Genomic DNA, 70,949 nt, shown 5'->3' on the forward strand with positions numbered 1-70,949 from the left:
ACCCCCACCCTCTCTCGGCCAGCTAATCAACCCTTAGCTGTAGAGACACCCCCTCCCCCCGAGCGCGTACACCCACTCTCTCTCTCCCCCCCCTTCCGGGCGCGCGCGCGCGCGCATTAAAGATACCGAAGCGCGGCTCGCGGACAGAACGTAGCGGGAGTCAGGAGAGGCGGCAGGGAGAGAAAGAAGGCTCCGCGGCACGCGCACGCGCACTCCCTCCCTCCCTCTTTCTCTCTCTCTCACACACACACACACTCACTCACCCTCTACACCTACTTCACCTGGCGAGCGGGCGCATGCGCGCCCTCATTCTTCTCCGTTTATCGAGGCGCGCGAGCCTCGCGGGTGCGCGTCCTTCCCCCCCCTTCCTCCGATCTCGTTCCCCCCCTCCAGTCTCCCCCGCCCCCTCAGCCGAGCCAGGCTGCGCTGAGGCGACAGAGGCAGCCAGCCCGCCCGCCCGCCCGCCTGCCCACCAGACCAGCCCTGCCTTGCCCTACCCAGCCCAGCGGGGGTAGGTGGGTGCGGGGGTTACCCCTTGCCGTTGCCGCCGCGAGGCCTTGGGCCCTGGGCGCGGCCGACGTGGTAGCGGTGGGGGCTCCGACGACGCGGGAGTGGTGAGGCGGCGGCGGTTGGGGAGCTCGGCCCGGCGTTGGCATGAGGTAGCTGCGGCTCGGAAGCAGGAAAAAAGGTGAGGGGGGGGCGCACGGCAGATGATGGCGGGGGGCGGGCAGCCGCGGGGGCGGCATGATTTGGGTCTGTCAGAACTGAGGAGACGAGGAGGAGGAGGGAGCGCAGTGGCGGCGGCGGCTTGTATGAGGGACACACGGCGTGTGGGCGGGGGGAGCGGAGAGCTGACATCTTGGACGGAAGGGCTCTGCGGGGAGGGGGGCCTGGCTGTTTTTGAGCGGGGTGTGTTATTGTGTTCTAACCTGTGTTATCATCGCGAGTGAGCGACTGAGGATGAGCAGGGATTGGGGCGTGTTCGGTGTGTGGGGTGGGCGGGCCGGGATCTTTTTATGTTGTTTTTTTTTTTTGGCAGGGTGGGGGTTGGGCGGGAGGAGGAGGGGAGAAATCTGGTTACGTTGCTTGTGGTTATGAAGAGTTGTGGGGTATCTGGGAGCGGGCGGCAGAGGAGCTTGTGGGTAGAGGTAAAGCCTGGGCCTGGGGGTTTGCCCGGTTGTTGTGCGCATGGGAGAGAGCCATGGATCTTATTGCCGTGTTGTGACGGGTGGGAATTTGGGGGAGAGGAGCTGGGGTGGGGTGGGGGTCTGGTTATTTGTGCGTGGAAGTAACAGGTCATGGGGAAATCGTAGAAAAGTATAGGTTGGGGGATCAGGATTGGGTGTCTGTGTGGGTGTTTTATCAATAATAATAATAATAACAACAACAAATCTACAGTATGATAAGAATAGTAGGCGTTGAGGGGCAGTGGCTTGGACAGCAGGAGGCTGTTTGAGGGACGGGGTGGGCCAATGGGGGGTTGATTATTGTGGGGGGGTGTGGTAGACTAATATAGGAGCTACAGTGGGAGAGGCAGTAGATTGAGATGTAAGTGTGGGAAGTTTGGGCAAGGACTGGGTGTGTTGAGGGGCAGAAACTGGAGGATCAGGAGAGATGGGCTGTGAAGAGGATGAGGAAAAGGTTGAGGCCAGTATTGCAGTACATGGTGGAAGGGAGTAATCTTAATATAGGAAAGCGTAGGATATTAAACAGTAGTGTTGCTGTCTTAATCACCATTAATGTCATATTGTGCTGTGTTTATTGTCCATGCTATTTATTACAAAAATGAATTGTCTGATGGGTGTCAGGTTCATGGATATGTGTAAGGCAGTGTCTGCTGTGAAAAGAGACTGGGCTGTTAAGGATCTTTGTGTGTGTTTTTGTGCGGGGAGGTGAAAGTGACATTATGGGGTGAGAACTGGAGCAGAAGCAGGGGGAACAGAAGTTTATGGGCTACTAAGGGACATGTGGAAATGTATTGGGGAGAGGTTAAGGCAATAGGCAGCACTGGGTTTAATACTCCTACACACATATATAGTTACTGTGTAGAGTGGGAGAAGAACTGAAGGCAACTGAAAAAAGCTAGGGAGATATTTGGAAAAGGGAGAGGCGGGTGAGACAGCAAAAAGGAAGATGTGACAGATGAGGAAGACGGTGCTGAAGGGATGTCCTTTGTTGTCTTTGTTGGGGAGCAGCACTCTGCCTGGAAAAGGTAGGCTGAGGCACCTTTTGTTTGCTACCTTGGCCCTGGCATGTGCCAGAGTGTGCTGGTGAAGAAGGGTAAGGAAGATGTTGGTGGAAGGACCTTTCTGTTCTGCCCTCTCCCTTTATCCTCTTGCCTCCAGGGTGTCTGGTGCTTCTGTTCATCTCAGTTAACCGATCATCCTTCTTAGGAGTAGGATGAAGGAAAGAGATGAGGCTATGACAAGAATGGGAAACCCTAGGCCTTCTGCCTTCTGTTGCCTTCATTCCCTGCTGTGCCTCCTTCATTTCAATTGTTAGAGAAATCATATGAGAATAGGTTTTTGCTTCCAGCAATTTGCCTGGTACCTGTCTGTATTGTTAGGCTGTTAACATGCTGGAGAGGTGTCTGGAGCAAGACTATGACCACAAGTGTGATTTGTATGTTCCCTTTCATATTGTAGGGCTGAAAGAGAGTAGCTTTAGCATGTTCTCTCTCATATATATATATATATATATATATATATATATATATAAAAAATGCAGCATCAAATGAATATTAGAAGGGGGAAAGAATTCAGACTGAGATTTACTGTAATTGCAGAGCAAACCATAGCAATAAAAAACCTCCAGTGCTTCTGGGACTACATAATTTGTACTTGCTACTGTACATATGAGCCTATTATGTGTATGAGTGCTAGACTGGGTTTCTTTTATTTTTGTTTCAGATGGCGGATGTTGATGTTTGTGCTGGTGGGGATAGCACCAGAAGAAAAATGGATGCTCTAGCAGATAGTGCAGCTGAGATCGTTCCGTTGGAGCTCTATGATTCAGCTCGAGCAAAAATAGCTGCTAATCTACAATGGATCTGTGCTAAAGCCTATGGAATAGGTAAAAATCCCCATTGAGTGATTATTCTTTTATCTCTCCCCTTTTGCTTTCCTCCTGTCTTGCTCTCTCAGCTGTTAAATGGATTTGAAATGATCTGTGTTTTACATATCAATCATGTGCCAAACCGATTTGCCTGCTTGCCCTGTTCCCATGTTTTTAGATCCCAGGATATTAATAAGTGCTTGCTAGGAACCTTGTCAGTGTACATCCCTTTTCCTCATTGTGAATGGTTTGTAGAAGTGCATATAACTGTGTTTTTGTTTTTGTTTCATGAAATAGTGCTCTCTCACACAGAACCTAGACCTACAAAGGCTGAGCTCTTGAAGGCCCTTATTATTGTGTGATTCATTCTGGCAATCCTGTAGATCCTTGCTGCTACCTTTTTATGGAGCATAGCTGAATAGAGAATAAGAATCTTGTGGCTTCTGTATCATATTGTAGATATTTCACTCATCTATTTTTTAACCAAGGCTGCTGTATTCTAGAACATAGCAGTGAGGCAGCATTCATTTCTTTGCATAACATTGTGGGTAATGAATATAAATAGATGGGATAGAAAAAAATCTTGTTTGAAACTTTAGTTTTATTTCTACGGTCTTCTGAAGCACTATTGCCATCCAGTGTGTTGTATTAAAGTAGATTCTGCTTCGTCTACTTTGAGTTCTAGGTTTTTGTCATTTGTGCCAGGATTTTGGCTTCATATCGGTATTATACTTTTAACTGAAACAAAATGTAACATGTAGAAAATTAGATAGCCCTGTTAATCTGACTAATTTGCCAAACTCTAATATGCTTAATGGATTAACATTAGCTTGTGTTGTGTTAGTGCTAAGTAATACACTGTATTCCTGCAATCACATGGCTTTGGTTTGTTTTCAGCTTGTAGAATGGGGATGATTGTTCATGTGGCACAGCAAAATTAGGAGCTTTGAGCAAGTTTTTGGTTCACTTCTTCTGTTTATGAAAGTATACTATAATTTCAATAAGCAGCAAAGGCAAATAATATTCTATCATAACACAAACTGTAACTGCAGTTTAAAAATTATAACTGGACACTAAGGTAAATATCTACAATTTCATTTTTGTGGGTTTTTGAATTAGCTTATTTTGGTAAAAATAAGTGCAGCCACTAACTGGTCTACTTTGTGTAGAGCAAATTTGTTGCATGGCCTGTGTTTGTTTAAAACCTCCATGGGAACTAGGCTTGGGCAGTCATGTGTGATGGCAAGTTCTAGACATATCCATACTTGGCTTCAATATTAATGTCAGATTCCCTTAATTGATTTCCTCACCTTTAAAAAAGTATACTAATTCTGTAAACAAGTATAGAGATTAGGCTAATATTCCTGTGTTTTGCATATGAAACCAGCCATAAGCAGGTTAATATCTTTAAATTTCAGTGTTATCCTCTAATACAAATGAGAAGCCTTCCAGTCCTTCTAGTCTTTAAATGACTTGGATTGCTTCTCAGAATACCTGGTAGTAATAGAGTATTGCCTCAAAATGAGCATACCTGTCAAAAATGTCAATTGTATACAAGGAATATTCATCTGATTTCATATATCCTTACTTGTCAAAAATGTCAATTGTATTCAAGGCATATTCATCTAATTTCATATATGCTTCATCTCATCTAATTTATTTGTAAGGCATGGGTTCTGCTTATGCTGGAGAGCACAGTTGTTCTGTGTCGCAAAGGGCATTAGCACTTGGTGGGGGTGAAAGGAAGGAGATGGAAATATGTAAAACTTGACCAGTGCCTCATTCTGTACAAACTTCATTTGTATGCAGTGTCATCTTCAGGTGAGGCCTTACTTCAGTTTCCTTAAGTATTTGAAGCCAGTTTTATCATTTCCCTTGAAGCTGAACCTTCTCTTTGGTGGTGCCTTTTCTGTGGAGCACCTCAAGAGAGGCCTATTCTGCTGAAGCTTTTAGTATATCTGACAAAACGAAAACATTTCTGCTGTCTTTTGGGAGATAAAAGTGACCTGTGTCTTGATAATGGTGATGTTTCTATTTTAGTTGTTAAGTTTTAAGTTGTTTTAAGTTCTTTAAGGAGTTTTAAGTTGTTTTGATTGGTTCTCTCTTATTGCAGCTTAAACTGCTTTGCATTACTAATATTTAAATTTGTAAGGCATTTTAGAAGGAGCTTTTCACTGCAATAGGTAGTATATAAGAGCCCCCCCCCCCAAATCAGTAAAGTGGTACCTTGGTTTTCGAATGTAATCCGTTCCGGAAGACTGTTCGAGTTCTTAAACGTTCGAAAACGGAAAACTCAATAGCCAACAGCTAGGCCTCAGGATCTTGCACTCAGCAGAAGCCACGTGGCATGTTCAACTTCTGAGGCATGTTCGAAAACTGAAGCATTTACTAACCAAAATGTTCGTCAATGGAGAACCACTGGACTATATTGCACTCTTTGAAGGTACCTGAAACACTTTAGTTCTATATCTCAACTAAAATGTGAGGCTTAAGTTTAGTTTAGTTTAGGTTGATCCCTTCTAATAAATTATAGAATCACAGAATTGTAGAGTTGGAAGAGACCCCAAAGGTATCTAGTTCAACCCCTTACAATGCAGAAATCTCAACTAAGGCACCCATGATAGATGATCATCCAACCTCTGTTTAAAAACCTCCAAAGCAGGAGAGTTCACCACCTCCCAAGGGAATTTGTTTCACTGTCAAACAGCCCTTACAGTTAGAATGTTCTTCCTGTAACTTGTAACTTGAAGCCCTTGATTTGGGTCCTATCCTCTAGAGCAGAAGAATAATTATGAAATTAATTAGTTAATTAATTAGCTTAATAAGTTAACTGTTTATATTTGGACAAGTTTTCTGATGTACTTTATTGGGAGAAGAAAAATAATAATTTCCTTAATAATAATTTAAACAATTTATTTAACTAAAACAATAACATTATAGCATATGTATCCATGTTTGTTAACTGATATGGTTAAACAATTTTCCCAAATTTTTTTTTCAAAAAAAAAATATTTTAAGCACACATGAAAAACTGAAAACAAATCCTTATTTCCTGATGAATAGCCTTTGGACTATAATGTACAGTGGTACCTCAGGTTACATACACTTCAGGTTACATACCCTTCAGGTTAGAGACTCCACTAACCCAGAAATAGTACCTTGGGTTAATAATTTTGCTTCAGGATGAGAACAGAAATCGTGTTCCCGCAGCACAGCGGCAGCAGGAGGCCCCATTAGCTAAAGTGGTGCTTCAGGTTAAGAACAGTTTCAGGTTAAGAACGGACCTCCGGAACGAATTAAGTACTTAACCTGAGGTACCACTGCCACTTATAAAAAACTATCTTTAGAAATATTTTCCCTCCAAAAGCATTTTATTTTTAAAATCCAATTTATTTATTTTTTTAAAAATCCGTTTTTTAAAAAATAAACCATTGATTTTTATCCACCCTGAGTTTGCTCCATCTTGCATATCACAGCCCTTAGGATTTTTGAAGATGGCTATCATATCTCATCTCAGTCTCCTCTTCTCTTGGCTGAATATAGTGAACTCCCACAACCATTCCTCATAAGCCTTGGTTTCCAGACCTTTGATCTTCTTGGTTGGCCACCTCTGCACACAATTCAGCTTGTCAACATACTTCTTAAATTGTTGTGCCCAGAATTGGACACAGTACTCCACATGTGGTCTGACCAAGGCAGAATAGTGGTACTATTACTTCCCTTGATCTGGACTTCTGTTGATGTAGCCTAGAATAGCATTAATTTATTTTTGCTGCTGTATCACACTGTTGAACTATGTGATGAAGGCAGAAATGATGCTTGGCCTTTGGCTGCTTTTATGAGAACTACTTACTTGATCTGAATGACGTCATGCTGGCCAGTATTTTTTTTTAAATTATGATGCGCTTTCATGTTTAGGAATGTTATACTGTGCTTTCTAGCGCAGGAAATGTAGACATCCTGCAGAAGGAAAACAAAGCCGGGGAAAGGACAGAAAGTTGGAGAAACAAACCAGGGGATCACTGATGATCCCCTGAAATTGTTGTTGTTATTTATTAAATTTGTATACCATCCTATACTTACAGGTGTCAGGGCGGTTCACAGGATAAAATCATAATATAAAACCACAAAATACATAATCAAAATAAAAGCAAGAACAACTCAATAAACCTCCCCACCCCCCCCAATTGCAAAAGTGAACTATGCTGTAGTCTCTCTTGTGCAGATGCAGTGAGAACAATTTCACTTGGATATAGAGCTGGTGGATAAGGTACAAATTTTAAAATGGATAATAGAATGAGGCTAACACCACATGTTGCTGTGTACCCCTGTTGTGTATAACCTGAGGTTGCAAAAAATAATAAATTAAATCAAAATCTATGTTTATCCAACTTTAAGTACTTCATTTATTGCTCCTAACTGCTATGTTGCTTCCCCCTCTTTCTTACTACATTTTTGCTTAATATGGTACGGTTTTTTTAAAAGCCTCATGGCAAAACCCTAATAATTGTTACAATCTAAGTATCTTTTAGTGCAGTAAGTACAGGCAACTCCCCATTTATGTGGGGGTTATGTTCCAAGGCACCATGCATTTAAGTGAAATTATGTGTATTTGAAACACCCCACTCTACCACTGTCCTGTTCTGCCCCTTTTTGTGACTTTTTCACCTCAATTCCAGTTTTGGCGCAATGCACATGTTTATGGTCACACACATATCAGACATGCCTAAAACGGTTGCTGCCTATACTGTATCTCTTTGTGCCAACATGTTAATTCTCTAGATCAGCCTTTCTCAACCTTTGGTCCCCAGGTATTATTGAACTACAACTCCCATCATCCACTACCACTGGCCATGCTAGCTAGGAGTTGTAGTCTGACAACTTCTAGGGACCCAAGGGTGAGAAAGGCTGCTCTAGATGTTAATAGACTCCAGGTCCCACTAGCCACCGTCTGCATAGCTAGTGGTCAGGTATGATGTTATTTTTTTAGTCCCAACAGCTTCTAGATAGCCACACATTGGCTGCATCTTATTTCAGCTAGTGATATTTCTCACATGATATTTATCACAAGTATTTCTTTTTAAACAAGATATGCCTGTTTGCTTAGAGCCTCGTTGAGGAAATAGACTTAACTCACATATAAGTGTATAAGCTTGCAGTTTTTGGCTCCATTATCCTGGTTGGCTACTTCAGAAAATGAGAGTAGAAGTGTTTGTGGAAATCTGAGTTAGTGAAGCTTCAGGTTGGGACTTTATTTAAACCATATGTTCTGAGTCTCAGCTCCTTGGTTTTCACATGGTCTAGTTTAAAGTGTGCATGGGGTATAGGGGATGTTAGAGGAAGGGGTATCTATGGCGGAAGACATGTCATGTTCTTTCTGGGGTAGTTTGTTCATCTTGGTCCCCACCCTGTACTAAGCTCTCACTTGTGGCTCCTAGAAGCTGTCAGCATGTGACAGCAGACACACTCCAGGAATCACTTCAACTGGCTAGCTAAACCAGGTGAGAGTAGCCGATGAGTGAGTTAGGGACAGGTTCCAGTGGACTGAGCAGATGAGAGCAATAGTGGGTCCAATGGTTATCAAGGCTGTTTCTGCATGTGCTGTAGAGGGAAGTGAGGGGCAGATGGGGCTCTTCAACCTGGGAAGGTAGCCCATCTAGGAGAAGGAAAACTTGGATCCTAAACCTCTGCTGTATTGCAGGATATCTTCAAGAGAAGAAACAGTAAGAAGTAAAACCTACACATATCTGAAGTGCAGTCCCTAAGAAGGTTGGATGGCACCTTGAATGCCTCCTTCCAGCAATTCCTGAAGCTAGGCTGGTGCCAAACGTGGTGTTCTCTCTCTTTTTTTTTAACCACATCAGTGAGGCTGAGGGCTGGGCAGCCCAGGACTTCCATATACAATGCCCAGGTTTGTGCACCCTGGAGAGGTCACTTAGGTGCTGCTAACACAGAGGCTTGGGTGCACTCCATTGTTTCAACACAGATGAATGTGAACAACAAGAAGTTTAAAGTAAGAAGTAGATTTTAGGGTACACGGACTACAGTGCTTATTGGAAGCCTCTTCTAATCACAGTTGTACTCCTTGCAACACTTGTCTGCACAATCTATTGCTTTGGATTCTTGACAGGAGATGAGATTTTGTTTTATGAAAAGAATTGGAAATATAAAAAAGAGTTGCACCCAGTTGATAGCTGCTCTCTGTAGACTGCTTTTCTTCTACTTATTAATATATTATATCTAGGTTCTGACTTCATTGGGACTTTGACAACATAAAAAAGGCTAACAGTATATAGAAGGCTAGAAAAGGAGGCTTGCAGTATGTTGAATGCTGTCATATAAACAAAGATACAATAAATACCATATTTTTCGCTCTATAGGACGCACCGGACCATAGGACGCGCCTTGTTTTAGAGGGGGAGAACAAGAAAAATAAATTCTCCCGCTCTCTGCTCAGCGCCCCTTCAGCGAAGCGGCAGGAGAAACGGAGCCCCTTCCATTTCTCCTGGCGCTTTGCTGAAGGGGCGCTGCGCAAAGAGGGGGAGAATTTATTTTTCTTGTTCTCCCCCTGTAAAACAAGGTGTGTTCTGTGCGTTCTGTGCGTTCAACTGTGCTGCCCCCCGAGCTTGTGGGGCTGCTGGTGGGGGGAAGTGCTGCTTCCCACACCGCCAACCTCAAAGACCAGGTCGGGGAGCAGCGCAGAGGTGGTGCGCCGCCTTCCCGCTGCCCCCAGAGCTTGTGGGGCTGGCGGTGGGGGGAAGCGCTGCTTTCCCCCACTGCCAGCCTCAAAGATCCCTGAAGCCTTCAGAGCGCAGCGCGAGTTCCCGCTGTGCTCCACAGGCTTCGGGTTCCTTTTGCTGAAGCTGGGAGAGCAAGACTCCTGGTTTCAGCAAAAGGAACCTGAAGCCTCCGGAACGCAGCAGAAACTCATGGTGCGCTCCGAAGGTTTCAGGCGGCTATCCCTGAAGCCTGGAGAGCAAGAGAGGTTGGTATGCACCGACCCCTCTCGCTCTCCAGGCTTCAGCGAAAGCAACGCGAAGCCTCCGGAGCGCGGAGGGAGCACTCCCTCTGTGCTTTGGAGGCTTCACGTTGCTATCGCTGTAGCCAAGGAGCCTGCACTCGCTCCATAGGATGCACACACATTTCCTCTTCATTTTTGGAGGGGGGAAAGTGTGTCGTATAGAGCGAAAAATATGGTATATGTTTTGGTAGCACAGGAGGATTGTTTGTTTTTAGAAACTGTGATATGTAGGACTTTTGATCCTTATTTTATACCAGTTGGATTATCATTCTACTTATATTAAAAGGGGAAAGAGAATTTAATCCTGAATACAAATGGAGTTCCTTTATTGTCTTTCTAAATCAGGTAGATGCAGTTTGCTTTACTTGGTTCTGCTCAAACAATGAATTGGACCTGATAACACTTCACTCTTCAAATGTTTATTGGGCTTTTAACATTGTCGGTAGCAATAAAGAATTAGCATGAAGACAAAATGTGCTCTACAGATATCTGAAAACTAGAATATATACCGTATTTTTCGCCCCATAGGACGCACTTTTCCCCCTCCAAAAATGAAGGGGAAATGTGTGTGCGTCCTATGGGGCGAATGCAGGCTTTCGCTGAAGCCTGGAGAGCAAGAGGGGTCAGTGCGTATCGACCCCTCTCGCTCTCCAGGCTTTGCGCTGATCCCCGCAAGCCGTGGGAGCCCGCGTCGGGCTCCCACGGCTTGCGGAGAGTTGCCTGCATGCCAAAGGCTGGGCGCGCTGAGACTTTGCGTAGCTCTCCGCAAGGCGCGGGAGCCCGGTGCTGGGCTCCCGTGGCTTGCGGAGAGTTGCCTGTTCTGGGGGCTGGGGTCGGGGGAAGCTCGGGTTTCCCTCGCCCCAGCCCCACGTCTGGGGGGGGAAATAATTCCCCCCCTTTATTCCCCCCCCAAAAAAACTAGGTGCGCCTTATGTGACGGTGCGTCCTATTGGGTGAAAAATATGGTACTTCTTGGCTGAAAATAGATTGGTTTTAAAAGGCAATCTTGTGGCGGCTTCTACTGATAGCTGAGATTTGCCTAAGATTTGCCTAAGAGGTAAGATTGGAACTTGAGACTGGTAGCTTTCAGCTTATTATCCGAACCAATGTACAGTATTACATTATCTCCAATGTGCATGATATGAGGAACTACTAAGGAGCAAACATAGATATCAGTGCTCACCTGGAACATTGACTTTCTGTGTAATTGGGCAATTAGAATAAGATGCCATTATTTGGATGCAAAAAACTTGTTTGCACTTGCCCTTAGTCTTGTTTCTGGGAAAAACATTGTCATGCTGCTTGTTTCTAATTCAAGGGAACCAGCATTCGTAATTAGCCAGGAGCCAATCACATTTTGTGACTGGCAACCAGCCTTTTGTGAGGCAGTGGAGATGTCCAGGTGCCATTGTTTGGCGCCTAACAAGCTGGCTGACATGGCACCAAAAGACATGCCTCTTTCACTGCTGCCCTGTCCTGCGATTCACCTGGTTGGTGGGGTATTAGGGCACTAGAAGATGCATGCCTCTTGGTGCTGCCGTTCCAGCTCATTGGGCTTCAGTGGCTCCCCTTCCTTCAGAAGGCTGGCACTCTTCACAGCTCCCTTGCTGCTGAAACATTTGCAGTGCCAACAACTTCCTCTTCCTTTTTTTCTCATTCAGTGGAGGCCACCTGGGCCCAGTTTTGTTGGGGCCAAGGCAGTGACTCTCGAGCCCCAGAATTAGCGGGCTGCTCCTGGTGGCAGCGGAGAGCAGCAGCAAAGGTGACAGTGGAGGTGCCAGCAGCCATGGCAAGAGGCGCAGCCGATGGTGTGCAGGTGCCTGACCCTGCTGCTATAGATTGGGGTTGCTGCCTGGAGCCCCACCGACACTGCAAATGCGGAGCTGCTTGTTCTGCTGCTCCAACTTCCTAAACAGCTCCCACAGCTTCTGCAGTTCAGTGTAGGCCTGACTCCAAATAACCCTGTGACCCTCTCGTTGCATAAGGCAGCAGCAGGAGTGATACTGCTGTTGCCACCTTCTCCTTCTCCTATTCTCTCTCTGTCAGGTGAAGCTTCCACCCTCCCTCTTCTTCTTCCCCTTCTCCAATGCTGCCGGCCAGCTGTCTTCCAAGCTGGCCTAAGGAAGGTGAGCCACCTCTACATGGCTGTGTGGGGAAGGCTACTCTCACTGCCACCCCGCGGCTCCTGTCCCAGAGGCCGGGTCCAGTCAGCCAGCTGCCACAGTATTGGGGAAAGGGAAGAATGTTTTATTCTGATGCATCATTCAGTCATAATGTGATCAGCATTTTTGGACTTTGTTCTGTTATTTGAATGTAACATCAAGATACTCAGGTTGAGACACTCCTATTGATATGTGTTTCGTCTGCAGTCTTGTTTTGTATTTGTATTTTTACATGGGATGCTGCTCATAGTTTGAGAAGCAAAACTGTAATAATGGAAACTATTTTCAAGCTTAAAATAAAATCAAGTAACTTCCTGAGGCTCATTTCCTTTACTAATGTGGTAAAATGAGGTAGTACCCTGATCATGTGAATAATGCATAATATGGACAATATGGACTGGATAAATTAATCTGCTATATCAGGGCTTCATAAAGCTCAAGTGACTTTCTGTCCCACAGCTTAACTTTATATTTCCAGCCACTCACTGCCCCCCTCAAGCCCTGTGTAGAGTTGTGCTTCGTTCATTACCGCATGGCTTCTCTTCAATTTTGTGTGAAACCTAAACTAATCTATTAATACATTTGGATTGTTACATCTCTTGCATGGAGAACTATTTTTTTAAGATGCAATCCTAACTCCACTTATCTAGGAGAAAGCCCCGTTGAATTACTTCTGAGTAGATAAGGTTACAACTACACTGTTAGTGCTTATTTAAAACATTTATGTGCCATCATTCTACCTGATAGCAAGCATTCTAGGCAACTCAAAATGAAACATAGCATTATATTTTATCACAGTTTAAAACATACAATTACAACACAAAGCATTATTACTAATCAGACAATATTTTAAAATAATAGCTATTGAGCTGAGTGGTCAGGTAATACTAGGTAGTAGTGTAGGTTGCTGATTTTGCACAGACACAGGAAAACTTGTAATATTGATTAGGTACTTCCCATCTCTTTCAGGCTGCACACTATCATTTTATTTTTCTTGTTTATAAAACAACTGAATAGATTTGAAAACTTTACAAATCTTTGTTAATGCTGAAAACTACTTTTGAAATCTGTTGGTAGGAGTAACAAAAAATATGTAACTTGAAACAAAGTTTTAGTACCGTAACTAGAATTCCTAAAACTCAAAACTGCAACTTCCTTGGGATTTTGGAATAGTATGGATATTGTCTTGCATAGTTGTTGTAGTACTTTCATGAGAATTGGGTGAAACTAAGAAGCTAATAGTTATATGTACATAGCAGTTTCTGAAAACAAATGTAACTCACTCGTGCTTTTGCATTGTACTTATTCCTGGGAAGCTTATAGCAACTGAACACTAATAAAAATAATCTGAGAAGGATGAAAAAAATGTATAAAAGGTCCTCAAGCAGCAGCTTCCTATTCTTGAATGAGCCCTGCATTGGTAGACTTGGAGGTGGCGAGTCTCTCATAAAGAAATTTTGGTCAGAAATTTTCAGCAATACAGCTTGTGGATTATGCCAGCAGCATAAGAAGATCCTACTGGATCAGGCCAATAGCCCATTTAGTTCAGGATCCTTCTCTCACAGTGACTGAACAGATGCCTGAGGGAAACCAGCAAGCAGGATTTGAGCACAAGAACACTCTCCCCTCCTGTGGTTTCCATAACTGGTATCAATCATGTTAGATCTGACTCTGACATTTCAATCAGCAGTAGTCATTCCCTCCATGATTTTCAGAGTAAACCTCCATCTAGAAGCACTTGTAGTCTTTGCCTGCATTTTGGACTTTATGGAAGCATATAGTAATTATTTCCTGTTCCACTACAACTCTCTAGGGCATAATCTGTCTGTTTGGTAATGGTGTGTCATTTCCCTTCAGGGTAATGATAATATAAATTATGTCTGTATATGTAAAATATGGTATCCTGGGGAAAACCCTAGGATATTCAGCTGGGCTTGTGACCCTCAAGGGGTCATTGGGTGTGCATACATGTACCTTCAGAAGGTCATCAGTGCTGGGATTCTTGGAATGTCAATGGCTATTGAAAGACATGAAGCATGTTCTGGAATGTGTGCTCTGAAACTGCAAATAGTAGCTCTAGAAGAAGTAATAACAGAAAGCTGCTGAATTCTGATCAAAGCCCAGATCAGTCAGATAGGCTTTATCATTTTCTGGACTAGTGGAATGATAAACTACTTTATGCAGTAAAGTGCTGTGCTCATGGGTGAAAGCATAATTGGACTGGAGGTATCCTTGGCAAGAGAAAGATGAGCACTTCTCCTGAAATCTCTGCCTTGTTCTGAAGATTGAGCTTTTACAGCCTGATAATGTGGACAGGACACTTGGTAGTGGATTAGGCTTACCACATGTCATTTGGCTCTTTGTTTATCATGGTTTGTAAAAGCTAATTAAGAGGGATTGACTGGATGCTCATTGTGGGAGGGAGCAATGCCTACCATTTTGAAAGAGGTAGTGCTGTGCTCCCTCCTTAAGAGGCCTTACCTGGACCCTGAGGTGGGTTAAAAAAAAGATTAACAACTATTTTATTAGCTCATTTGACACACACTCCCTAGCCCTTAATCCTCCATAAAAGTTTTTGTCACTCTGTTCCAAAGAGAATCAAGCACAATAGCTGCACAAGCCTAGCCACACACCACGCAAGCAAGGTGCTAGTTTAAGGCTTGGCTCTTTTTGTCATACATAGATCTGCTGATTGATGAAGCAGAGCTCCTCCTCCTCTGCAAAAGAAAGGCCCCCAATAAGTTTCAGTCCTAGCCTAGGAAAGTGTAGGAACTTTGAAGCTGCATCGTCGTCATCAGAAAGATTGGTGGTCTCTGCTGGCAAAAGGAGTGGGGTGTGAAAAGCCACACACAGGCCCACTGGTGCCTTTGATTTGATCCAGGCCTCAGAGATGGGCAGTTTGGGCATCCTCTGCCTTAGTAAGTACAATCAGGTGTTGGCTGATGAGGAAGACAAGCCGCAAGCTAGCAATCTTCACCATCAAGTTAATTCTGAGTTTCCATTTGCTGCCACAAAACACAGGGTGCCCATCCACGTAAATGGGTCGCTGGTCTTCATTTGCCAGGAAAAAGTCACCATTGTTTTTCAGCTTGATGATGCCTTGCTTGTGGGATATTTTTGAGGCTGGCCCCTGCAGTGCTAGATCCACACCAATCTGATTGTCTTTGGTGGCTCTGCCAAGTGTGATCTTCCATGGCTCTGCCAAGTGTGATCCCCCAGGAGTGCCTAAGATAATGCACCACCCTTTCATGCAACACAGCCAATGTCTGGTTATCAAAATCAGGGGAAGTCATTTCTGTTATACTGTCCACAAGCACCTGCCACTTATGCAGCTCTTGCTCCAACTGCTGGAGTTCATGCTTGTGTATCCAGTCTGCCTTGGTCAGCTCATGCTCCAACACCTCATCTCAGATATCATTTAGTTTGCTGTCATCTATCATGTATTTGGCATCAGACAGTTGAGCTCCTGATCCCCTTTGGGCAGTGGCTGTAATGTTCCCAAGAGGTAGTACTGCTTCATTAGTTTCCAGTGTGTCGGTAGAATCTTGGCAGTGCAGGAGGGGTAGAAAACCTCTGGGTATCCATGGTGGGTTGGCTCCACTGCTTTGCTGAAGAGCAATTTACATTGCATAGAGACTGGCTTCTGGATGCAACTGCTGCATGGCCTGTCAAGACAGCTTTGAAATCACAGGGTTATAGAGCAGAGCATGCCACCTCTTCTGGATCTCCTGCAGATTAAAACAGCAGTTGAACCCCCAAGTGCAAAGAGGTCAAGTCATGGTCTAAAACACAATGCTGATCAACAGTGATCAGTGATCAGCTGATCAGTGGGTTTCCAGCGGCCCAAATCCTTGGTGACCTTCAAAGGCTGCTTGCACTTCTTCATCATCTGCTTGGTGATGCTGGGATTTGGAGCTGGGTTTGGAGTGACTTGTGCAGATTTGGACACCTTCTTGTCACTGGAAGAAGGCTCATTGGCAGAGTAGTGCCCTGGCTCCACCCCACTGGAGTTCTTGGCCTGGCTGGATGATTTGGCAAGACTGCTCTCTACAAGTTCATCATCAAACTTCATCATCATGGCACCCAACACCTGTGAGGAGCTCATTTTTTGCCCTTCCAGAGACTTGTCTTCAGAGTGACTCATTGTGCTTGACACCATCAGTCTGGAATCCAGCATGTCATTCCCAAGTGTTAGAGGAAAGACGTGCTGGATTCTCCTTTCTCTCTCTGACCTCCATCTTGGAGATGTGAACCTGAGGTGTTTTGAGAAGTACTGCCCAGTTGTGAATATCCCTTTTGAGGCACAAGGTAATTGAGATGGTAGTGGCTGGTTAATTGCAGATGTTCGTGGATGAAATAGATTATCTGAAACAATTTCAGTCTGGGCCTGGTTATGGCATCAACAAAGCCTTGGTTGCTGATTACCTTTACCAGCAGAGAGCAGGGGAGTGCTAGAATAAGAGCTGCAGTTAGTGCAGAACATGGCTACAAGGTTGCTGAGCTGTATAGCTAAGTGGAATCGTATAGCACCAATCCTTAGAATGCTGTGCTACTTGCTGTAACTGTTTCGTGTTGCTTTTACATGTTTTTTATGCATACTGCCTTGATATTTTGCAAGAGCGCAGTATATAAAACTATATATACTACTCCTGAGGCCTCAAATGGTCAGATTCTATTGTTCTGATCTAGTGAGGCAGAAATATATAACATAGTGATAGTCTAATAAACATGCAAAAAACGCAAATGGTGTGTTGCTCTTGGTGGCTTGAAGATTAGTGTATGATAGAAATAAAACATTTTGAAGACATTGTAAAGTGGTTGAGGTCTGCTAGTTCACATCAAGCCTTTACTTAGAAATAAGTTCTGCTGAGTTCAATGGAACCTGCTTCCAGATAAGTGTGTTTAGAGAGCTTCCTGGTGCGTATGTATTATTTGGATTGGTGTTCCTCATGCATGCAGGTTTCTTCTAACTTCCCCATCAAAATATGAGTACTGTACACACTCTCCCCACACCTCCATTAATCCGGATTTACCCTTTCCAGGGGAAATCCAGTAAGTGGAAAAACCCTTGCTGCCAATGTCCTGTTTGCAATGTCTCAGCAACTCAATTGCAAATTAAGCCCCTGTCTGGAAGCACTCTCTGTTACATCAAATTAAAAAGGTTGTGTGCATGTCAAAGCTATTGATAAACTACTGCAAACTTTCAGTGAGTATCTCTGGTGTCATTAGCAGTATGCTAATTTAAAAGATGTTAGTGTTTTAAATGTACATTTTAGATATCAAGTTATCATAGTGCAATAAAGTTTATTATTTGAATTTGTCAATCTGTAAAACATTTAAACTGTTAAAAAAAGAATAATATTGATATACTATTGGCTACGGTTTCAGGTTGGGTTGCTTTTACTCTTTCCTGATGAGGTGTTCTGTGGTTATGAGAGGTTCAAGATGACCAGAAATAATCTGATGTATGTTCTGCTAACCATTATAGATTATTATTTATATAGTGCTGGCTACACACATAGTGCTTTACAAAGAACAGTTGCAACAAGGCATTGCCTCAGTGGACTTACAATCTGAAATCGACACAGGGAAAGCAGAGGAAGGGGAGAAATGGAGGCAATAATATGTGATTACTTCAATTTCATGTACTTTTGCTTGGTTACAGAAAGAACTTCCTGGAAAAAGAAAAGAGTCTTGTGGAGGAAGTTAAAGGAAATGGGGGAGGTGGTCACATTGAGGTATTGGATGACTGAGGGTAGTAGAGCCAGTTCACCCAAGGTCACAGAAAGGGATGTGTTGGGAAAGAAATAATTTTTTTGCAGCTACTAAAGTAAGTTGCTCATCTATGTTCTCTAATATTCTTAAATGCCAGAAAGTAGTTTGCTTCTGACTGTGTGTGCGTGTGTTTTGCCTCTGTTCTCAATGAGCTTTTTGTATTGCTTATAATGAACCCCCTTGTTAGACCTCATTCTTCTTTTCTTTCAGATAACATCCCAGATGAACTGAAGGACCCATTTTATATAGATCAGTATGAGGAAGAACATATTAAACCACCTGTCATCAAGCTGTTGCTGTCCAGCGAGCTCTACTGCCGTGTCTGCAGCCTCATTCTGAAAGGGGATCAGGTGGCTGCTCTGCAGGGACACCAGTCGGTCATCCAGGCTCTGTCTCGGAAAGGGATTTACGTCATGGAGAGCGATGATACACCTGTGTCTGAATTGGATCTCAGCTGTGCGCCAATCAAAATGGTTAGCTTAAGAAAAGAAAGCTTAACTTTTCTTTGCCGTAGTACCCATTCTGTCCTTCAGAGTTTTTCACCTTAGCTTCCTCAATTGTAGCCTGTTTTAATTAGCCAACTTAAAAAAATAAATATCCCCTGCTTTCTTCAAATATATTTGAATGAAACATGTTCTTATTTGTTCCTTAGAGTCCTCACATGGCAATGATTGATGCCCTCATGATGGCCTACACTGTGGAAATGATCAGCATTGAGAAAGTGGTTGCAAGTGTCAAATGTTTTTCTACATTTAGTGCCTCAAAGGAATTGCCCTATGATCTGGAGGATGCAATGATATTCTGGATTAATAAGGTAAAAAACAATGGTGTAAAACAGCATCTTTAGATGTGAGTAGATTTGAACTCTATTGCATACATATCCTGTAGGGAAATGGTATTCAGTAGTCATTGCACTATTAATAAAAGTTATCCCCCCCCATCAAACAATGAGTAATCAGCATAAACATATTTTATATTAAAAGAGTCTAAATTAATAAAACAGTGCTTTTTCTTCATTTGACCATAATGACATAAGAGCAGCCCTACTGGATAAGACCAAAGGTATCCCTAGTTAGTCCAGTTTCCTGTTTCCCACAATGGCCAACCAGAGGTCTCCCAGAAACCTGCAAGGAGGGTACAAAGACAATAGTCTTCTCCCACTGTTGTTCCCTTACAACTGATTTACAGGATATCTTGGTGGTAGCACACAGCCACCATGACTAGTAGTCCATGATAGACAAATTCTTGAAGGAAAAGGCTTCTCTTGTTTGAAAGCTTTGTAAATTGGTGTTGGTCATCACATCACATCTTGTGGCAGAAAATTCAGCAGTTTAGATACGTACCAAGTGAAGTATTTCCCTCTGTTGTTCTTGACTTTCCCATGTTCTAGTATTATGAGAGATGGGGAAAGCACCTCTACCCACTCATATCCACTCAATCTTTATTGTTTAATATAGTGAAAAAGATCTGCTTGCTACCAAACATGATTTTGGGGGACTTTAATAAAATTATCCAATGTGGGAGGCTTTATTTATGAGGACTCCAATAAAAGTTACTCATTGTTCAGACACAGGTTAGCTCACACAGCTACTCTGCTTTATTGTGCCAACCCAGTGTGAAAATCCACTTCTCAAAATTAATTTTAAAACTGTTATTTTTGAAAATGATTATATATGAAACCAGAGATTGGCCTTAATTTTTAAAATAGGTTGGAAGTCATACATGTGAAGTAAATCAGTTGGGGTCTTTATTTAAGTCTAAACATAGCTTTTGTGTAGAGGACTTTTTTCACACTAAAGGTGCCTCACTTCAGCTGGATTGTGCCCATTTTGCACTGATAGTGTAGAAGTTAAGATGTGGAGGATGTGTGCATTGAGGTTGAAAACTTTAAAAGGATATTAACCTTACCTTCATGATAGCCAAGTACTACCTCCAGTGTCAGGCAGTAGGCTTCTGCATGCCAGTTGCTGGGAATTGCTGTTGTGCTCAGGTCCTTGCAGCTGCCAGTAGGCATCTCCTTGGCCCCTGTGAGAACAGAATGCTGGAATAGATGGACCTTTGATCTAAACTAGTGCAGGGTTCTTAAATTCTTAGACTGTTGGCTGTGAGTCATTTGCAGTGCCATGTCTTTGGAGAATAGTTGGTTGGGAGAGGGGAGAGTCTAGAAAAAAATAGGAAGACATTGAAAAATGAAACAAGCACAGTGTGGGAGAGAACTGACTGGACAAATCCCTGAAGCTGGAATTCCTGATACCTGCCTTAACTTGGGTGTCTGTAATATGTACTAGGAAGCAGAAATGTTTTCTACTGTTTGTTAGCACCTAGAGCCTTAAGATAATGCAAGGAAAAACTGAGTGCAGTACCATTTTGATCATCAGCATGTGAAATACTTTTATGGGTGGCCTCTGTTCCTCCTCTGGTTTGAGTTCAGAAGCATAGAAGACTGATAAGGCAAACGCAGTTGAACTGAAGCAGTACAAATATTTTTTGGGAAAGGTATGTAATTGTCATTACCTTTTCCCCTATTTTTAGGTGAACCTGAAAATGAGAGAGATAACAGAAAAAGAGGTCAAACTAAAACAGCATTTACTGGAAAGCCCAGGTCACCAAAAGGTAAAAGACACTTTAGATAAATCATGGATTTTAGTTTATTCACAAGTATATTACTTGGAAGTAGATTGTATTACTTTTCAGCTGCCAAGTAAGCCACTGTAGGATGGCTTACCAAGTAAGCGGTTGTAAGCTGTCTTGCACTTCATTTACATAGAATTCTGTACTGTGTGTAATGCTTCTGGTTTCCTTTCCCTGCATTCTTTGTGATAACTGCAGGTCAATGTGTGTATTGAGCTTCCAAATGCTTGTGCTTTTCCCATGTGTGCCCAGATGTTCCTTGATTTCAAAGTCAATGAGGAAGCCTGTGCATTTGGAGGCTGCTCTGGTATTTTGGATTAGAATAGTTGTCTGTACCCTGCATTTTACTCATCTCTTAAAATGTCAATGCTGTATTTTCATAATATTTATAATGTAACATATTACTTTCAGCATTTATTGTGAAGTTATTCAGGATCATATTTGCTGTACACATTGATTTGAAGAAATTCAGGAACCCTTTCAAGTACTAATAAAGCATGTGCTAAATAGTCAAAAGAATTATCAGTGTTACATGTGCAACTCTTCCCCTCTTTTCTCCCTTTAATTATTTCAATGCACTAAAAATTGTTAATAAATGCTACACTTTCATTACTGGGGAATGGAAGTTTTTCCTCAAATATAAGTAACTTCAAAGTTGGTCTGATTTGTTGTGAATGTTTTGGCCAAACTGCACTGAGCTAAGTAGCACTAAATACTGCTGTAATGATGTTAACTGGTGCGGAGCAAAAAACTCTTTCAGTATCCTTTATTGCAGAAGGAAGCATTTAAATAACTGCCTATGAAACTTCTTAATTTGATGCTAGCATTTCCTTCTGAGGATACTGTTGGCTCAAGTATTTGCCTACTACTATTTCAAGAACCTACCATGATATGAAAGTGTCTGTGGATTGGGTGCATTTAAGTATTGCTTATAACTTGCTCTGCTGATGTTCCTCTCCTGTTCCCACATTCCCTTCCCTGCTTCCTGAGCAGTCTCCTTCCAAATGGTATTGGAAATTAGTACCTGTAAGTGAATTAATTCTATGTGACAGTTGTCATCTGCAAAACCATGGCTTTTAGTAATTCTTTTATTGGTGTTCGCTTCCATTTAAAATGCTGCTTTCACAACTTACAATATACTCTCTGCTTAAGGATTTTTTTATATTTAAAAAATGTAGATTCCATTACATGAGCCAACATACTGTATGTACAGCATACTCATCACTATACAGCATTTAAGAATTTTGGGGATTCAAAATCTTAATTTGGAGAAGCAAGGAAATCATTCAAACATTAGGAACAATCTACTGATTGTGTGTTACTGTTCTCCTGTTCAGAAAACTCCTTTTATGCGGTGCTAAGGTGAAGCTGGTCAGTTTAAAGTAATTTGGTGCTTGTATGTCTTAGAAAACGGGTTGTAAGCAGTGCTTTTTTTCTAAAAAAAAATGTTTAGGAGTACTCTCATTTTCCTACTCATATTGAAATACTGCCCCTCAATGAGGCCAAACTTAGATTCACAAAATGTTTAGGGGTATGTGTACCCCTGCGTCCCCCCAGAAAAAAGCACTGGTTGTGAGGATTGACTTCCACATTTGAGCTTTAGGCAGGGTGCTGTTAAAATGTTTCCTATACAATGCAAATTTTATTTCTTGTGCTCATGCACATCATAGCCACTTGATTCCATTACTATTAATATTTTGTCTCAAAGGTATAGATGCTTAGTACTTTAACAAAACAAAACAAAATCTTCAGTATTTTCTGTTCTGCAGTCCTATGGATATGATGGATTCTTATTTTGGTTCTAGAGGCATGTAACTTGATTCATTTGTTGTTCTGATTATGTAATTAATCAGCTAAGGGAAGGCTCTGGATTTGTCCCTGCAGTTGGCTTTAAATGCTCAGGAGAGTCTGGTTGTGGGCAGTGTTGGTGATGGAATATTAAGCTATATCAAGTATTGCTTTGCCCTTTTTGACTGTGATCATTGAAATAGTAATTAGGGGGAAAAGCTGTTAAATGGGTCTTACATTCTGTAAATTCTTTTTGTGAACCACATTGAGGGATTTTTTGTTTTAAGCTATGTAATTTTTTCTGAAATAAATGAATAACTATTGCTGCAGTCCTGAAACCATATGGATATTATTGATTTTATGCTAACCAGTTCAAAGCTAGTAGCCAAATGCCCTTGATCGTATTCAAGTTGCACTGGCATGCTCTTGCGATACTAGCATAACATTCCTTGCTGTCATCATTGTGCCAGAGCTCCTGGTGCATGGATAGCAGATGCCATCCTAAGCATTTATTGGATACCGCAGAAAGTCTTTAAGTGAGAGAAAATGTCCCTAGCTTGTAATAGTTTCTAAAATTGTGTAGGATTTAGCTTCCAGAATGAAGGCAATGCTAGATATCGCTCAAAACCAAGGTTTTCAATTTAGTAACACTTAGTTTGCTTTGAAGTCATCCTTCTGGTATTGCTTAGGCAGTGGGGAGATGAAGGTGGGAAGTATGCTTTAAACTAACCAGATCACCTTACTATGTAAAGTAATCTGCTTGATTTGAATAATCATATTCACTACTTAATGGGTGTCAACTTGCTTGAATTTATTATATGATTCTGATTACCATCTTGTATCTTGCTATTTTTTGCGTAAGCCTGATCTGATGCATGCCCTATCGCACTGCATGCTGGAACCAGTGGAATATGCTCGTGTGGTACAGTATGATTCACATTGCATTACATATTTATGGAGAGCTTCAGGCTGGGGGAAAAGCAACTTGCATCTTGTATTTATAAATCTCTTTTAATTCAACACATCTTATATGGCCCTTGCTCATTTAGTATGATATACCTTTCTTTTGCATCTTTTTTGTATAATACTAATATTGATATTTGACAAAGCTTTGATTATCCTGCTGGGAAAACTTTAAATTAAACTGAACTGAATAATTCAAAACTAATTTTGTTGCATTGCTTTTTCCCTGTCTTTGGAACTTGTAACCAAGTAATACTTGTTTGCAGAAATAATTTCTCAGCCTATGCTTTCCTCAAATATATACACGTTTCATACATAGATACGGCCTTAAGTAGCTAGCTAGCAATATTGTGTATTGTGTAATATAGTTTACATAAAAATAATGAAATATTTTTACTATACTGTAGTGGTATAGAACTGAAAGGTATTTAGTCAAATACTATTTATTGTGTGATTTATTAGCTTAATACAGTCTCCATGCAATCTATTGGATATTAGGATTATAGCACAATAAGTGAAAATGCTTTCTGTTAGACTGGTAACAACTTCAGTTGGATCTGTTTTATGCTATATTATGCAGTAGCCTTAGGCTTTAGTTAATATATTTAAATCCCTGCTACTGAAGTGGGAACTTACTGAGGTGCTGCTTTGCTTATTAAACTTGCAAGTAATTTTACTCACTAGCAGAGTACTCTTGATACACTGTCAAAGACTATTGTGTGCTAAAGCAATTATTGATTTGGAGCACAGAAGAACCAAAGAACAGATGATATCTGTTTATGCCAACAACTCATTACATAAAATTAGTGCATGCCGGTAGTGGAATGGAGTCTGACAAGAAGAGCCTTGTAATACAAGTACCAATTGTTTTTCAGGTTGCCTGTTGGATTTATTTGTAATTCAGTTTACAAAACTTTGGGTCTACCAGACTTAATCTTTGCTTCACTGTTTCTCTAGGATTGGTGGGTTGGTATCACTATTTCAAATTAGGTACAGTTTAACCAACTAAAAATGCCTCAAGGAATTGAGTTTGTAGTTTGTAGACTATTTATTATGGTCAGCCGACCAGTGCAATAGAATATCAGATCACAAGATCAGTGATGAATTATGAGAAGTATCAAGCTGAGAAATGGCAATCGTAACATCACTGCTTCATACTGTAATTATGACAAGACAAGTAGCTTTGCTACAGTGACAAATTCTGCCTTCCTCTATTAGGTACGTTATCGCCGAGATCACCTTTCAAATAGGCAGTTACCATTTTTTCCATTGCTTGAAGATTTGATGAAGGACTGCAGTGATGGGGCTGCTTTATTGGCTGTGATACATTATTATTGTCCTGAACATATGAAGCTAGATGGTACGTGGATAAGAAATTCTAAGTGACCTAGTTTTAAATAATGTCTGAGTAGAATGTTACGGATTTACCAAAATAGCTTTATACAAATCTAATTGCGGTATTCATTATAATCTAATTTAAATGATCCAATAACTTTTAGTCCTACTGTTTGCAGTGGGAGCACATTTTGAAAAATATATCTGAAACTAACTAGACAAAAATCCTTCACTTTGGTTGGCTCAAACCCCTGATCAACTGTCCTTTTTGCTTATTATGTGTATCTATGATGGCATGTAAACAAGGATGGCAATGCTGCTGCTGCTTCTCAAACAAGGTTGTTGCTTCCAAGTTACCACCTTTGGGGAGTTGTGATGTGTATTCTAGGCTTGTTCTCCATGCAATACTGATCTATATCAACCCAAGAGATTGATGCAAAGGGATTAGAGAAGTGGCATTCATTAGGAAGAGTCCAGGTTGAATATGTATAATGTATGGTGTATCACATTTCTGACATCTAAGTATGGGCACGTTGTATCCAGAAACTACCACCCTTATACATGTTCTAACTTATCACTTTCCCCTCTCTCATGCCCATGATACTCATTTTATCTTTCCTGGCTGAGAATATCTCCATACTGATACAAACTGGTCTCAGTATCCCTAGTGCAGCCTTTGCTAACCCAGTGTCCTCCATGCTGGCTAGGGCTTATGGAAGTTTTAGTACAGAACATCTGCAGGGCACCAGGTTGGCAAAGGCTGCCCCTAGTGTGCTGTTGGGACTTGGAGCTGCACAGTTCCTGTGCTGTCTTTGAATACCACTCCTGTAGTTTGACATAGGCTGAAGCAAAGCACTGTTGGGAAAGGTGTTGACTGTTTTTTCCTACATGATAACTGCATGAGCTGAGGGTTAATCCATTGGGCTTCCTTGTGACACTGATCCTTGATGCTTTTATCATTGGTTAGAGATCTGCCTAAAAGAGGTAACATCGATTGCTGACAGTATCTATAACATCCAGCTGCTTCGGGAATTCTCAAATGAATATCTTAGCAAATGTTTTTACCTCACACTGGAGGACATGCTGTATGCACCTTTGGTCCTAAAGGTAAGGCATGGAGGGATTCACCCAAATTTTAAAAGACATGTAGATAGTTTATTAATGTTAAAATCCTTTTTCTAGCCCAACATGATGGTCTTCATTGCTGAATTATTCTGGTGGTTTGAGAATGTTAAGCCAGACTTCGTGCAGCCCAGGGACCTCCAAGAAGTAAAAGATGGTGAGATATTTTGAACTTCTGTAGCAATAATAATAATAATAACAACAACAATAACAACAACAACAATAACAACAACATTTTATTTGTATCCTGCCCTCCCCGGCCAAAGCTGGGCTCAGAGCAGCTAACAACAGGTAAAAATAGCACAGCGTACATAAAATCGCACAATTAATCAAAATACATTCTAGAATCAATTCAGAATCAAATTAATAGCAACCATCGGGTTAGAGTTCTATGAAGATTACAGAAGGCAATTTCACTGATGTGGCTAGAACGTTTTATATCAAAGCACTTTTTTGTTAGCCTGTGTGGCATTCCTTTGCGTCTCCAGGGTTGATTATCAGAAGCTTAGGTCTTCCAGTGGGTGCACAGAGAGTTGCTAGATGAGTGTATTTTTTATTCCTCCAGACTAGAGCTTAGTTCTTTTTTAAAGTGTAGGCAAAATACGAGCTTACCCTACCTAGTATGCAGTGAGTCCAGCTTGTTAAGTGTTCCCCCACCCCTACACTTGGTCCAGTACTTGGTGGCAGTGGGTGTCTGGAAACTCTTGGCACTTGGTTAAAATATATTGAGGTCTGATGCAGGAAATCAAAGTGGCATTGTCCTGCCCATAAATTAACATGGGGCACCATTCATTAAGAGACAGCCCTGTGCAGGTCCTGCGAAAATGGATGAAAATTGCACAAGAACGTTTTATTTTGTTATGACTGGCATTGTGCTCCATGGGCTGGATGTATGTCACTTTCTGCACTCCTTAATCGTTCTATTCTGTAGTCTTCAATAGCCCCCAAAATTGGCTCCTTATCCTTGTCTCATGGAAGCACTCTATTTTTATGGTCCTTTCCCATCCTTCATTTGTTATACCCATTGCTCATCTCCTATCCTTTTGCAATCACTGGCTGCCTCCACTTCTGGACTGCCACTATGCTTTGGGAATGTTAAAACAGTTCATTTTATGTTAAAAAGTTTCAGAATCATTATTAATATGCATTCTGCCAATTTGCTGTTCAAAACATATCTGATTACTGTGAATTTTATATATTCTTATCTGAGTTTATTGGATTATGATACTGATGATTTGCAATGGCAAGAAATTTCATAAAATCTTACTTTGAGAGTGCCTCTTAGGGCTCTTGATTGGTGGTAGCTCATTTTTAAGGCAACACTAACACTGTAAATGAATGTGCAGCAAAAACAATGTTGCAGCAGAAGAGTAGCCGCCTGCCTGTTCCTATTTCCAACGCAACGAAACGCAGTTTCATGGTGAATCCAGCTGCTTCCAGTTCACCTGATGTACAACTCCCAGTTCAGCTCCCTTTGGAGTCTTGCAACAGGTATTCCCTGCATCCTGAAGAATTTGAGTATCTGTAAGTCTGTCTTTCTATCTTTACATTCAGTCTTGCTTTCCTTACCAGTTTGGGAGCTACAGCCTATTACTAGTGTTACCCTTAATTGTGTCCAGCAGACTAATTCCCTCCTTCTTCCAACAATTCATATTAGGCAGTTGTGTGGACTTTGCTCCACAGGTTATATTATTTGGTTTGGGCGAGGTACACAGGCTTACTGAAGGATCCTTATATCTTGGAAATGAAAACATACTATGAGGCCTCCGTTGTCTTTCAGTTTGGTCTGTAGACTTTTGGGATACTGAAGGCAGCAACATTTTCTTTGTTCTGCATTAGGTCCCTCCCACTTGCATGAATAAACTTGGTGAGAAAGTGCTTGAAAGCCACTGATACACGATACATTGCTTGTGATGGAAAATGTAACTCAGTTCTGGTTGGATGGCCGAATCTTGATTGTGCTGCTTATAAACCCAAGTCTCTTCTGTGGCTGAGAGTCTCCTGGCTCTTTTAGTCCCCTGCTGTGAGAAGCTATGGTGGTCAGAGTCAATCTCTTTCCCTCTCCTGTGCATTGGTGCTTCAGCCCCCTTCTCTCCTTCCCCTCCAAAGCTCTGTATAAGATTAAAGAGGGGCAACTGTTGCAGCCTCCCAGTGCAGCATCTTTAATATGGTTCTTAAGAGCATGCGTGTCTGAAGAAGCAACTCTAGTTGAGTTTTAGGCAGAGTCTTAAGAGATACACATTTGGTAAAAATAATAATAAAGGAATGTATTCAAGAGCAAGAAATGTAAGAAATAAGGAAGTACAATTCTCAGTCTGTTCAGGCACTGGTTGTGGTGGGAACCTTTTGCAAAAGTCTGTAAGCTAATCGCACACCCAGTATGAAAAAGATACCATTTTCTGCGACTGAGTCTGTTCTGTCATTTATAGGCTTCTTTCTAGCTTTCATGGGGTCCTTTTAACCATCCATGTAAACGGAAAGCTTCTTAATGTAAATTTCAAATGTTTCCTACATTAACTATTAGTTATTCAGTAACACATTATGTACAGTAAGACAGCTTTAAAGTTTCAATAACTTGAATCTTCCTAGTCGGGATGTAATTAAGTTCTGTAAAGGGCTCTTGAGACTTAAGTCTCATTATTCACCCTTCTCTTTACTCCTTCCTTCCTTCTTTTCCTTCTGTTTTTTTCCCCTTTTAAATATAGTTTCCTTTTAAGAATGTAGTTCATTGGCTTAAGCATAGCCTCTTAATTTCAGATAGCTGGTACAATTTTGTGTTGTGAGTCACTCTTGTTGACTGGCTTAATTTTTTTACTTTGTTTTGGCATTTGTGGGCGGGGGGGATGATGGGTGTTGTGTAGTAATGTGTGTTTTTCCTATTGTTTTGTTTTTTCTCTTGCAAAAAAACCTCTCATTAATTGTGTGTGTGTGTGTGTGTGTGTATGTGTTTTAACAATAGCGGAAAAGGAAACCCTGCCTTCAGCCCATCCCATCCATTGCTGCCTTTGAGACAAAAACAACAGAAGTCCCTGCAGGGGGAGGACAGTTCAGGTAGGCACCTATTTCTCTTGTGAACATAGGAGCCAACTCCTAGGGGCTGAGGGGGCTTTGGCCCCCCCCATAGTTGATGGGCATTTCTATTCAAATGGTGTACTTGCACCACATCATGTGATCAGTTATACAAGGTGGGGCTTACCTGGAACCCCCAATAATTTATTCAAGTTGGCACCCCTGCTTGTGAACAACTTGATGCAAAAGTAATAGCCACAGCACAGAACACAGTTTTGGCTATTTGGTCCCTCTGAAGTTGACAATAGAAAGCTCCTATTACTGAAAGATCAGGGTTAGGATTAAGAACACACTGCAACTGAGTTTGCCCCACCAGGTCTCTGAGTCTCTGGAACTGCAGCTGGGTCAGGCAATAGTGTGGCTAGTTTAATCTTACTTGTGAGAAAGGAAAGAGGTGGGGATAGTAGTGAGCCCTGACTTACGTTTCCTTTCCTTCCTCTCCCACCCGTGTGATTCAATCATTGAGAACTCTATTCCTTCTCCCAAGCCAGACAGGGTACCTTGTGGTTACAACAAACTTTTGAAGCTGTTGCTCTAGATTGTTGGATGTTGCTGTGAGTATTTTGGTAGGGGAAGGATGAGCAGTTTTGGTTAATCTGAGCACCATTTGCAGAGAAAATAACTTTGATAGTGAATGCCTTTTGTGGTGTTGCTTGGGCTGATGTGGAACAATCTTCTGACCTTCACAGTTCTACTCATACTATGCATATGTATAAGGTAGAGAAACTCTGGCTGCAGCTGTACTTGGCCATTTTATATCAAGAATTCCCCCTACCAACTACTACTGAGGCTTCAGTCCTAAGCATGGTTATTTGGAATTGAGTTCCACTTAGATTAATGAGTTTTCAATGCCAATCAGCAACTCACGATATCTAGGCTTAAAAACGTGTGTACTTGTCATAATAGTGCAACAATTTTGAGCTATGCTATATATGACAGCAGTTTTATACTGCCCTCTAATGGTGAAATCTTGTTAAGAGGACATTCTGTAATAATAATGTAAAAGCGTAAAATAATTAAAATCAAGAGTGTTTGAAAAGTTGTCCAACATCCTTTATATATATCTATATATATATATTTGTAGATCAACGGCATCGTTCTAATTCATTGACAAAAGTAGATGGGCAGCCACGGGAGTCAATCCTTGCATGGCCAGAGAAGAAGCAAAGGTAATATATACTGGATGATATTGTATGGGAAAGGCACCTTAATATCTTTGCATGCTGTTGACATGTGGTATGATTTTATTGGTAAAAATGTTGATAATAGTGTTCATGCAGATAGCGTAGTATTATGGCCTGATAAAAATGCAGCAATCTACTGTTGATCCAGTGGTTAGGTGTTGAACCTGGTCATGAAAGAGTTTTGTGCCTTGGTTTCTGTGATGGGGAAGTGCATAGCATCTTCTTTCCAGTCTGCCTGCCTCAAATAATGGTTGGATTCTATCTATTTGAATACCAATGTGTAAAGAAGTTCTTTGGCTATTAGCATATTATGATAATGAATGTCTTTAGAATTAGTCAGCTCTGATTCTTTTCCTTGAATTTCTGCTTCCTATGAAGGCCAAAATTCAATGAATTACACAAATTCATGTGAATTCCATAGCTAGATGGGCAATTTCTGCTAAAGCATCCTTATCAGTTCTAATGGACATTTTGTTACTTCTAGACCTGTTTCTCAGCCAACACCATTCGCACTTCATTATGCTGCAAGCAGTGATGCAGACCCCAGTTCTGGTGATAGCATTAGCTTGGCTCGGTCAATCAGCAAGGACAGCTTAGCATCAAACATTGTCAACATCACTCCAAAACAGCAGCCTCAGTCTGCACCAGTGAAAAGCGATGGGAAAAGTTTGCTGAACAATGTAGAAATAGAGGATGAGGATGAGGATGAAGAATTGATCGCAGTAATCTGCCCAGATGCTACACTGAACCATGGCAACCTGGAACTTCAGAGTGTGCCAGCTAGATCACCTAGTCAAGTTGCAACCGCATGGGCTCAGAAATCACAAAGTGAAGCCTCCAAAAGCAAGACAGATAGCTTTTTCCTTGAGCCTTTAATGCCTGCTATTCTGCGACCAGCAAAGGAAAAACAATCAATCAATAAGGAGGATGAATGTGGGGAAGGAAAGAAGAGAGGCTTTGTATCAAAGAGAGTGAGTGAGGGGCCCATGGCTTTAGTCCGTAAGAAAGCCAATAATAATCATGCAGATCACATCCCCAGCAGAACTTTTGTTGCAACTTCTGGTTCTGAATTATCAGCAGTTGCTGGTTCCAGCATGGCAGATTCGTCAGTGCACTCAGAAGTCAGAGGAGAGCCCTTCCATCCCCAGGCAATTAGTAGCTTAGATACTTTATCTCTAGAACAGTCCTCCACCAAAGCACATGAGGATTTGGCTTGCAGTACAAATGTTGGCTACATGAAAAGTCCAAATTCTCGCATTGCAGACACCTCATGGACAATGATCAGGCAAGATTCTGATTCAGACATTCTGGATATGGAGGAAGTCGAACAAGATTTAGTGTCTGACGATCATCCAATAATTGCCAAGTATATAGGAGAAGAGGAATCAGCAAAGCTGCAAGAAGACATGAAGGTTAAGGAACATGAAGATAAAGATGATGCCAGTGGACGTTCAAGTCCATGCCTAAGTACTGTTTCTCAGATAAGCAGCTCATCCGTGACCAGTGGGAGTGCCAGAATGACTAACTTTGCTGAACGGAAGTTTCAGAGATTGAACAACTATGAAACAAAATCCAGCACCAGCAGCTCACAGAAGACCACACCAGATGGATCAGAGTGTTGTCCAGCCCTGTTAACCACATGGAAGCAGAAGAGGGAGCAAAGCCCCAACAGGCAGAACAAAGATAATGTTAACCTGCTGGCTTCTGAACTGGTGCAGCTTCATATGCAGCTGGAGGAGAAGCGGAGAGTGATAGAGGCTCAGAAGAAGAAGAAGGAGGTGTTGTCGGCCAGGCAGCGGTTAAAACTGGGCAAGGCAGCATTTTTGGGTGTGGTGAAGAAAGGGAAAGGGGCTGAAGTCTCTCAGCCACTTAAGCCAGAGCACTTCACGAAGGAGTATTCAAGACACAATGGGGAAGGCGTGGATGCTACATTGAGCTCTGAATCTGAGTCCATCTTCATGAAAGAGGAAGGGGATGAAGAGACTCTTGATGCTCTTGAAGTGCCCAAAGTAAAGGCCCAAGAAACTGTTGCTTTTGTTGAGGAAAACAATCCAAAAGAACCCACTATACATGAAATAGAGAAAAGCAAAATGATTTCTGCTGCACTTCTAGAAGAGAACATCGAATCTGCTGAATGTGATCTCCCCATTGAGAAACTAAATGAAATGATCAGTGCCCTCCGGCAAGATATCCTGAAGATTTCTCGGCAACAAGAGCTTCTCATGAAACAGCCAACAGTATCGTCACTGAGAGGCGTCTCTCAGGACCAAAAGATAAAAGCACCAGTTCATTTTGTTGAACCTCTGTCTCCCACTGACATGAGTAGTCTCCCTAAGCCACCATGTCTCAGTCAAGGTCGGAGTCCTCACTCGGTGAGACCATCTGAACTGAAAGAGGGTAAGGAGCGTCAGCAAGCCATGATGCGCATCAAAACCCTGACTCCTAGCACTGACACCTCACCACACTTAAGGCAGTTTTCATCAAACAATTCATCCAAGACCCCGACTGAAGCTACTGTCGAAAATAATTTTGACCTGGACAGCACTAGAGAGAAACAGCGAGCAGGATTTACCCTGTCCACTTCCAAAGACACAAATATCCTCTCTGAGGCTCTCAAAGATGTGAATAGTAACATAGAAGACATTAGCTGTGCTTCTTGTGATAGCTCAGGGAAAGAGAACATCCCAACAGAGGAGTCGACGAGAAGCAAAGGTAGCCTTATTGAAGTAGACCTGTCTGATTTAAAAGCCCCAGATGAAGGAGGAGAAGCTGAAAGCCAAGATGACTCCACATACCTGACTGGTGAAATTGATCAGAAGTCAGGAGTTAGTTTTTTCTTTAAGGTAAGAACAAGATAGTGTTGTTGAATCCTTGATTATTTGGTACAGCAGTAATCTCTCCTTAACACTTGCTTTTAACTGGGGTGGGCTGAATAGTTCATTTTGTACACCCCTATATTACATGTGCTGGGTTTGGTGATGTGGGTGGGTGGGAGCATCGTGCATAGTTAGATTTATTATTATTTTTTTTAAAAAATAGCATAATAATTTAATGCTTAGTGTGTTGGCATCCTTTAATATCTCTCTCTCCGTGTGTGTAGATATTCTGGCAAATGTGACTGAAGCAAAGGTGCAACAGTCAATTTGGCAGCTCAGAAATAAGTTGCTACAAGGGTGGTCAGCTGTACCCTGTGTTGTCAATGGGATAATTATGTGCATGAGAGGAAAGACCATTATATATTGCTTTTTGCTAACAGGCACTACCTGACGACATGTATTATTATCATTATTGTCATTTATATACCATTCTTTATCTGAAGATCTCAGGGTGGTTTATAGTGACAGGTATTGCTGGACAATCCTACATGGGGTCAGAGGGGAATGCAGCATTGGATTCATCACCCACCCCAAGTCCTGCTGAGCTGTGCCAGCCATGGCATTAGGCAGTTGCGTATTTTTTCCTTTTCACTGTACCAGCTTCAACTGACTGGCAACAGTTTTGCAACCTCATTCTCCCCGTGGTGGCATTTTCTGCATGCTTGTGGAGTCTGTATGCTACATGCTGCCTTATGATGGTTTGTAATTCCCTTAGTGTTCTTTCATTACATATGTTTGATAATGAAAAGGTCACTCAGTGCAGTATATGCAAACACGTGTCTCATTTAGGATTACATAAAACTTCTATTACAGGGTGAGCTTCCATTGTTCAGTCCCAGCTCCTGCCAACCTAGCAGTTCAAAAGCAGGTCAAAGTGCAAGTAGATAAATAGGTACCGTTTAGGCGGGAAGGTAAACGGCGTTTCCATGCGCTTCTCTGGTTCGCCAGAAGCAGCTTAGTCATGCTGGCCACATGACCCGGAAAAACTGCGGACAAACATTGGCTCCCTCAGCCAATAAAGCGAGATGAACGCTGCAACCCCAGAGTCATTTGCGACTGGACTTAACTGTCAGGGGTCCTTTTTTTTAGAAGTTCTCAATAATGATAGAACTCACAGGTGGAGAATACTTTTATTTTTATATATCTTTGTGTGAGTTAATACTTAATACTTTATTATCCCTTTGGCACTGCATCTTTGTACTTTTTTGTGTCCTTCCAATCTGTGACTCTTTATAGTTTACGTTTTTTATTCTTTGTTTTCTTGCTTTTTGTTGGCACTTTTCTTATTTTTGTAAGAAATCAATCAAAAGCATTTAACAAAAGTGCAATGCAGTGAAAAGACAATAGAGAGTACCTGGATGCTTGCTTCACAGTGTCAATGATAATCAGTGGGATTATTTTATTTTCTGTGTTTTCAGGGCCCATCTATTCCTGTGATTGTAATCTGTTTTAGATGTTTTAAATTATCAGTTGTTATAACCTGCTCAGGAACTTGCTGTTGAAGGGCAGATAATAACTTCGATGATGATGATAATATGTGTATGTTTATATGTATCTTGTTCCTTAATGGGACTCCAAATGGAGGGGTTCCAAGCTGCTTTCTTACCCAAGCACTGACCAGATTCCAGACCGGCTTAGCTTTGGAGATGTTGCTGAAATCACTACCTTCAATTAACTGTCCTGGGGTCATACACTGCAGAGTTTGTGAGCTTAGCAAGAGGGCTGATATTTGTTGCAAATATGGAAAATGGCAGCTCCATCGTTAAAGCAGCCCCCAAAAATATGTTTCTGTGCTCAGATGGAAGTCATGAGATTTTCTTCATAGCCTTATACAGTGTTTGCTATTTCTACACCCCACACTGCAAAAGCACAACTTCTCACTTGAATTTTAATTTGACAGGATGGGCAGAAAGCAGAAGATGAGCTTGCAAAGAAACGTGCCGCTTTCCTCTTAAAGCAGCAGCGCAAAGCTGAAGAGACACGCCTTAGAAAACTGCAGTTCGAGGCAGAGGCTGAACAAAAGAGAGATGAAGCCCGGTAAATTCAATGTCTTGCCACACAGTATATAGATGAGTACTTCATGCTTTTATGTTCTCACTTGAGAAATTGGTAATGATGGGGTTTGAAGGCTGCCCTTTGCCTTTTTAGTCGTAAAGCTGAAGAGGATCGCATACGGAAGGAAGAAGAGAAAGCCCGGAGAGAGCTCATCAAACAAGAACACCTGAGAAGAAAGCACCAGCAAAACTTGGAAGAACAAGGCCGTGGGAAGCCCAAACCCAAGCCCAAGCAGCCTAGGCCAATATCTGTTCATCAGGAAGAATCCTATAGCAACTTGGAAAGAAAGTGTTCTTCTATCCGTAAGCAGCAGCACTCATTTTGGTTCCTATAACAGTATAATAAAGTAACTTTTTTCATTGTGTAACACCCTTTTTCTTTTGCCAGCTGATAATCTAAGTAGTGCTCAGTCAGGTTCTAGCCTGTCTTTGGCATCTGCAACAACAACCGAACCTGAAAGTGTTAATTCTGGCGGCGCACCTTCCAAACGGTAAGAGAAAGCATAAAGATTTAGGATTCTGATGTTGAAACATACTTTGGGGTGGGGAATGTTGCCCAGATGCCACATCCAGCCTTCAATAGTGGCCATGAACTCTCTGCAAAATAGAGATAATTGCAACTTTTAGCTAACAATAGTGTAGTAGTGACTGTCAATAAATTGTAATGGTGCACGACTTTTAAAGTACTCACTATTAGTGAATGAGAAATAGTCATTGGGGTAATATAAATAAATTGTCAGTGTCATGGGTACTGTAAACAAGATTAACAAGCAATTAGGGGTAGAACTGGGATGGGAAACATTTGAGCTCCAGATGTGGCTGAATTACAACTCCCATTATCCTTAACAATTGCCATGCTGCTGGAGACTGATGGCGATATGGGTCCACCTATACGTTCTCAATCCTTTGGAAATAATTGTCTCATTTCAGGTGTTAGCTGCTAATTTTGCAATTATGATCATTGTCCACTAATGGAGAATTTGTTACAGCTAACTCTTGATGGGCTTATTTATTCATGGACTCTCCCCATAAAATTGTGACACACACACAAGTACTCCCTTGCTTTTTTGTGGGTGTGTGGGTGCTCCATTGTGTGTGTGTGTGTGTGTGTGTGTATGTATATATGTGTATGTGTGTGTGTGTCTTTGTCTTTCTACACACACACACACACACACACACACACACACACACACACACCAATTTAAGAGACCATTTCATGCTTCTGACAAAGCATGCTCTAGCCCGCAAGAAATATTCTAAAATAATTTGTTAGTTGCAGATACTATGTTTTTTTAATAAAGCAACTTAAGCAACTTAGCATGGCTAACCCTCTGAAGCACATCTCTTTTCTGAGGGAGAGAGACAGAGAGAGTGCAAAATGTGGGGAGATGGAAAATTGGACACACTTGCTTTCCCCCCAAATAATCTGGTAGCTATGAACACACTGCTCATGTTCTTCTGATTCTTCTGACAGAGTGAAATCAATGGAAACCTTGCCCATATTGAGCAGGAACCCAAGTCGAAACATGGAGAGAGACTGGGAAAGCACCTCAGCAGCCTCTTCAGTTGCATCAGTAGCAGAATATACTGGTAAACCTAATACATTTTATCTGTACCTGTGTAATTAATGATCAGGATTATATAAGTCTGGTTGCCAGTATGTTGAACAGTACAGTGCAGTCTTCATTCTGTGGTCTCATGCTGAGGCCCTCTGAACATACAGCAGGAAGCTGCTTTGAAACAGTCAGACCACTGGTCCATCTAGTTCTTCTCAGAGTAGACTCATTGTAATTAATGAACCTTATTGATGTCCATCAATTTTAATGGGTCTGCTCTGAGTAGGACTAACACTGGATACAATCCTGTTTTATGGGACTTTTATCATGGGATGTAGAAGCTTTGCAAACTTGCAAATTTGCCTTTTTAAATATTCCTAGTAAAATAAGGAAGAAATTTCTTACTTAAGTTTTTTTTAAAAAAAATATTCGCCTTTTCATAGTTGCTCAAGGTAGTTTGCAATACTGATAAAGACACATGAGACTTTCATTTTAGCTTAGTTATCAAGCCACTTGTTTAAAATTTATGTTTTATTAGGTCCAAAGATGTTTAAAGAGCCCTGTGGCAAGTCAAACAAATCAATTATCCACAATGCTATTTCCCACTGCTGTCTTGCTGGAAAAGTGAATGAGCCTCACAAGAATTCTATACTGGAGGCAAGTATTTCTGAGAACAAGAGTTTTTTGCTGAGAACAAGAGTCACTTGCTGTATACCTTGATTTCCATGCCCATTGTTTGATGTCTTCCAAGCATAACAGTACAAACACTAATAATATATTACATATAATTTTAAGTATGAATGCAACTCATTGTAACATGCACAGTTAGCATTGGTTTTAAAAATTTTGCTTGTTTTTTTTTACTTTGTTACTGTCCCATATTGAATAACCCTGATCCCTGGGACACACTGCATTTGCAGTGTGGATGACTTCATATGGAAAGCTCTTGAGTGGCCAGCTTGCTAGTGTGTATTGCAAGTCAAGCTTAAATCATAATAGTCTGGTTTATGCATAATGCTAAACTGGTTTATTAAACTGTGGCTTATATGTTTCTTAAATAATAGCTTAGTGTTTTATGTGTAAGGTTTGACCAGCAACTTATAGATTGTTTACTGCAAGGATGGGGAATCTTTGCCTTCCAAACAGATGCTGCTCAAACTGAAAACTCAAACTCATCAGTGGCAGATCTTGGTATCTCAAATTTCAGTGGTGCCCTGTGCGATGCCAAAATCTGGTACACATCTCCTCCACCTCTTGCTTTCCGTTGGATGTCTTAGTTGTGGTGCCTGATGCAGCACCCCAGAAGCTCCATGCCCAGTGTAACCAAACCAGATCTGCTTTTGCTCTCTTCAGCCCCAACTTGCATGACCAATGGTCAGGGAAGATGGGAAGTTCCCCATTGTTGACTTACTACCAACAAACCATTGAAGCCATGTTTGTTGTTGGTTTTCAGACTTTAATTTAACTATGGCTTGGTGTTACATTGAATCCAGTACTCGCTTTGTTTGGCCACTCCACTCCAGAAACTCACCAAACTACAAAAGCATGAGGCAAGAAAATACAGCAGACTTGGGAGGAAAAAGCCAGTGTTTGTTTTATCAATTGTGGCACAACTTGTGGTTAACTCATGACTTGTTTAAAAGAATCATAGCTTAGTGGTGTGCAAACCAGATAATTGTGGCACTGTAATTTAGAAGTACCAAATGTACCGTATTTTTCGCTCCATAGGGCGCACCTGACCATAGGGCGCACCTAGTTTTCAGAGGGGGAAATCAAGGGGAAAAAATTATGATCCCCGCCCCCCCAGCTCTGGGAGCAGCGGACAGGCTGCAGGCAGCCTGTGTGCTTCTCCCAGACCTTCTTCCTGCTTTTGCGGGAGGTGGGGGAATTCTCCCGCAGAAGCTGTGCACTCTTTAAAGGGGCTGTGCGGCTTCTGCTGGCTTTTCTGGGAGGTGGGGGGATTCCCTCACCTGTCGCAAAAGCCTGCAGAAGCCGCGCAACCCCTTTAAAGAGCGCGCTGCTTCTGGCTTTTCTGGGAGGTGGGAGAAGGGACTGATGCGGCCAGTCAGTCCCTTCTCCCTCCTGGGGAAAAGCCCGCAAGAGCGCACAGAGCTTGTGTGCGGCTCTTGGGTGCTTTTCCCACCTGCCTCCCCCCTGCATTCGCTCCATAGGACGCACACACATTTTCCCTTGCTTTTTAGGAGGGAAAAAGTGTGTCCTATAGAGCGAAAAATACGGTATTTCCTGACCTTCATCTTGGGTACGTTAGACATTGCCAGCAGTGTGCTGGGCTCATTTAGCAGTCTTTGATTTCCTGTGGTCATTGCTCTCAGAATTTTTCTCTTTCACCTCTAGGAGCTCAAGAAATGTGATGCCAAGCACTACATTATTTTGTTCCGTGATGCTGGCTGCCAGTTCAGAGCACTTTATTGTTTCAATCCTGAAACAGAAGAAATCCACAAGCTGACAGGAACAGGGCCAAAGAGCATCACTAAGAAAATGATTGACAAGCTTTATAAATATAGCTCGGACAGGAAGCAATTTAATATCATTCCAGCCAAAACCATGTCTGCCTGTGTAGATGCTCTGACGATTCACAACCATCTGTGGCAGCCCAAACAACCTGTAGTGCCAAAGAAGACTCAAACTCACAAATGACATTACAGTTCAGTGGGAGACTATTGTAGATTTCATCGCTGGGGAGAAATGAGTTTCCTCACCCTCTCTCTGGTTTGGGTATGAAATGAGCAGAACCATAATCCCTTTTTTAAAAAAAGAAAAGAAAGAGGCTTATTAAACGTGGATGCAAGGAAAGAATGAAGGAGCAGCTTCAGTGTTCTTTTTGGTTTTTTTGTATGAATGATAAAACGGCTGTTACACCCATTGATAACCAGAGAGGCTTTTCACATGAGGGAAGGTGCATGTAGCAAGAGTGGATTTCTTTTTACTTGAAGTTCTTCATTGGTACAAATTGGGACATCTTTTCTTGTTCCTCCCCTTCCTGCAATCACTCTTGGAGTTAGCATGTGCTGCCCCTCAGGAGAACAAGAAACTGGGCACTGTGGCAGGCTTTCAGTGAATATCTTTTAGACTCTGGAGACTTGATAACATACAAACAATTGGTACTTGTCCCTACTGCCAACACTAAACCAGGCTCTGGCTTGTGGAAGGAAAAGGAAAATACTCCAACCCCACCCCCTTGCTGCTCAGAACCAAGTTTACCTAAAGTATCAAATCATTTTTAAAAGCACTGAAAACTGTAAAATTCGCCTTTTTTAAAAAAGAAAGAAAGAAAATGGAGGACTTATGCAAATTATCATGGCTGAACATTTCTGCAACACAATCATGAAGAGGAAAACAGGTGCTACTTGTTGGAATATTCCCAATTTGAAACTTGAGGCAAGCTAAATGGAGTACAGTCAACATTGCTTTTCTGTTTCAAGTAGTATCCTAACAGGATTTTTTTTGTCTTTTTAATAAAGACAGATTATTGAAATAGTAGAACATCTTCACTCAGAGCATGTTACTCCTGTATAATGGTGCACTTAATGATCACAAATTATAATGCTTTTAAATTATGTCCTGAAATGTAATTTAAATTGGTTTTTTCTCTTTTCTTTGAATGAGTACCATGCTCTAAAATGGAGTGTGTTTTATGTTGTTGTTTCAACTTTTTTCTTTTGTGGCAAGAGTATATGCTAATAAAGGAGAAAATATACCAGTTTCCATATACTAACAATTTTCAAACAAACCTGCATTTTGTTTTTGTTTTTTTGAAGGCTCAATCTGATGGTGTCAGTTTTACTTCTCCATCTAGAAATATTAAATCTTGAGTAATAATAATAATAATAATAATAATAATAATAATTTATTTATACCCAGCCCATATGGCTGGGTTTCCCCAGCCACTTTGCGTGGCTTCCAACAAAATATTAAAATACAGTCCATTAAACATTAAAAGCTTCCCTAAATAGGACTGCCTTCAGATGTCTTCTAAAAGTCTGGTAGTCGTTGTTCTCTGTGACATCTGGTGGGTAGGCGTTCTATAGGGCGGGTGCCACTACCGAGAAGGCCCTCTGCCTGGTTCCCTGTAACTTGGCTTCTCGCAGTGAGGGAACCACCAGAAGGCCCTCAGTGTCTGGACAGAATGATGGGGGTGAAGACGCTCCTTCAGGTATACTGGGCCGAGGCTGTTTAGGGCTTTAAAGATCAGCACCAACACTTTGAATTGTGCTCCGAAATGTATTGGGAGCCAATGTAGTTCTTTCAAGACCGGTGTTATGTGGTCTCAGCGGCCGCTCCCAGTCACCAGTCTAGCTGCCGCATTCTGGATTATTTGTAGTTTCCGGGTCACCTTCAAAGGTAGACCCACATAGAGTGCATTGCAGTAGTCCAAGCGGGAGATAACTAGAGCATGCACCATGGGATCTGAACACTCATCCCCCACCACCACTTTCTGAACACGGCCCAGAAGGAAGGAGTGGAACCACTGTATAATAGTGTCCCCAGCTCCCAACCCCTCTAGATGGTCCAGAAAGATGTTATGGTGGATGGTATCGAAAGCCGCTGAGAGATATAGCAGAAGCAGGAATCAGCTCTCACCTTTGTCCCCAGCCCGCTGGAGATCATCAACCAGTGCGACCAAGGCAGTTTCAGTCCCATGATGAGGCCTGAATCCCGACTGGAAGGGATCCAAATGGTCTGCTTCTTCCAGGCATGCTTTGAGTTGTTCAGCAACCACTTGCTCAATCACCTTGCCCAAGAATGGAAGATTTGAGACTGGGTGATAGTTGGCCATCGTGGCCGCATCTTAAGATGTTTTTTTTAAGAAGCGGTTTGATAACCGCCTCTTTCAGCGGGTCTGGGAAGGCTCCCTCGCAGAGAGAAGAATTCACCACCGCCCTTCCCAGCTTGCTTTTATAAGCCAGGATGGGCAAGGATCAAGGAAACAGGTGGTTGGTTTCACTCATCCCAGCAGCCTGTCCACATCCTCGGAGGTAACAGATTGGAATTGATCCCATGCAACTTGACCAGAAAGGACTCCAGCACTCTCCCGGCCCTGCTCCCATGGTGGTGTCTACCTCTTCCCGAATCTGAGCGACTTTATCTGCAAAAAACTTTGCAAAATCATTGCAGGAGATCAGAAATGACCTTAAGGCTGTTTGTTTTCCCCACTACAGAAAATAACCTGTTTGTGTATATGTCTAATGAGGGCCGTTTTGATTACTGATAATTATAAAACCTGTCTGTTCATTCCCCTCCCCCAAGCTCACTCTGACTCAGCTGCCCAGGAATTTATTTTTAGGTTATGACTCTGGTTTGCACATATTTTACTTCTACTTGAAGTGTTACTTGAATATGTTTAGTGTACGGCAGCCCAGCCAGATGGGCTTGGTATAAATAATAAAATAATACTTATTATTCTTAGTGCAAAGGATACTATGCCAACATTAGAGATTGAACAGTTGAAACTCCAAAACACAATACAGTGTAATTTTGTAATGAATTTAGACATAACAATAATTGGAATTAAAGTGAGTTTTGTACAGAAGTGGTGAGAGAGAGGGTAGTGAATACTAACTAGAGAAAGAAGAATGAAGGTCTTCTATTGCAGTCTTATTGGTTCCATCCCCTTGCAGTACATTTAGGTCAGCTGTACATTTTATTTAATAGCTGGCTACCCTGTAAGAAAGGAGATGCTTTATTATTTCTAAAAGTATTCAGCACTGTCATGAGTGTAACTTTTTTTCTGTTACATGCTTTATTTCTGACCATTTGATATTATACAACATATTTATTTTATGGAAGCACTGAATCTTAATAAAAACCATCACCTAATTTTTGTTATTCCATGCATCATCTTTTTTGTTTCTGTTGGACGCCTCCCTTATGCTGAGACACAGACACATAGCTTTATTGATGTGCTTTGCATTTTGTTTGAAGTGTTTCTTAAACTAGGGATTGGGAAGGCCCTCCAGATGCTATTGGACTCCAACTCCCATCCACCCCAGCCTGCATGGGTAGCAGTCAGAGTCAGGGATGATGAGAGTTGTAACTGAGCAATATCTGAAGGACCACAAAGTTCCCAACCCTGTATTAAAGCAAAGTTCTCTTGGCCTATGGGGAGCAAGTAGCATGGTATTCATCCCAACTGGTGGAGCTTAAATAATGAGCTGAAAACTAAGTTGACACTTCGTTTTCCGTCCTTCATCTGGAAGGACCCTGATGGGTTCCTGTAAAGGAGGTGTCTGAGTCTGCAAGAATCTAGAAGAAATTCCAGAGTTTGCTCCCAGAGTAAAAGTTTTATGTTTGTTAGAACATGTGCCTTTGGGAGATGTCCAGTATGCATGCCTCACAGTGTTCTCCTTATCATGAAACAAGTCTTTGTGACATGTCCATGATTTTTACATACCATTGTAGTTTAAACTCTGGATTCACCTATCAGCTTTATTCCTGAGCTATAATGGGTAGCTGCCCCCCTTTTCCTTTTTGGTGTTTGAATTATTGGAAAAAAATCATGAGGCATGATTATATATTTGCAACCTTCATATTGCTTTCACATCCAAGTAAGGATGAACAGCTTATTTACAAGAAATAAACCTTTTTCGTATTTGCCTTTACAGTTCAGGTGGAATTCTTGCATGTAAAACAAAGATGTAGCTCATTTTGTGTAGTTGTTAGGCATTGTTAGATTCTAACAATGTGAAATTATTGGGTGGTCTTCGATAAATAGTCATCTTTTAGCCTCAGTCCTTCTACCATCTGCACAATGAGGGAAATCTGGCCTACTTTACAAAGGAGAACAGGAGAAGGCAACCATATTATACCTTCAGCAAGAAACTTCTGAAACGTCTAAGTGGCTACTAAGATGGCTAACCATCTCAGAGCTAGACCTAAGCATGTTTACTCAAAAGTCTAAGTTCATAAGTTCATTTAGGATTACTGTTTCTGAGTACTTTATGAACCTTGAAAACAAAAGTGAAGCTGAGTTAGAGTATGCAGAATTTTGTGTGTGAAGGCTATGTTTTTAGACACTGGTGATATTAAGTGATCTTACTCTTTGGACAGTGTGATTACTCCCTACTAAATGTCACATAACACTACTTGGTCATAGCTCAGTAGTAGAGCACAAGTAAATAGAAATCCAAACCACCCTGATTTAGCCCTGAGTCATGAACACAGCACAGTGGATCTTTGAAAGGTTTCTTTAAAAAAAAAACAACCTTCAAAAACCCAACCATCAGATATCACTTGACAATGCATGCCTATTTCACCAAGGGAAAGGTTAGCTGAGTGGTTGAAAACAAGAAAAGCATGGAGATGACTCTTAGGTTGCTTATTTTGGGCATAGCCCACCATTCAACAAAATTAGGGCTGCTAACAATTACACAGTTTAAAAATACCAAGAAGCAGCCTCAATGTTAGTTCAGATATTTCAAGTACTGTTGGGAAGTGGTGGGTGGCAGCAATGGACTGCAAAGAGATTACTTTACCACAGTAGTGTAAGAAGTGGCCAGGGATTTCCTCCCATTGTTGTTTTTTTAAAAGATATTTATTAAAGTTTTTTTTAAAAGATATTTATTAAAGTTTTAACAAACAGAACAGAAAAAATCATAACAAAAGGAAAACATACAAAAAAGAACTACAAAAAATACAACAATAAAACACTCAAACACATAACAACACAAAAGAAAAATAATAAAAAATCAATTTTCTCATTTTTCCAAAATTCTCATTAGCTTGTTTCTTTGACCTCCTCACGCCTCCCTTTTTTGTATTCCCAATCATATCATTAGTTCAGCAAATCCTTACCCCTTTTTCTTCATAACTTTTAACTCAATTTTCCATCAAATTTACATCTTTATACCTTAACCAATTATCATACCATTTTTACATACTCTTACAGATCTTATTGCTAAGTCCACTTAGGTCCAGTCCAACATCATTTTAACATTCATTAATTTTACAGTATTTCTGTAAGTAGTCTTTAAATTTTTTCCAGTCTTCTTCCACCAGCTCTTCTCCCTGGTCACGGATTCTGCCAGTCATTTCCGCCCAGGGATTTCCTCCCATTGAGTGCAAGCAGAAGTTTGTAAGAGCCTAGTGGCGTGTGTTTGCATTTCAATGGATGTGCACAAGTGCTTGGGTGCAGTCCTTGGGTGTTCCAAACAGTGCATCTAGCCTGCCAAGTTTTTTACTGCTCAGTCCAGTCACTTCATCGAGGTCCCTGAATAACAAAATTCTTTTCTTAAAAACCGGAATAGAGAACCTGTGGCCCATCACCCCTGACCGTTGGCCATCTGGCAGCACCTGAAAGGTCACAGCATTTGCCATCCCTGCTTTATAACAAAGAAAAGTTTGGCTTGCAGGAAGACCTGGCAGGAAGATCTGGTCTATGCAAATATTAAACCAGGTAGCAAAACTGATCAGGAAAACATTTTTGTGATACTAGCCTCCTTTAAACCTAGCTTTGTACATGAATAATTTTTCTTCTTGAACTGGACACCACTGTCATAGTTAAAGAGCTGAACTCGGCTGTCTGTCCATGAGAACCATTTCTCATTGGGACCAGTTCAAGATCTGATGTTACAATGCATTTTTAAAATTAGTTTTTGCTCCCTCACTTTTCAGTTCAGGCTTGTCAGTGGCTTCTGCTAAGTTTGCTATTAGTGTAGAGGGAATGATAGGCACCTTTACATGCTACATATGAAACCTAAAGGATATGCAGCATTAAGAACATCGGAAGAGCCCTGCTGGATCAGGCCAAAGGCCTATGTAGTCCAGTATCCTGTTGTCACAGTGTCAGGCAGATACCCCACCGGGAACTCCGCAAGCAGGACCTAGGTTCATGGGAAGGTACTCAGTATCCTGGAAATCTGATTCAGTGATTGTATGATTTCTAAGGCTGTCAATAGGATATTACATTATTATTATTATTATTATTATTATTATTATTATTATTATTTGTACACAGCGGTTGCTTTCTAAAAAGAAAGTTGGCAGCCAAGAAAAAGGAGCAGCTGCAATTGGAGACTAAGAATGGGTTTGATGGAGCAGCATTCGTTTATAGATTCCAAATAAATGAATTGGTCAATGACTCCTTGGTGGCTATTTGGGGTTATGGTGGACAAGCCTGCTGTATCCCTTTGAAGCGAACTGCCTACAAAAAAGGTCAGAGTTGACATTCCCTTCTTGGCTTAGGACTGGTAGTTTGGGAGGGCAGCGACTTTTTAGCTTCTCATCACTAATCCCTTTATAATTGAGTCATTGGTCATCTGATCCTTCGTAGGCCCTATTTTGCACCACACTTGACTGTTGCTGCTTGACTGGGATATGTCTTTGAAATCTTATAATGAACCCTTCCTTGCTGTTATGTACTGAGTTGAATAGGATCCAGAATGCAGCAGTCTGATTGGTCCACAGGAGCCACCCAATCCAGCTCCAGATGGAAGGGAATCCGCAGCCTGATTGGCCTACAGGAGAATCCCGGAATTAGCCAATCACGTGGGGCCCATTGTGTAAATAATGTATATAAGGCAGGCATTCTGGGGGAACTTCCATTCCTCCCCACCACTATGAGCGGAATAAAGAGCATGAAATCCACTCTCGACTCCAAGTATATTTCACTTGCCTTGATAGAGGATAGGTAGGAGTGTGTAGAAACTAGCCTCCTGTACAAAGGTAAAATCTGCATTCATTGCTTCACCCACTTTTGACTCTCGCCTCACCCACCAGCAGCATGTAACCCCCCCGAAGGTGAATGCACCTCTCCAGCTGAAAAGGGCTTCCCATACCTGCTGTGAAGCTCTAAGGCAAAACAACATTGCAAAATGTCACAGTGGGTCAGTGGTGACCCCTTCCCTTTTGCTCTGTGGTGTATCACAAAGATGCTTGTGAGGAAATGTATAGAATGTGCAACTGGATTGGGTGGGCGGGGTGTAATACCGCTCAGTTTTAAAGACAGTTGCGCAGTTTCTTTTTGGGAAATGATTTCGGCGGCACCAGGAGGCATGACTCAGGTTAAACACTCCAGAGTGGCTGGGGAAACCCAGCCAGATGGGCGGGGTATAAATAATAAAATTATTATGATCTATTGTACATGTGCTCAGCGCAAATGGACAAGGGTCACCCATAACCCTGTTGTCAGCTGCATTCATGACCCTCTAAATAAAGTTTGGTTTCTGCTGGACAAAGGGATCCAACTCCCAGTGACTTAGCAATGACTGAAGGACCCCAAGGCCAGACATATTCATATTTGATCTATAATTCTCTACATCCCCACCAGACTTTGTTGGGAAGGGGGAGACTAGGGAAATGGAGCAGGGCTCTTGGTTTATCCTGTAAAATGGTTAACGTATTTACTGGTAATGGGAAGACGCCATGGTGATGCTATGGAGATGATGCTATACTAACCATGCATGAGGCCTCGCGGGGGAATGAAAAGCCCCCCACAGAAGGGAAGAGTTCAACACGTAACAGGTTTCGACTTGCCTGTGTCCACCAAATGGAGGCTGCAAGCACCAGCCCTGCAGTTTTATACCTCCCACCTCCCAGGCAAGGTTGCTAGTGTGCTCACAAAGAAGCCCAAGCTGACTGCTTCTCTCGCCGAAAGGAAAAGCCTGTCCAACATGAAATGTAAGTAGGGGACTCTTAGAGTACCGTGTGGATGAACAACAAACTTTTAGTTGCAGGTGCTGTAATTATTTTATTTTGATTTATTACCCACCCATCACCCTTAAGGTCCCACAGCTGGTCGGAGCAATGTAAAAATACACCATTACAGATTACTTAAAGCAGGCATGTCCAAAGTTCGTATCGGGGGCCTAATCTGGCCCACCAGTTGGTTTAATCCGGCCCCTGTGGCAGTTTATTTCCTGGGTTAAAATCCTAAGAAAGGATTTTAACAACAACAAAAAAAGGTTAACAATTTCGGTGGCCCTTGGGTAGGCCCTCACTGCCCTTCACTTCATCAAGTCTGGCCCTCTTTGAAAAAAGTTTGGACACCACTGCCTTAAAGCAAATGGCAAAATAGCTCTGTATCAGGACCAACCCAGCAGCATTCAGGTTGCCCAAAATATCCAGTGCAAGGAGGAAGGGATCGGGGTGGGGGGGTTTGGGGGGTAGGTGTTTGGGCCTGAGAGGGTTGCACACCATGTGGTATAGTGGTTAGAGGATTGGGATAGTGACTGAGCCAATTGCTGCTGCTGCTGCTCAGCCTAACCTAACTTGTATGGTTATTGTGGGGATTAAATGAGGAGGCTGAGGATGATGTATGCCACCTCGAGCTCCTCAGAGAAAGAGGTGGGGTATACAGTAGATGCAATAAATAAATAAGAATAGGGTGGGTCCTGAAGTATATATAACTTAAGTGTCAAAGGCTAGGATAGAGATGTTTCTTCAGTATAGGAGTATAGCATCTAGATCAAGGGAAGTAATAGTGCCACTGTATTCTGCTCTGGTCAGACCTCACCTGGAGTACTGTGTCCAGTTCTGGGCACCACAGTTCAAGAAGGACACTGACAAACTGGAACGTGTCCAGAGGAGGGCAACCAAAATGGTCAAAGGCCTGGAAACGATGCCTTATGAGGAACGGCTAAGGGAGCTGGGCATGTTTAGCCTGGAGAAGAGGAGGTTAAGGGGTGATATGATAGCCATGTTCAAATATATAAAAGGATGTCACATAGAGGAGGGAGAAAGGTTGTTTTCTGCTGCTCCAGAGAAGCGGACACGGAGCAATGGATCCAAACTACAAGAAAGAAGATTCCACCTAAACATTAGGAAGAAATTCCTGACAGTAAGAGCTGTTCGACAGTGGAATTTGCTGCCAAGGAGTGTGGTGGAGTCTCCTTCTTTGGAGGTCTTTAAGCAGAGGCTTGACAACCATATGTCAGGAGTGCTCTGATGGTGTTTCCTGCTTGGCAGGGGGTTGGACTCGATGGCCCTTGTGGTCTCTTCCAGCTCTATGATTCTATGATTCTATGACAAAAACTCTATAGTGAAGATGCCAGGAGCACTGATTCTGCCACAGATAATGTCCTCTCCCAGGCTGCCACCACTCTCGAACTTCTATGGGTGGTGGAACTACTAAGAGGAACTACTAAGAGTTAATGTACTATATACATAATAGTATTAAGAGGTTCAACAGGGAGGGAGATGGTCTTTGGGGCATTTGGGGCTAAGTCATTTGGGCTTCGAATGTAACTGTGAGCACCTTGAATTGGGCTTGGAAACACAATAGCAATCAACTGAACTCAGGTGCAGAGTTCTGGCTAGAGATGGAGAGAAAACTGATTCTGTTTACATCATCATGAAAAAACCGCCTAACTACCACTTCGCAAACCAATCCACAAACTGAACAGCATGTATTCTTTGGAATTCACACTTTCAAAAATTTGCAGTGCAGTTCTCCAATCAGTTCACTTCATAAGTTTATTGCTCTGCCCAAAGGCCATGGCAAACCTGTAGTAACAGCCTTAATAAAACAACATACGTCCATAATATAAGCTAATATCCATGATGTAAGAGAGAGAAGATACCAGATACACCAACAAACTCAAATCCATCTTGATTTCAGATTAAACCTTTGAATCATCACAACAATTTGTTTATTAATTTATTTTGCCAATTATTTTTATTGATTTTCCAGTATAAACCTAGTTACACAAATTAGTTCCAAATTAATACAATTTTGTTAAGAGGCTTCCCACACACAGTTCCTGGTGGATCTTTATTATCTAATATTACTGTGTTTCATATTCTCATTTATTTCCATTATTACATTCCATTTTTCCAAATTATCACACAATTAACAGTTTCACTCTTAATGATTTCTATTTTATTATTTAACTTCAAAAAAAAAAAAAAGGCTTCAAGTGAGGACCCATAGCTTTTTCCTTTTCATCCTGTGTTCACTACATCCAAAAGTCAGTTGTTAGCCTCTTGGCCTTATTTGTCTTTCTGATGTTTTCCTTTTTCCTGTAGCATTTAGGGCTATCTCCTTACTCCCACTGTTCTTGTATTCCAGCCTGGTTGGGGCAGAGTTGAAACTTCAAGGTTAAACCCTCTTCTTGCTCCTGCTCAGCTCCTTCCCATAATACTCAAGCAGTTCCAAATCCACAACAGCAGATCCCTCCTTTCCACTAGCACAGAGTCAACAAGTTCTGAGTTCTAGAGATTTGCCATTTCTTCTTCTGGCTGGGAAAGGGGAGAAAATTCCTCTTCCAACATCCAAAAAGCCCTCATGCAACTTTTCTTTTGCTACCATAGCATTTTTAAAAATTTTAAAAAATAGGTTATATCTCAACATCTCCACAATCTCTTTCAGTCTTATTTTTTTTTGGGGGGGGGGGTTGTAGGCTCCAACTCCCAGTGACAACCTTCCAAACAAAACAGCTCTCTCCCTCTTTTAACTCCTTTCAAGCCGCACACAGCTTTACATCTTCTTTTAAATCTCAATGTTACATCATGCATCAAACCATCCTCACCTGTATATCTTAAAATTCAATATTAGGAGAGGGTTGCTGAATCACAAACGTAAAATCTTCCATAAAATATAGCAGAGAGCCCCCATCTCCTCCATCCACCTCCAGCACAAGATAGATTCTTCTCCCAATTTCAAACCTCAGTTCCACGCAGCTGGTTGTTTGCAGTTATAATGTACATGTCCTCTTGTGTGCACCTATTCTTAATGCCAATTAAAACCAAATTATAAGGAGAACCTCCACATCCAATGGCGATTTTGGGGGTTTCACATCAGGCAAAGTGAGTAAGCACCCAGCACCTCCACCTGTCCTTGTGCAGGGGCAAGCCATTGAGGTGACAGCAGGTCTCTAGTACCTCCTGTACCTCAATAGGTTTATGTTGTCGTTTAGTCATTTAGTTGAGTCCGACTCTTCGTGACCCCCTGGACCAGAGCACGCCAGGCACTCCTGTTTTCCTCTGCCTCCCGCAGTTTGGTCAAACTCATGCTGGTAGCTTCGACAACACTGTCCAACCATCTCGTCCTCTGTCGTCCCCTTCTCCTTGTGTCCTCCATCTTTCCCAACATCAGGTTTATAGGTTTGGTTTAACCACTTCCATCCTCTTTATTCAGCCTGTACCTCTCTCCTATGTTGAGAAAGTCATCGCCATGGCATGGGACAGGAACTGGAAACAACCACCACGACAATTTATAGCGATTTTATATAACTCCTTTTTCCTGATTATTTTATTATTATTTTTCAGTCAATGCATAGAGGGCTACTCTCTGTGTTTTAAAGCCATTATTCTCACTCAAAAGAAACCAACCCATTTCTGCCAGGCTGTGGCTACTTGCTTGTGTGAATAAAGGTTCCAGAAAGTCTCTGGATAAGAGGCAGGCTAACAGATAATGAGTGATGTCTTCCACCTGAGGTTAACTACAAATGCAAACTCTGTCCGCATACATGACCTTGTTTACTGTAACAGCCATCCAAGACTGCAATAGGCATTACTTGAAAATGCAGCTCAATAAAGACATTTATTGAGGAAGCTGGTGAGCGTTTGAGCTCTAAAATACTCTGGAGTGGATACCAAGGGAAAAATAAGGTATTTCTAATTAGTTGCAGGTCATTTCTGGATTCTGTCCAGAATCCAGATTCTGGGTTCTATCCAGAAGAGCCAGTCTCTTAGTTGACACTTATTCAAGGTCAAACCAGAGCTCAGTTCTGGAATATAATAATAGTTTAAAACATCTTGACAAGCTGCTTTCCAGAGCAGGTAATCACTCAATTCTATACAGTGCAGGAAAAAGCTCAAAAGGCATACTAGCAATTTTTAAAATAAACTTTAATTGAGCACAGTTTGCTCTTGCCTTAATTGTTGACAGCCCAGATTCTGAACAAAGAAGAGCTGTTGATATTCCTGGTGGTAGAGAGTATAGCTTCTAGGGAAAATAAAATATTCTGCCTGGTTTCCAAAACCTTAATGGAGTTCAAATCAGAGCCCCAGATTTCAGTGTCATAAAGAATTTGAGTAAGCACTTTACTACCAAATATTTCATGGCAGGTTCAATCAGCTGTTGTAACAGAACTTCATCAATGCCCCAATAGTTTTCTGTGCTTTAACTTTCACTGCTTCCATCCAAAACTTCCAAGGGAGGTTTCACTAAAGAGTACACCCAGGTATATAAATGAAGGAGTTTGTTTTATACCTTGTCCAATTCTCCATTTTTTAAAGTTCTCAAAAGTATGCAAAAGTGCATATTTAAGTGAGCAGTGTGCAAACAAGTGAATATATTGGGTGAGGGGAGAACATATAAAAATGCATATATTAGTCAAAACTGCATACAAAAGTGTGTCTGTTAGGAGAAATTCACACTCAGAGGCTGATGAATTTTCATGAGGATTAAAAGAAACACAATTTCAAATTGCTGCAACAACATGGGGGGGGGGGCTGAGTTTAAGACAAGAAGGTGACGGAAACCAAAACTGACAGATGGTGTCCACATCTCATTTTGAGAGCTGGGTAGCCAAAGTGGGGCTATTACCAACGTCAGCTTCATTGGACTGGTCATGTTGTGCGGATGCCTGATTATCGTCTTCCAAAGCAACTATTCTATTCCAAACTTAAAAATGGAAAGTGTAATGCTGGTGGTCAACAAAAGAGGTTTAAAGACTGTCTCAAGGCAAATCTAAAAAAATGTAGTATAAACACCGACAACTGGGAAACACTGGCCTGCAAGCGCTCCAGCTGGAGAACAGCCTTTACCAAAGGTGTTTGAAGACACTCGAACTCAGGGCGCAAGGGAGAAACGTGCTAAGAGGAAGGCACGCCTGGCAAATCCACACCATGATCAACTCCCGCCCAGGAACCAATGTCCACACTGTGCCTCCACAGTCACTTACGGACTCATTGTTATAACCGTGTTTATGGAAGGCAATCTTACTCGGCTACGAGTAATCGCCAAAGAAGAAGAAGAAGAAGATTACCAAGCAACTGGGGTGGGGGTGGCTTGCTCCTAAACCTTCCTCACCCCCAGGTTTTTAGAAATAGGCAAAAATCTTTTCGGGAAGAGAAAATGAGGGGCAGGCTAAGAAATCCCACAAAACAGCTATGTTTGATAGGTTTTAAGGATGTGACAATGAAGAGTGCATGGTTGGTTCACAAGCTGAATGAAGCACTGAACAGACACACTTTGCACTGCAGCAATTTGTTGCAGTTCCCCCTTGTTTAAATAGCACACTTTTAAGGAGCAGAGGAGTGAAAATTTCATCTAGATAAACTGTTCATATAACAATCCCCAGAGTGGAGCCCAGAATGTGTATTGTGTGATGCTTTGCAGCTTGCAACGGTGGCTGTGTGTGTTATACAATGCTATAGTCCAGTAAGACACTGGTGGATGTGTGAAATAGATACAAGTACACACCGACCCAGAGATGTCTCCCTCTAAGGAAAATGCTTCAATAATACTTGTAAGTGACAATAATGACTTAATAAGACAAACTATGGCTTGGTGGCTGGCTAAATAAATAAATAAAACTTGGAATGGGTGTGGGTGTATGAAACGCTCCCCCAACACTAAGAATTTTTAAAGGCAGACTATAGTTGAATAAAATCACTTTTGATGGACTGAATAAAACAGACAAGAATCATAGAATTGTGGGGTTGGAAAGGTACCCCAAAGGGCCATCTAGACCAACCATCTGTAATGCAAGAATCCCACCTGAAGAATCCCCAACAGCTTGCCATCCAACTTGTTTAAAAAACCTCCAAGGATGGATAGATAGATAGATAGATAGATAGATAATACTTTATTCGGCTATAAGCCCACAAGGTAAAACCAATCAATAAATAAAATAGCATTTTACATTCTAAAATATCAACTAAAATATTTCAATGCATAATCTCCTTCACGTTACATACAATCTCTAGATGTACCATATTGTGGCCTTGAATATAAAGATGGTGGATAGAGTTTACTAGATTTTTAATAGTCATGCAGCATTCCATGAAGTCTTTTATATGAAAGAACTGAATTCAGGAATCTGGCAACCTGTAATGTTCTATAAGAGTCAATGTCCTGGAGTAGATAGGCTAGATGTAATTCAGGTGGTTTAGCAACAGTTTCCAAAATGATTGAACTCAGAATCCTTGATCGGGGAACAATATATAAAGGACAATTAAACAAGATATGATAAAGGGATTCTATTGATTTGTTGTCACATGCGCATAAAACAGAGGTTTTACCGTTAGAAAATCTATTGCTCAGCACATTTGAGGGGAACACATTAAATCTGGCTCTAACAAAAGCGAATCTATGCGACGCAACCGATAAGGTAGACAGATATTGAGGTATCTGGGACATAAATGTAATGCCCTGATTTATCGGGGAACATGTACCTCCACCTGTAGTAAGATTTTGTTGCAAATCAACCTCCTCCAATCTTTGTTTGATGACCTTTTTTGCTGTAAATAGATCTACCGTATTTTTCGCTCTATAGGACGCACTTTTTCCCCTCCAAAAATGAAGGGGAAATGTGTGTGCGTCCTATGGAGCGAATGCAGGCTCCTTGGCTTCAGCGATAGCAAGGCAAAGCCTCCGAAGCCTGCGCTCCGGAGGCTTTGCGTTGCTTCCGCTGAAGCCAGGAGAGTCTGCTCTTTGAGGCTGGCGGTGGGGAAAGCAGCGCTTCCCCCATCGCCAGCCCCAGAGGATGGGGGGCAGCAGGAAGGCGTGCGACGCCTTCCCGCTACTCTCCAACCCGGGTTTGAGGCTGGCGGTGGGGAAAGCAGCGCTTCCCCCATCGCCAGCCCCAGAGATTGGGGGGCAGCGGGAAGGCAGCGATGCCTTCCCGCTACTCTCCAACCCGGGTTGGAGGCTGGCGGTGGGGAAAGCAGCGCTTCCCCCATCGCCAGCCCCAGAGATTGGGGGGCAGCGGGAAGGCAGCGATGCCTTCCCGCTACTCTCCAACCCGGGTTGGAGGCTGGCGGTGGGGAAAGCAGCGCTTCCCCCATCGCCAGCCCCAGAGATTGGGGGGCAGCGGGAAGGCAGCGATGCCTTCCCGCTACTCTCCAACCCGGGTTGGAGGCTGGCGGTGGGGAAAGCAGCGCTTCCCCCATCGCCAGCCCCAGAGGATGGGGGGCAGCAGGAAGGCGCGCAACGCCTTCCCGCTACTCTCCAACCCGGCTTCGAGGCTGGCGGTGGGGAAAAAAGCGCTTCCCCCATCGCCAGCCCCAGAGATTGGGGGGCAGCGGGAAGGCGTGCGACGCCTTCCCGCTACTCTCCAACCCTCCTGTGGGCTTTTGGGGGAGATGGGGGAATTCCCCCACCTCCCGCAAAAGCAGGCAAAAGCCAGGCGCTCTTTAAAGGGGCTCCGTGGCTTCTGCTGGCTTTTCTAGGAGGTGGGGGAATTCCCCCACCTCCTAGAAAAGCCCGCAGGAGCCGCGCACCCTTTAAAGAGCGAGCGGCTCTTGGGGGCTTTTCCCCAAGGAGGGAGAAGGGACTGACTGGCCGAGTCAGTCCCTTCTCCCTCCTGCGGGCTTTTGCGGGAGATGGGGGAATTCCCCCACCTCCCGCAAAAGCAGGCAAAAGCCGTGCGCTCTTTAAAGGGGCTGCACGGCTTTGCTGGCTTTTCTAGGAATTCCCCCACCTCCTAGAAAAGCCCGCAGGAGCCGCACAGCCTTTAAAGAGCGAGCGGTTCTTGGGGGCTTTTCCCCAAGGAGGGAGAAGGGACTGACGGGCCGTTTCAGTCCCTTCTCCCTCCTGGTCGAAAAGCCCGCAGGAGTCACGCGGGGCTCCTGTGGGCTTTTGCGGGAGGTGGGGGAATTCTGCCACCTCCCGCAAAAGCAGGGAGAAGGTCTTGGAGTAGCGCACAGGCTGCGTGCAGCCTGTCCACTGCTCCCAGAGCTGGGGGGGGGGGAATCATATTTTTTCCTTGATTTCCCCCCCTGAAAACTACGTGCGTCCTATGGTCCGGTGCGTCCAATCGTGCGAAAAATACGGTAAATTTAGTATATCGGAAGGCGAGATTCCATAAGACAACAGTTTGGAATGGATTTTTGTTGCCCATGGGCTGGTAAATTCATCTCTCCAAAGGCACTGAATAAGATGGTAATTGGGCAATTTATGCCCAAGGGACAGCCAGTAATTAAAGGCATGTCTCCACATCAGGATCTCTAAGGAGGGGGTCTTAAGTTCTAAGCGAATAGCCGAGTTGCTTAGGAGGGTAGTTTCAAAAGGCGTCTGAGAAAAAGATTTTGCAATGTCACCAGAGGCATGAGGTTTACAAAAGCGCCCCATAAAGGGACCGCATAGGCCATAGTTGCAACCACTTTTGCACTATAAACTTTTAAGGCAGATGGAACATGCATAGCCCCCTCTGTAAAGAAAAAGCGCAATAGAGCATAGATAAGGGCTTTGCCCTTATTTTGTAAGTATGTGATATGCGCTTTCCATCCCATATTATGCTGGAAGTAAATTCCTAGATATTGAAATTTGTAGACCTGTTCAATTGGCTTCTCCTCGAGTTCCCACCTATACAATTTACGACTCCTGGAAAAAATTAGGACTTTAGATTTGGAATGGTTAATAGTAAGTAAATTTGTTTGGCAATATAACGCAAAGATCTTAAAAGCCCTCCTCAAACCGATTCTTGAATATGAGAGGATCATCGCATCGTCAGCGTACAATAGTAAGGGGCAGCGATAGTCTGCAAGCCTGGGTGCATGAACGGTGGTTTGGGCCTCAACTAGGGCCTCCAAGGATGGAGAGTTCACTACTTTCCGAGGGAGCCCGTTCCACAACAACTCTTTACTGTCAGAAAATTCTTCGTAATGTCTTGATTCCTGTAAATAGAATCTGCTGGTTCAGGTCCTTCCTTCTGGAGGAGCAGACTACACTGAACTTGAAGCAAAATAATCAAACAGGAAAAGATTAAGGAGGAGGAGGAAACAAAAGAAGACAAAAAACAACAACAGCAAGATTACACGAAAAGGAATATATGAGGAAGAACAGTAGGGTTTGAAAGAAAAGGCTGGATAAAGGGTGGGCGTGGGTTGGACTCAAGCCTTAAGGACATCTGTTTCATATCCAGAAGGTCATAGTTTCAGCCCCCAGCCTCTCCGGGTAGAATTGGAAAAGACTCTGTGCCTGAATGCTTAGAGAGCTGCTGCCAGCCAGTGTATACTATGCTAGGCAACTTGCTGTGTTCCACAAGAACTGTTTTATTAAAATTCCTGCGTAGAGACAGAACTTGCAAAAGTGCAAGAAACCCGCAAGACCTAGGTGATTTATTTACTTCCACATCCCTTCCCTAAAGGACTGGGATTGGAGGGCCTGGGCAAAACCACTTCCTTTGTTTACAAAGTTGGCCCGTCAGTTGCAAACAGAGTCCTCTCTCCCTTTCCTCTCTCCCTACCCTGGTGCTTTCCTTAGATGGTAGGTTTAGAGATATTAGTTTTGCTTTTAGCAAGGACTTGCCCACTAGAGGGAGAGAGAAACTGAAGGAGTTGTATGTACATTTTTTTGGTGCGTTGGACTAACATAGCCTCTCCTTAATGTTGCAGTGCTCTTTGGACTTATTTTGGTTTGGGTATCAATAAAGCTTTCCAGGTTCCAGTGTGTCCTTGAAAAGGAGTACTTCTGCTCTTCTATTCCAAATGGTGAGTCATCCATCATCCCAAAGACTTATCTATGCTGGGGCATGATTGTTAGAAAATTGTAGAGGGACAAGCTTCCAAAGCCATCACTTTAAGTTTGGGTTTTTAAGAAGATCCCTGCTGGGAAACTGTCTTGAGGTCACATGCCAGTGGTGGGTGGTAAAGAGGCGAATGTGTGTGGAGCAAATTTTACCTTTATATGGTAAGCTAGTTGAGATTCAAGGACCCGCCACCTTCTTGAGGATAAGAAAGACACATGGACACGGTATATTAGGTTAATGGGCTAAAAAAGGCCACAACTTTATTGATTTCAGCATGTGAGAGGTATTGGCATTGGATAAAACAACAGAGCGTGACTCCGCCCCCTCAGGGAGGGGTGAGTCTATCAAGGGTTAACCACCAGTGGGAAGAGCCTGTTGATGCAAATACAACTGAAAGCTCCCCCTGATGTCACTGGGGGGTCGTGCCATGGCCCTAGCCACCAGCAAGGGCATCGGACAGGATCCGTGACTGCCGGATTCCTTTACAGTGGTACCTCGGGTTACATATGCTTCAGGTTACATACGCTTCAGGTTACATACGCTTCAGGTTACACACTCCACTAAGCCAGAAATAGTGCTTCAAGTTAAGAACTTTGCTTCAGGATAAGAACAGAAATCAGGCTCTGGCAGCACGGCAGCAGCAGGAGGCCCCATTAGCTAAAGTGGTGCTTCAGGTTAAGAACAGTTTCAGGTTAAGTACGGACCTCTGGAATGAATTAAGTACTTAACCTGAGGTACCACTGTACCCATAAAATGAAGGGGTAGGCAATGGCCACACCATGCCCTCCAACACACAACCATATTCCAATGCCTAACCACCAATACCCAAAAATTGTGACGATTTGCTACAAGGTAGGCGAAAAACCAAGTGGCCGGTGCCAGTTTGCCAGTTGGATAAAAATTCCTACCAGGCCCCTTGGCCGACCAAGGTGACCAACCACATGTCTATAGCAATGTCAAGAACCAAGCAATGGACTAAGGGAGGGTGGGTGCGTGATCCAACCAGAAGCAGCAGCACAATGGCTGGGAAACGCTGCCGCGGCTGCGTTTGAGCGGCTAAACCCTGCCCCCAAGCCTCCAGCTGATTGGCTGGCCACCTGGGGGTGTGGCGTGGTAGCCAGGGCAGCTGGGCAGGGGGCGAAATGGCCCCGGCCAACGTGGAAACAGCTCCCGCTCACAACTCCTCCCCTCCTTGAGGAGGAGAGACTTTCCTTTCCCAAGACGATCACATATAAAACATAAAGCTATCTCTCAAGCATTTTCTGTTTCTGCCACTTCTAGGTTTCCCAGAAGGGTTGACCTCCATTCTCTTTGTGGTGACCAACATCGGGATTCTCAACTCCACCGTCTTCAGTAGCCCTAGCTTGGCATCAGTGTCCAGCCTCGCCCTAGCAAACAGCGGCATAACGAAAATCAAACCAGGAGCGTTCAGCATTTTCCAAAACCTCCGCAAACTAAGTTTATACCAGAACAGTGTGACGGAGGTTACAGCCTCCTGGCTTTCCAACCCTGGGCATCTAGAAAACCTGACAGTGGCTCAGAACCTCATTGCCAGTATAGGGCCAAAAGACTTTTCAGGGTTTTCCAACCTTACATCGCTGAACTTAGCAAACAATCAGATCTATCAGATATCCAGCAAGAGTTTTAAGGAGCTGACCAAGCTAACACTGCTTGACCTGTCTGGCAATAAGTTAACAACTTTAGCAAGAGATGTATTTGATGGGCTGATGCTCACAGTGATGAAACTTGGTGGAAATCCATGGAACTGCTCCTGTCAACTTCAGGATTTTGGATTATTTCTGCAAGGTAGGTGCCCAAGGTGGCTAACAACCTAGTTGTGAAAACAATACAATTAAAATTATTTGAAAGCAGCTAGAATTCTCTCTGCAACATCTTGGAGGTTACAAGTGACACTGAAAATTAAATCATATTTTGATTAATTGTGGGATTTTGCAGCTATGGCCAAACTGACAGGGTTTTTTGGACCCACCTGGAAGGAAGACAGAGACAAAATAATTTGGGGAGTCAAATGGCGGACATACATTGATTACAAAAACAGAGATGGTTTAGAACCAAAATGAATTATGTGTTTACAAGGTGTTAGTGAATTAATGCCATAATGTTGTTGTGAATATATGTGCTCCCTTAAATTTGACAACTCTTTTTGAAATTGTGCTTTTGGGAGCTTTTTAAATTGTGATCAGTGTGATAAATGATCTCTTTCTGTTAAATCTTTATAGATTGTTTGTGGATTCAGCACTTAATGTGATTCAACACAGCTTGAACAGTTTAAAAGTGGGAAATGGGCCTCTTCTAATCAGAAGTTTGAGAGAGGCTGGCTTAATCCTACAGACTAACTTTTAAAACCAATTTAAGCAATGCCTTCATTTTTATTTGAAAAAATTAATTGCATAAACCATTGAAAATATAAATGGAACCAGACACAATAGATTTCACCGGTGAATCATTTCCCAATCAGTTTTTCCATTGTTCAAGACTGTGTGTCTTTACAGAGTTGATCAATGCGTCACTGCTTGAAGATGCTGCCTCTGTCATTTGCCGAAGTCCACCAAACCTAGAAGGGATTCCTGTCTGGAACATTTCTGACTTGAACTGCCTGCCAGACTTCTTTTCATCAGTCTTTGAGAACAGCTTCCATAAAGTTGGACTACCAGCTTTGCTGGTATGTTTAGGTATGTTTCTGTGTATCTGTTAATGTTTGATAACGTATCTCTGTTGACATAAGAACACAAGAAAGGCCCTGTTGGATCAGGTCCAAGGTCCATCTAGTCCATCATCCTGTTCTCACAGTGGCCAACCAGATGCCCTCATGGGAAGCCCTAGATGGGTCATTGGCCTGATCAGACCTGCTTTTCTTACCTTGTTATGTTCTATCTGCTTCTTTTGGAATTCATGTACCCTTTTGAGCTAATATTTTACCTTTCTTTTTTACTTTTGGGCAGTGTTGATTTCGTTCATTCTGATGCTGCTTTTGATCTGGATGGTGAAACGCAGTAATCAACAAATCCAGCCAAGCAAAGAAGCGACTGATCTAACCACCAATGGGCAACCATCTGACTGTGTTGATTCCATGGCTGAACACAGACTGACTGATGGAAAGATCAGAATCACAGAGACAGGGGTGATGTCTCACTCTAGGTTGTTGAGAGTTCGTGCCAAGTCTGCCTCAGCCATATTGTTGCAGGCAGAGTTCTGCCCCAGACCATGTCAGGCCACCAATTTGGCTGATGAAAAGCAAGGGCATCTAACAACTCCCTTCACACTGTTAAATGAAAAAATGCACATGAGAAGTGAGGACCTGTGCAACTTTATGGAACTGTGGTATTACCACAAGCTAGAAACAGACAACAGAAAGGAATTTCAGAGGCATTGCAATGTGAGCTCATTCCCGACTGAAGTATATCTAGAAACTCCAGATATGAAAGTTACTTCAGAAGTGGCAACAAAAAGTTTGCAGGAAAATTGTATTTTGGGAGCATCTGAGAATGATGATAGTAAAGCCTGTGACAGTGTTGAAAATCCCGAACCCTTCTTATATTTAAGTGTTGCTACGACAACAGTTGAAGAGCAAATTGATGTCCCACCTAAAAAAGATGTTGTTATAAAAGCAGGTGGAAGCTGCTTAGTTTCTTTGAAGCGCGCTTTGACATGGCCTTATGAGATAAAATGTTTGGGGCAGAAGTCTAATGTGTTAAGTATTAGAGAATCATTTAAAGGACAGTTCCTCCTGCCTACTCTCAACCTTGAAGAGAAACTGGATGTTGGGAGTTCAGAATTTGAGGAAGAGTGGCTAGAGGTTCATCCCAGGAAGGCATGTCAGCCATTCGATAAGGGTCAGCATGGATTAAACCAAGAGGCAAAGCTAGCCAAGGAAACAGAGTTTCCATATCAGCAAGAATCAAGGGCCGAAATTGCCTTAGAGCCAACAGATGTTGGAAAATCTGAATTCACTGTAGATCTGCAAAGGCAGCATGATCTGAGCACCTGCCCCAAAGAGGGTGATCACATAGTCAGTGGCAGAACTGAATTAAAGACAGAGGTAAAACCAGCTAACCAACCCGAGTTTTCACTTCAGCAAGAATCAAATGCAGCAGTTGCCTCACAGTCTGGACTCAAAACAATGAGGGTCCCCACAGCTGTGAAAAGGAAACAATCATCAAAACCAGTATCTGCTCAATCTAAAGTCCGTCAGGAAAGTCATCCCTCTCCACTCCCTTCAGCTGATGTTGCTTCCACCAGTCTGCCCCTGTATGATGAGATCTCACTTGAAAACGACGAGTATAACTATGCCAGCCTCCTGCATGAAGTTGTGGAGAATCGTGGGAGGTGGACTAGGGAAAGATGGAGACAGACCCACAGGAAACGTTCAGTGAATCAGCCCCCAACCAAATCCAAGTAGATCACATCAGACTCCAGTTTAATGCTTTGTACATTCATCTTTGTAGCAAAGAGAGAGAGAGAGAGAGAGGAGTTGTATCTATCTAAGTTCTACTGAGAGTAAACCTACTGGAATTAATATTCAAGTTAGCCATAATCATTAATTTCAAATCAGTCTAGAACGAATGTTGGATACAATTATATCTATCATCTATCTATCTATCTATCTATCTATCTATCTATCATCTATCATCTATCTGTTGTGACGTGGGGTTTGTGATTTCAGCTCTCTTGACATAATATGCTGGAGACAGTTCTGTAGTAACACTTCTTTATTAAAGCAAACAAGACTGAGAACTGAGGAGGGAAGAGCTACATTTATAGGGACAGGGAACTAGCTAGAAAGGATACATTTTGGAGGGAACAATATCAGGCAATCACAGTCCTGCCTTTTGGAGGAAACCAATAAGACAGAGGATCCAAATACAGCAGCTTAAATGAACCAATAGTAGCTGTACCCTCTGGAACCAAAAGGCAGTTACTTTACCCTAATGCAAATACAGACAATAATAATAAAGATATAAAATCCTTTGACTCAATACACAACACTATCTATGTATGTATCTATCTATCCATCTGTCTATCTTTATCTATCATCTATCATCTCTCTATCTATAATCTGCATAGCAAGAAGATGAATATGACCTTTGGGGTCCCTTCCAACTGTACAATTCTATGATTCAATGACATATACATATATAATGAAACAGGATTAGTGGACAATGCTGATCTGGCACTGGTAAAAGAGGATGCTTCCTGTGGTTTCATGGAAAAGAGGGCTTCGGAAGCTACACACAATTCCTCACAATGCCATTCTAGAATATCTTGGAGGCATTCTGCAAGCCATGTTCTTGATGGTGAGACGTCCTATGCTGAGCACCTTCAATGCAACTTTCATGATGTTTCTTGTGATGTGGCTTTTTGGCAGGCTCAATTTTTCATCACACATCCTTCCAAAACTACCCCCAGAATGGACAGTGAGGTTTGGCCAACCTCAACATTACTAAAATAAGTTTTATGGGGCATGCTAGACTTCCCCCTTGGTGTGTTGAATGTAGTTGGTGATCCTGCCTGCCCCTTGCAATGGCCATCAGTGGGTATTTGGCAGGGGGAGGGCTTGCAGACAAGGCACTGTGACTAGACTCCTCTGAACAGCGGAGTCTGTGTCTGTGAGATCAGCACAGTGGTGGGTATCTACTAATTCAAATCACTCATGCAAATCTGAGCTATGTACCTAATACAATATCCTCTTGGATATTGAACTTAGCTAATGTTATGCCCAGTGCTGCTATCAATGGCAGTTGCTCTCCAAGTGCTTCTGGAGTGGGAGAGCATTTCACCAGGGCTGCAGCATGGTAGGTGGTGGTGCAAATGGTTAACTCCCTCTCCCTGAGTACTGGGGTCCAGGTCCTGATTGTCTTTCCTTCAAGGCTCCTATTTAAGTTTTAACAAACAGGTACATGAAACAGTGGGGATGCGGGTGGCGCTGTGGGTTAAACCACAGAGCCTAGGACTTGCTGATCAGTAGGTTGGCGGTTTGAATCCCTGCAACGGGGTGAGCTCCCGTTGCTCAGTCCCTCCTCCTGCCAACCTAGCAGTTCGAAACCACGTCAAAGTGCAAGTAGATAAATAGGTACCGCTTCGGCAGGATGGTAAACGGCGTTTCCGTGCACTGCTCTGATTCGCCAGAAGTGGCTTAGTCATGCTGGCCACATGACCCGGAAGCTGTACGCCTGCTCCCCCGGCCAATAAAGCGAGATGAGCGCCGCAACCCCAGAGTCGGTCATGACTGACGTTACCTTTTTACATGAAACAGTTATGTGATTAATTCCTGAAGTTTATATCCCCAAACCAGGAAATACAGGGTTTAGCATAGATTGTTGGAGTATTTTTGTTTTTGTTTTTTAAGTTGACAATTGGAAATATAAAGGGACGCAGGTGGTGCTGTGGGTTAAACCACAGAGTCTAGGACACGGGTCTGCAACCTGCAGCTCCGGAGACGCATGTGGCTCTTTTACACCTTTGCCGCGGCTCCGGGGCGGATACTTATGAGGGGAGGAGGCGCATTGTGCACCCCGACACTCCCCACTGTGGCGGGCGCTGTACTGGCTGTGACATCGCATGGGGGCGGTGCGTGCGTTAGGCACGCACCATCCCGATGTCACCTTCCTGCCACTGTCAGATCACGGCTCTGGAGATATATTTGTTTTAAATGTCACAATGGTTTTGCGGCTCCCAGTTTTTTTTTCTTCAGAAATGGGTCCAAGTGGCTCTTTTTGTCTTAAAGGTTGCAGACCCCTGGTCTAGGACTTGCCGATCAGAAGGTCGGCAGTTCGAATCCCCGCGACAGGGTGAGCCAACCTAGCATTTCGAAAGCACGTCAAAGTGCAAGTAGATAAATAGGTACCACTCCGGCGGGAAGGTAAATGGCATTTCCATGCGCTGCTCTGGTTCGCCAGAAGCGGCTTGGTCATGCTGGCCACATGACCCGGAAGCTGCCTGCGGACAAACGCAGGCTCCCTCAGCCAGTAAAGCGAGATGAGCGCGCAACCCCAGAGTCGTCCTCGACTGGACCTAATGGTCAGGGGTACCCTTACCTTTACTTTTATTGGAAATACATATCCATGGCAAAAACACCATCCAGAAAGCCACCAAAATATTTATTTGGTTTGCACTGTGTGATCTTTTGATGCATGTTGACTTCACATGTTAATTTATGCATGTGATATTGTTGGCACTTAAATTATTGACTTGTAGTATAGTTGATAAGCTGCATTGACAGAAATCTTTATACACAGAAATCCTCTTTGCAAATTTTCTTTTGTGTTGGGGTGCTTCAAGACTTGCTATTTTCTGGTGAAATTCAAACAGTGGCAAATTGTTTAGGAAAGGACTGTTTCTTGGCAGGTGGGGAAGCCATGATTGTTAAAGTTGTATAAAAGCGCTTTAAGTATATGCTGTGGTCTTCCATGTTAAGCATGCAGTCTACTCCTCTGTTCAATTGTCAGCCATAGTCAATAGACACTTAGTCCATTTTATATTCACATGGGCTCAGTAAACACTGCTGCTTATTTACTTGATATTTTATGATGTCTTGTAATTCAGGATGTATTTTACAATGGAGATGTTTAATCTGTATCTGTTAGCATGCTTTCATGATGAAGAAATGCACATAGATATAGATATACATAAATATATATATATAGTGTGTTAGGGGACAAATATCTTGTGTTTAATAAAAACAAAGAATGCACAATATCCACCACAAGCATTCTGATTCACAGTTCAGTTTTGTGTCTAAAATCTGGCTGAAAATCTGCTTCTTTTCATCATTTCTTATCCTGAATGTTTTTTTCTTCCTTAAAGAGGCATCAATTCAATGTTAAAACAAAGCAATGCACATTCAGCTTAGGTGGAGGAGGAATGAAATGTAGCTTGATACCTTATTTGAGGATGCAATATGACTTTAACAGATTGGCGAGCTAGACCAAAACTAACAAAATGAATTTCAGTAGGGAGAAATGTAAGGTTTTTTAGACTTTGGCGGCAATCATCAGATGCAAAAATACAGGATGGTGGCTTTCACTCCTGGCTTGTAAAATGACCTAGGGCTCTTTGTAGGCCACAAGCTTAACATGAGTCAACAGTGTGAAGCAACAGGAAAAAGAAAAACGAAAAACTAATGCAATTCTATGCTGCATCAAAAGTAGTATAGTGTCCTGTTTAAGGGAAGTAATATAATATTTGCTCCCAGCCTATCATCCAACCAGTTCAGGGCAGACTGCAAGGGATTATCTCATGTCAGGGTGAGTGATAGCAACTGGTCCAAGGTTGTGTTACGAGTGTCACTGATGAGTGGGAATTCGAACTCATGTCATCCCTGGCTGCATCTTAATGGAAGAAGGGCACTGTCCCTGCAGATGTTGCTGAACTTCAACTCTGACTTTTGGCCATGCTGCCTGCAGCTGATGGAAGTTGGGGTTGCTTTCCATTACCTTTCACTGAGAGCAGACACAACTAATTCTTCAAAATTCACACTTCAACCTTTTCAACGAACACCCCCCCCAAAAAATCCTACCCCAATGTGTAGGATTGGGGTAGCAACACAGGAGGGCAATGGGGTAGGGGAAGAATATGTACAAAATTGTGTACATGGCAAATTTGTGTGCAGACTTTTTGTTTTAATGAATGCAAACTGGTGTGGAAAAAATTGGGGTGAACTCATTTGCAGACTAGGAAAATGAGAAACCTCAAATTGACAAGTTCGTCCATCGCTGCCTAGGAGTAAACCTCATTGAACTCAGTGTGACAAAGGACTACTCCACTGCTGGTAAGATATTGTCCACATCTGTACCGTATATTAAAAGCACTTACTATACCAATTTAATGCCATGCCTTCCTGTAAAGAACCCTCAGAAGTATAGTTTGCAGGGGTGTAGCACTGTTTGCCAGTGCCTGGGACAGGTGCACACCCATGCGCGCTTGATGAGGGTGGAGCGTGCTCACCCAGCTCTCACCATCAGGCAGGCCTTCGCATGCCAGGCAGGGTTGTGGCACAGAGGGTGCTCTTCACCCTCTCTGTTCCCTGCCCTCACCGCCAACAGGTAGGTGATCTTACACCAGGTGGGGAAGGGCCATGGACAGCAAGCAACAGGGATCTCTGTGGGGGGTGCCTGGTCTGCGGCCCCCTCCCAATTGCGTGCTTGGGGCCATGACCCCCCTGGCACCACCCATGCTATGCCACTGGTAGTTTGTCAGGAGTTGCTAGATGCCCCTATTCCTCTCAGGGAACTCTGGGAATTGTTGCTTTGTGAGGGGATAGGGGCCCCCTAACAACTCTCAGCACCCTGAACAAGCTACAGTTTCCCGGATTCTTTGTGGGAAAGCTATGATTATTTAAAGTAGAATGATATTGTGTGGATGTAGCCATTGCATTCAACATATTTTACTTCCAATGTTAAGTGTTTTAGTTGTTTGGTTTGTTCAGGCAATTGTTCATCAATCATGAGCCTTAAATCTGGATGACTTGCGGAACTACAAGCTCAGAGAGGCATAAATATTCTGGCATTTGCGAGATCCTCATCATATAGCGAAGCTGAAGTTTGCAATGGCCAAACCCAGGGTACCCCCAAGGAAAAGTTGTAAGTTATTGCAGTATTCGTTTTAAAACACACGCATCTAGATATTGTTTGAATGTATGGAAAGAGCTGTCTATCTTGGTCCAATAAATGCAGCTCCCCAGGATGTGTATAAAAATTATAGAGTTTTAATCTAAGATAAAGCTCTAAAAATGCACGTATATAAGTAGGTGACATGATTCTTGGGAGACAATTGACTACATCATGACAGGGAGTGGCAACCATACCTAGGAAGGGCTGTGGCCTTGTAGGAAAAGCCAATCAGGAGCCACAACCAATGGTGGGTGAAACCTGAACATAAAAGTGGGAGGAGTCTGAGCACTGCAAGAATGCATTACTATTTTTTTCTTCCTTTTTCTGTGACACCCCAGCCCTTCTTTACCTCTCTCGTACACACATGAACCAGAAGCATATGTAATTATCATAGTGGGTGACCCAGGGAGCAAGAGTGGGGGACCAGCAGCGTGCAAAGAGCCAGATGATACTGAAGGCAACATTGTCCTGATGGAAACACTGACCTCAGCAGAGGCCAGGGTGCCTTGGACAACTCCACACAGGTCTTAGGCCGAATACTACTGTTCATAAGAGCAGAGCTCAGATGTTGCTTCAGCACCCGTTCCTTTTGGACTGAGCTTTATACAGGAGCCAAGGCCCTGTCTCAGTAGGTACCGTAGTTCCCTTTTCACTCAGAGGTGCCTCTTCATTTAACGGGGGGCAGTGTCTTCCAATAGACATTTATTTCAATAGAGTGGTATAGACTCCAATTGCACTGGAGCTTCTGAGATGCAGTCCTCAATGTGATGTCTTTGAAACTGGGGTTCTGGCTCCATGACTCCTTCAAGTACGTTAGATGCTTTTGGGGCTGGCCCTGAGGACAATCCTCCCCCCCACTCTGAATCCTGGTCTCATTCTTTGAAGAAGTCAAGCCCAACAAACATTAAATTAGGGGAGCATATGTGGTCTACACATTTGTAAGAATGAGATGCTGGGCCTCTTGAGGTGGCATAATGGACTGTACCACTTCAGGCTACAGGTGAGGGCAAGTCATTTGTGAATGTAAAAAAAATAAATTTAAAAAATATCCCTGTAAGTAAAAAAAATCCAGCATGCCAGGGAGCAAAGTTTTGATCCAGCCCATTTCCCTGCTGTGTTTTATATGTAGGGAAGTTTCCCTGCATAATGCTATCTTGCAAAAATGAGATTCCATCCAAGCTGAAAGCAAAAGTCATATAATCCAGCCTACTCTGATTTGGCTCCTTGTGTATGTAGACTGAGTTTAAGATAGCACCAGTCTGAGGGATGAGTTGTGCTCTTCCATAGTGATATTGAGACCTGGGACATTATTTTTCAACTCCTGCTGGGACACTACTGCTTGTTGAGGTCAGAAGTTCAAGGTCACAGAAAGCAATGGTGGCTAGTGTCCACTGGGAGGCAGTGCAAACCAACAGTGCTTTATTGTCTCTTTGGTGATCCCTCGTAGCCAAGTAAGATTGTCTTCCATTAACATGGTGCCAACTAATTCTGGTTTTGCTCCCATTCTCCTCCCCACTGCATTCTACAAGGGCAACACTGAGACTAAGTAGGAGGAAGCTAACAGGTTGTTCTACCCCCTGGGCTGGGCTGAAAGTTAGAAGGCTGGTTGAGGGCTAAGGCTGGTGTGGGGAGCTTCCCATTCACTCCAGAGGAGCAGCCTCCATGGACAAAAAGAGTCTACTTTGCAGCTCCTCCTTATTGCAGCATCATCACACCTGGGAACCAAAGGGACTCTCTGAAGGGACTCCAAGAGAGATTTGAGTTTCCTCTGCTTTGTACTGAGCAGGTATGGTGGTGTTCGGTGCATTGCAGCTGCTGCTGCTTTCCAAGGAAGCTGCCCTGCTCTGCCCTCCCCGGTGTCAGTCCTGCTCTGTATCTGCAGCAAAATGTGAGCAAGTCTCAGCACTCTCAGAAGGTGAGTCTGCCCCACTCAAACCCACGCTTCCGCTTCCTCCTCCCCATCACTTCCTGTAACTGTCTCAGTGGATAAGTCGGGGATGGGGAGATTTTTTTAGCACGTGGGACATGTTTCCTTCTGGGCAGCCTTCTGGGGACTACATGCCAGTGGTGAGCACAGCCAGATGCAAAAGTGGGCAGAGCAATGCATTTACCGTATTTTTTGCTCTATAAGACTCACTTTTTCCCTCCTAAAAAGTAAGGGGAAATGTGTGTGCGTCTTATGGAGCGAATGCAGTCTGCGCAGCTATCCCAGAAGCCAGAACAGCAAGAGGGATTACTGCTTTCGCTGCGCAGCAATCCCTCTTGTTGTTCTGGCTTCTGGGATTCAGAATATTTTTTTTCTTGTTTTCCTCCTCCAAAAACTAGGTGTGCCTTATGGTCTGGTGCGTCTTATAGAGCAAAAAATACGGTAACTTTTACCTTTGTACAGTAGGCAAGTTTCTACACACACTCATGTGCCTCTCCAAAGCCTCTGTCCAGGCAAGCAAGAAGCATTATCAGAGTTCAAGGATGTTCCAGCCATCCAAGGAAAGTATGAAGCAAGGCCAGTGTGGGGTGTGGCCTGGGAAGAAGATAGAGTCTGGCCTGGGGAGAGTTCCAAAGGACAAGAAGAGAGGCCTGGAGGGCTACATTTGCTCTCCAGGCCTGAGGCTCCCCATCTAAGCAGTTCTGCAATGCACCAACTATCATTATCTGGTGCCTGGGGCTGCCATGCATCTGGATTTTCCTGGACATTACTGGGATTTCAAAGGCAGATTTGGCGTCTGGGGGGAATTTCCAAAATGTGGTGCTTTGTCCTGGATCTTAGGCAAAAATGCATTTGTTGGTGTTTTTGTAAAAAAAAGAAAAGAAAAAGTCAACATCTTTCATGGTGTCCTGATTTCTACTTTTTGAAATATGGCAACAGTGGTGCCTAAGCATGGGCAGATCAGTCTATTTGGGGGCTGTGTCAATTCCACTTTTGTTTACTCATAAGTCTGCTCTGACTAATTTCTCTATTAAACTACATTTAAAATAAACATTTTCTCTCAAGATGCACATTTTAAGAGTATTTTGCTACAATACATTTTATTGGTGGTGGTTGGACTTCAAAAACTATTACCATGAGATCCAGTGTGGCGCAATAGAGTGTTGGGTTAGGAATAGGGAAGCCTAGATTCAAGTTGCCATTCAGCCATTGTGATCCCTGGTGACTATGTGCCAGCCACACACATTGTAACACACCTCACAGTGTCGTTATGAGGATGAGGGAGGAACTAATGATATAGATATCTCAGGGCAAAGGAACCTGGGGCACTCTAACTCCCATCAGCCCAAGCCAGCATGGCCAATGATCAAGGGTGATGGGATATGTAGTTTGGCCAGATTTGGAGAGCCACAGGTTGCCTACCTCTTATGTAGATAATCCTGAGAGAAAGAGCAGAATGCAAATGTAATAAATAAAACAAGACAGAAGAGAAGCACCATTGCACGTAGGCTTTTTCTGCATGATGTATGCAGACTGCGGAATCCTGCTTCCCTCAGTGCAGAATGTGAGTTACCATATCCTGTGTATTTCCAGTAAGAAGTCGTAAGTCCAAATATTGCTTTGCCTTGTAGTTTTCTGTCTAAGTGTCTCCCCACCCTCTCCCACCCCTTCCTCCTGTATTCAGTCTTAGTAGGTTTGTCAAGTTACACAGAGAAGATACACCTACGTCATGGGAACCTTAGTGAGATTCCTCCACTGTCCTTCACAAAATTCTCCAACCTCCAGTTCCTGTCAATCACTGGATTCCTAGTTTCATCCCTGACCAACCTCACCTTTTCCACAATTCATGCCAACCGTCTGAGGGTATTGAATCTCAGCAACAACCACCTCCTTAGTTGCATGGTTCAACCAATGGCTTTCTCAGGTCTTCTGCTCCTGGATGAATTGATTCTCACCAACAATAGTTTGGACATATTGAGAAGGTCATGGTTCTCAGAGATGCCAATACTCAGCAAACTCTTCCTTGGGGCCAACAGAATTGCATACCTTCCTCCAAGAACGTTTGAAAGCCTGGCCAAGCTGGATGAACTGGTTGTGTCTTCTAATTTGATCCAGTATCTTCCAATGGACACTTTCTATGGATTGCCTC

The 70,949-nt window shown here is 42.7% G+C and overlaps 3 protein-coding genes and 1 pseudogene across 10 annotated transcripts in view; 3 read left to right on the top strand and 1 right to left on the bottom strand.

The window, feature by feature from the left end:
- Positions 1-250: 250 nt before the first annotated feature.
- On the top strand, positions 251-40,341 carry CAMSAP1 (calmodulin regulated spectrin associated protein 1). 7 transcript variants are annotated; one of them, XM_053374808.1, is made up of 19 exons: positions 251-688; positions 2,910-3,072; positions 18,223-18,485; positions 18,665-18,826; positions 20,545-20,625; positions 21,637-21,669; positions 24,613-24,754; positions 25,697-25,836; positions 25,912-26,008; positions 27,198-27,375; positions 28,811-28,902; positions 30,005-30,089; positions 30,589-32,947; positions 34,881-35,017; positions 35,129-35,337; positions 35,423-35,525; positions 36,509-36,624; positions 37,129-37,241; positions 38,940-39,027. In XM_053374808.1, the coding sequence occupies exons 2-19, from the start codon at positions 2,910-2,912 to the stop codon at positions 38,943-38,945; spliced, it is 4,479 nt and encodes a 1,492-aa protein (XP_053230783.1). In that variant the 5' UTR covers positions 251-688; the 3' UTR covers positions 38,946-39,027. The 7 variants fall into 7 exon arrangements, with proteins under 7 accessions (XP_053230783.1, XP_053230777.1, XP_053230780.1 ...); XM_053374802.1 differs by having other exon boundaries at positions 252-688; positions 37,129-37,247; positions 38,946-40,341; XM_053374805.1 differs by having other exon boundaries at positions 252-688; positions 27,198-27,342; positions 28,796-28,902; positions 37,129-37,247; positions 38,946-40,341.
- On the bottom strand, positions 15,122-16,414 carry LOC128406925 (microspherule protein 1-like; annotated as a pseudogene).
- A 6,511-nt stretch (positions 40,342-46,852) lies between the features above and the next one.
- Positions 46,853-61,846, top strand: LOC128406924 (leucine-rich repeat-containing protein 55-like). Of its 2 annotated transcripts, XM_053374821.1 has the most exons (5): positions 46,857-47,225; positions 57,111-57,206; positions 58,526-59,050; positions 59,758-59,937; positions 60,208-61,846. In XM_053374821.1, the coding sequence occupies exons 1-5, from the start codon at positions 47,009-47,011 to the stop codon at positions 61,662-61,664; spliced, it is 2,475 nt and encodes an 824-aa protein (XP_053230796.1). In that variant the 5' UTR covers positions 46,857-47,008; the 3' UTR covers positions 61,665-61,846. The 2 variants fall into 2 exon arrangements, with proteins under 2 accessions (XP_053230797.1, XP_053230796.1); XM_053374822.1 differs by lacking the exon at positions 60,208-61,846 and having other exon boundaries at positions 46,853-47,225; positions 59,758-59,975.
- A 487-nt stretch (positions 61,847-62,333) lies between these two features.
- LOC128406923 (uncharacterized) overlaps positions 62,334-70,949 on the top strand; it is a 14,082-nt gene continuing 5,466 nt past the window's right edge. The window contains exons 1-5 of the mRNA XM_053374820.1: positions 62,334-62,888; positions 65,934-66,032; positions 66,690-66,843; positions 68,660-68,788; positions 70,485-70,949. The exon at positions 70,485-70,949 is cut by the window's right edge and continues 384 nt beyond it. Of these exons, the coding sequence (XP_053230795.1) occupies positions 66,810-66,843; positions 68,660-68,788; positions 70,485-70,949 (628 nt within the window). The 5' untranslated portion in view covers positions 62,334-62,888; positions 65,934-66,032; positions 66,690-66,809. The remainder of the gene's footprint in view (positions 62,889-65,933; positions 66,033-66,689; positions 66,844-68,659; positions 68,789-70,484) is intronic.

Source organism: Podarcis raffonei, chromosome Z, assembly GCF_027172205.1.
Source record: "Podarcis raffonei isolate rPodRaf1 chromosome Z, rPodRaf1.pri, whole genome shotgun sequence".
Taxonomy (NCBI): Eukaryota; Metazoa; Chordata; class Lepidosauria; order Squamata; family Lacertidae; genus Podarcis; species Podarcis raffonei.

Coding starts and splice junctions, on each gene's coding strand:
- LOC128406924 (XM_053374821.1), top strand. CDS start 47,009: ATGAGGCCTCGCGGGGGAATGAAAAGCCCCCCACAGAAGGGAAGAGTT. Junction 47,226..57,110: donor AAGCCTGTCCAACATGAAAT/GTAAGTAGGGGA, acceptor TTAATGTTGCAG/TGCTCTTTGGACTTATTTTG. Junction 59,938..60,207: donor AGCTTTGCTGGTATGTTTAG/GTATGTTTCTGT, acceptor ACTTTTGGGCAG/TGTTGATTTCGTTCATTCTG.
- CAMSAP1 (XM_053374802.1), top strand. CDS start 2,910: ATGGCGGATGTTGATGTTTGTGCTGGTGGGGATAGCACCAGAAGAAAA. Junction 18,486..18,664: donor GCTGTGCGCCAATCAAAATG/GTTAGCTTAAGA, acceptor TTTGTTCCTTAG/AGTCCTCACATGGCAATGAT. Junction 20,626..21,636: donor AAAGCCCAGGTCACCAAAAG/GTAAAAGACACT, acceptor CTTCCTGAGCAG/TCTCCTTCCAAATGGTATTG.